At 45.0% G+C, this 72,089-nt stretch overlaps 1 protein-coding gene and 1 long non-coding RNA gene across 3 annotated transcripts; one reads left to right on the forward strand and one right to left on the reverse strand.

Annotated features, from left to right (window-relative positions):
- The first annotated feature begins 1,565 nt into the window (after positions 1 to 1,565).
- Positions 1,566 to 58,424, forward strand: Nmnat3 (nicotinamide nucleotide adenylyltransferase 3). 2 transcript variants are annotated; one of them, XM_059268415.1, is made up of 4 exons: positions 1,566 to 1,710; positions 45,234 to 45,417; positions 50,221 to 50,300; positions 57,477 to 58,424. In XM_059268415.1, the coding sequence occupies exons 1-4, from the start codon at positions 1,602 to 1,604 to the stop codon at positions 57,839 to 57,841; spliced, it is 738 nt and encodes a 245-aa protein (XP_059124398.1). In that variant the 5' UTR covers positions 1,566 to 1,601; the 3' UTR covers positions 57,842 to 58,424. The 2 variants fall into 2 exon arrangements, with proteins under 2 accessions (XP_059124398.1, XP_059124399.1); XM_059268416.1 differs by lacking the exon at positions 1,566 to 1,710 and adding an exon at positions 44,901 to 45,064.
- Positions 33,240 to 46,748, reverse strand: LOC131915297 (uncharacterized). The gene is made up of 4 exons (XR_009380314.1): positions 46,538 to 46,748; positions 45,267 to 45,369; positions 36,697 to 37,028; positions 33,240 to 33,367 (listed from the first exon to the last, which is right to left on the reverse strand). It is a non-coding gene; the product is annotated as an uncharacterized LOC131915297 (long non-coding RNA).
- Positions 58,425 to 72,089: the final 13,665 nt, after the last annotated feature.

Below are 72,089 nucleotides of genomic sequence, written 5' to 3' on the forward strand. Positions count from 1 at the left end.
AGCTGATACAGAGACCATGGATGGGTGCTGCTTACTGGCTTACTCCTCATGGCTTGCCCAGCCTGCTTCCTTATAGAACCCAGGACCATCAGCCCAGGGTGGCACCACCCACAATGGCCTAGCCCTTTCACATCAATCACTAATTTAAAAAATGCCCCACAGGCCTGCCTATAACTTGATTTTATTGAAGTATTTTCTCAATTGAGGCTCCCAGGGACTCTAGCTTGTGTCAGGTTGACATAAAACATGAAAACAGTTTGGTTTGGAGGTGTGCACAGGGCTGTAGTCTCACCTGAAGCTTGACCACGGGGCAGCTCTGCATCACACGCACGTACACAGTTGTTACTGACAGACACGGTTTCTTGTGGTCTTTGGTGACCACAGCTCTCCCTCAGTCCCTGGCCCAGTCAGCCCCTCGGTGGGCAGCTCACAGCGTGCAGCAGCTTCATCAGAGAGCAAACGAGTAAGAGAGATGAACAGGAGGGAAGCTAGAGAGGCCTTCTGTAACCTTATCTCAGAGGGACCTCCCTGCCTGTTAGCTGTAGTCTGTTAGAAGCAAGTTATTAGCCCCAGCCCACACTCAAAGAGAAAGGATTACAAATAAATGCCAGGCACACAGATCGTTGGGAGCCTTCGAAAACTGCCTGCCACAGGTGCATGGCTGTCTTCATTCTCTGCTCCTGTGGTTGAGGAAGGGAGGAGACTGAGGCTCAGAGGGGAACTGTGATTTGTCTTTGGTCTCACAGAGAGGCACAATGCTAGTCAAAGCCCGGCCTGCCTTGAGTGACGCTTCACTACTACCTCCAGGGCAGCATAGCGGAGTCGAGAGAGCCACCAGCAGCTAGCCCATGGCCAGGATCATTCTTCTCTCCTTTAACCGCACCTCAGTGCCTGAAGTCACAGAGTAGGAGGCTAGAGGCTGGCCTGGGCCTTTCAGAGTCCTTAGGTCCCAGATAAGGTGCGAAGGCTCAGAAATCATGCTGACGTGTTTGCATGTCTAAAGAGATGCTCTGTCTACAACCTCCCTGCAAACATTTTAGGGAAAAACTTACTTCTTGTAGTGTGTGTGAACAGGGAAGGAAGGAATGTTCAAATGTGTGGCAAAACATTAGTACTGGGGAAACACGGGTAAAGAGTATATCATAATTGTCTACCCAAAAGTTTTTTGCAACCGTTTTATAAGTCTAGAATTATTTCAAAATACAAGTTTTCAAGAGTTCCACCCTGGAATCTGTCACAGATGACTTCATGGGAATCTTGCAGATCTTCTTCAGACCAAGAGAACCTGGGGAGGAAGTCAGGAAGAGCAAATATAGACTTTGAGTTTGGGCTGCCTAGGTGCCAGGCCTGGCCCAGCAGTTCCTAAGGTCTCCGAGCCACACACTGTGGTTTGTAACACTAGACACAGTCCCTGGACTATGGTGCACTCTTCATAAATGTTACTGTTACTGCCTCCTTGTGTATCTTGCAGTGATTGGTCATGGCCGTGTGTGGTTTAGATGCGGATCTAGACAGTTGTCTCCATGCTGACTTCCTGACATTATTTTTTGTCCCTCTGAAGCAGGGTGGCCACTGCAGTGGTTGCGGATGTGTGTGACAGCATGAAGAGCCGAATCCCTGTGGTGCTCCTGGCCTGTGGGTCCTTCAACCCCATCACGAACATGCACTTGCGCTTGTTTGAGGTGGCCCGAGACCACCTCCACCAAACCGGTGAGTCAGAGAAGCAAGTGCAGCAGAACTGACGGGTTGGGGCTTGTTTGATGGTGTCGTTGTCACTGTGAGTAAGACTGCTTGGTTGGTTCATTCTCCACTTAAGTTGGAGGCTACATCTCCTCCAACCTGAGCAGAGGACTCACACCCCTTAGCTGTGTGGCGTGTGCAAGTCCATCCCTGGCTGTAGAGTTGATATGTCTCAGAGTCCCTCCTCCTCGCCCACATAACTTTGTCCATGAATACTGTGAAGACACAGGGAAGGGACAGTTAGGGAAACTGTGCCGCACCCAGGGCCTCCTGGATGTTCTCCACATTTACCTATACAGCCGAGAATAGATAACATGTGCTTTTGAAAGGTCCTGCTACCTACAGCAAGTAAACCAATGTTCAGTAATGGGAATTGACATTTCTCTTTCTGAAGAATAGGTCTTTCCCTATAACAAACTGCTCTATGTATTCATAAATTTATTTTATGTCTGCTTTATGTTTTCATAAATGTGTTTTCTATTATTGTGTTGTCCAAAATTTTGCCTTTAAAGGCATTTTTACACCAGAATCAATTCCTATTTATTTTTAATATAGGAAAAAAGGTATTTGAATAACATGTCAGTCATTTCTTCACAGAAATCATATACAAATGTTGGCTTCTTTTTTTTATAGAAAATGACTTTGTTTACAAAACATACTTTTATTACTGAACAAAAGATCATGTATGTCTACTCATACAAATAAATGGTTTTTACAAAGGAATTTTTTTGAAATACAAACAATGCCGTTAAAATTGTGTTGTAGGCATTAGTGGGCAGTATACCAAAGAACTGTAAATGGCCAATAAACTTGAGGCTAGATACTCCAGATCGCTAGGAAAGAATGAAAATGTGAATAAAACCATGAGGATGGTCAGGTTGTAGGTGTCACGAGGGCAGTAACTGTGGCTGCAATAGTGCCACCAAATGACCACCGCCTGTCACTGGGCTGGTGGCTGCTTCCCAGTAAACATCAGTTGTAGGCGTCAGTAGTCTCAGCTTACCAGATTGGCAAAGGTTAAAGGTTAAAAACTGGCGGAGCCCAGCACTAGCAGCCTAGGGAGGAAGTGGACCCTTGTGTTCTGGTAGTGATCCCATCAACCGTGAAACAACTTTGAAGTGCCGTTTGGAATTCTGTGACCAAAAGGTGTAGAACCAACATCCATAATCATAAAAAGTAGATAAATCAGTCATTGAAACCAAACCAGAAGCAGCAAAGGCTGAAGCAGATGTTAGAATTAACAGAGATGATGATAATTGATACTTATGTGCCATATGTTCACTGTTTAAATAAAAGCATAGGAAGCGTTAAAAAGGGCCCAAATCAAACTCTAGAGATGAGGAAAATGTGTGAGGTGAAAAGACACCTGTTAGTGTTAGTAACACATCAAACACTACAGAAAAGACAAAGGAGCAGGGAGCTAAGGCAGGGGGACCAGCCAAAAGAAAATGCAGAGAGAAAAAAATCATTTTAAAGCAGGAGTAACCATGATCCGCGTGACAACTTCAAGCTTACACCTGTCACTGGACCCTCAAAAGGAAAATTCAAAAAGAGAGGAGGAAAAATGTTTGCAGAAGTTGCAGCTGAAATGTGTTCAGATTTGATGGAAACAGCCCACAGGTCCAGGGAGCCCAGCAAAGCCGAGCTTAACAGGCAGGAAGGAAACAGCCCAAGGGATGTGACCATGAGATTTCTCAAAACCAGAAGGAAGACAAAAATCTTAAAAGCAGCCACAAAAAGAACAGAAATAAGGGTGAAAGCAGCTGCCTTGTTACTGAATTCACTGGAAGAATCCAGTACAATGACTTCCTTAAAGAACAAAAAGAAAGGCCCTCTGGTCCAGAGTTCTGTAGCCAACTGTATATCCAGCAGAAATACCTCTGGAAAATAAAACCAAAGTGAGGGTGTTTGTGCAGACACAGAGGCTGGGAGGCCTTGCTACCAGCAAACCTCTACTTCAAAAGCCATGCTCCTAATTCCCCTGGGCAGGGGATTGACAGCTAGAAATGGGGGCTCCCCTGAGGGACTGCAGAGAGTTAGAAACAGTGACCGCATGAGCATCGTGCAGTAAGATGGGGTGAGATAGAAGCTTTTTAACATTTAAATGTCTTTAAAAGGAGGTTGGCAGTTTAAGTGAAAATTCAATATTGTGGGATTCTAGCCTGGAGAAGTTTAGGACAGCATTAATGCACTTAGGAGAGGGGCAAAATGCAAGTATTCTGCCTGTGAAATACTTCAGTGGTACTCAAAGATAGACTCTGATACCTTAAAGATAAGCATTTAATCCCTCAAACATTTGTGTTTGTGCGTACATGTTCTTGTGTGCACATGTGTGCATCTGTGGAGATAAGACAACCTCAGATGGTGTTCCTTAAGTCCTCCCCCCATGTTTTTGAGACAGGCTCAGTCACCGGCCTGGAGCTTGGTAAGCAACCTGGCTACCTTAAATGGTTAATAAACCCCAGGTGTTGTTGGTTGTCTTTACTCTTTGCTCTTTCTTACTCTTTTGTGGGGCCCACCACCCAGCTCCCAAGTAAATCACACACATAGGTTTATTCTTACTTATGAATGCCCGGCCTCACCTTGGCTTATTTCTAGCCAGCTTTTCTTAACTTAAATTATCCCGTCTACCTTTTGCCTCTGGGCTTTTAACTTTTCTTACTTCTATATATCTTAGTTTCATTCTTACTCCGTGGCTGGCTGGGTGGCTGGCCCCTAGTGTTCTCCTCTCCTCCTTCTCTTGCTCCTTCTCCTCCTCCCAGATTTCTCCTCCCATTTATTCTCTCTGCCTGGCAGCCCCATCTATCCTTTCCTACCAAGCTATTGGCAGTTCATCTCTTTATTAGACCAATCAGGTAGGTGTTTTAGACAGGCAAAGTAACACAGCTTCACAGAGTTAAACAAATGCAACATAAAAGAATATAACACATCTTTGCATCATTAAAGCAAATGTTTCACAGCATAAACAAATGTAACACATCTTAAAATAATATTCCACAACACCCGGGGTTTTACCTGTCTTTGCCACCCCAGCACTAGATTATGAGTCCACATAAAACCATGCCCAGTCTTTTGTTTGTTGTTTGTTTTGTTTTGTTTTGCATGGGGTCTGAGGATTAAACTCAGGTCCTCATGCTTGAAGACAAGCACTTTGTAGATTGAGCCATTATCCCTGCCCTAAGCCCCAAAAGATCAGAACAGACAACCATGGTTGGTAAGTACAATGGAAGTAGTATACAGCCAAATATGCTCAGTTAATTCAAAAGATTAAAGAGGGGACAGAAGCAGGTGGGACAGACAGAAAACAAGATGAGACCTCAAAACCTGACAATATCAACAATCAGTTTAAATACAGACTAGTGGCATCTCATACTTTTCAGATTACCACCGGTAAAATAAGCAGGTCTCTGCTGTCTACAGTCCCCTGCCCCCTCCTCTTCGGGGAGATGTGTTCCAAGACCACCAGTGGATGCCTGAAGCAGAAGATCACATCAAACTTGATATCCTGGGTTTCTTCCTACACAGGCTTATCTATAGTAAAGTTGGATTTATATATTAAGCAAAGGAAGATATTAACAGCAGTAGCTAATAAAATGGAATGACTGTATAACAGTGCACTGTAATAAAAGTTATTTAAGACATGTGAGCTATTTCTGGAAATTTCCATTTAATATTTTCAGAGAATAGTTGACCATGGGTAACTGAAATGGTGGAAAGAAAAATGTATGGCAAATGTGTTGCTAATTAATCAATAAAACACTGATTGGCCGTTGGTTAGGCAGGAAGTATAGGTGGGGCAAGGAGGAGAATAAAGCTGGGAAGTGGAAGGCTGAGTCAGAGAGACACTGCCAGCCGCCACAATGACAAACAGCATGTGAAGATACCGGTAAGCCACGAGCCATGTGGCAAGGTATAGTTTTATAGAAATGGATTAATTTAAGCTGTAAGAACAGTTAACAAGAAGCCTGCCACGGCCATACAGTTTGTAAGCAATATAAGTCTCTGTGTTTACTTGGTCGGGTCTGAGCGGCTGTGGGACTGGCAGGTGAGAGAGATTTGCCCTGACCATGGGCCAGGCAGGAAAACTCTAGCTACATCACTCTGTCTCAAGGCGTAAGGCAGAGAGTGATACAGAGACCCCCAGTCCTGCTCTGACCTTTATATGCACATACATGAGCATGCACACCATCACATTTCTGTGTGTGCAAACCCCCCCACACACACACACACTTACCAGACTTAAAAAACTTGGCTCCACAGAGTTGGCTCAGTTTCATATAAAATTCTATAAGTTCTTTAGGACAAATGGCAGCCCAATTTATTTAATAAATAAATAACAAGAAAGAGGAATAAGAAACTGTATAATTCAACAGAGACTCAAAAACATAAGTGAAATATTGTGTATGGATCTAATTTGAATCCTGATTCAAACAAATCAACTGTAAAATGGTATTCATGGAGAAATTTAAATCCATATGGATATTAGATGTTATTAAAGAATTAGTTTTCTCAAAAAGAGCTATACTTACATTCCAATAACATGTGCCCTTTATTGTGCAGAAGAAATGTCCACAGTTGTGGGCTCGTATTCCCTGCACACCTTAAAGGGGATGTAGAACACTCTTAGTTATCTTCAGGACATAGAACTTCTTCTCTGCTACCACTATTGGTGTGCTCTTAAGTGTGCTATAAACATCTGCCCGACTGTAAGACCTGGCCACTGTGTAGCTTTCCTGCCAACCATGACTCATAAGAAAGGCCTCTGGCTTTAAGGGTGCTGTGTTGTAAGGTTCTCAGGGCAGGGCTTGTTCTACGTGGAACAGGCCACTTCACAGACAGCTCCATCTAAACACAATCTGGATAGTGGAAGTACTTCCTGTTAGACCTGCAGGCTCTCCTTCAGCCTTGTAGGATGGCTTTGCCATAGTCCAGTGCAGTTTCAGAGAGCTCTGCTTTCCCCAAAGTCATGGTAACCATCAAATGCATAGATAATCAGTCCTATGGCTACATCACATGTTTATACTAGGTTTGGTTTCTGTCTCTTGGTAGTATTAGATAAAAGGCAGTATTACCTGGATCAGATGCCTCAGCCACTGCATAGCCTTTATTCACTGTTCTCTTTGGAAAGCAGCTGGCCATTTTTGCAAGTGTACGGTAGACTCTCCTACCTGTCCTGGGAATGCTGTCTGCATGGCTTCAACATCCCACCGACACTTATTTCACCTTCTCCAGACCAGACACATACTGCACGTGAGTTGGCAAAACCTCAGCTGCTGCCAGATAGAAGTGTGCAACCTAAATGGCAAGAGGATGAAACCCACAGATGGAAGACTTAGTGCAGGGCTCAGTTTGGGGTAGGGGGAGGGCGTACAGATGGATAAAACCTAGACTCTGGAGAATCACATTCCTGCACGTGGAAAGAGTCCCAGGCATAGAGAGTCTGTGTTGCCCCCGTGAGGTGGTGCTCTCTGAATTTCCCTTCTCCAGACAGTCAGGCATCATCTCCTCCTACCCACAGCCCCAGATGCCTGCACCACTTCGCACAGCCAGATTTGTGCACCAAGCTTGACCCTACACAGCCTCTCCAGGAACAGACATTTAAATGGCACATTTTCTCTCTATCTGAAGCAGATCTCCATTAAGGCTGAGTGAAAATCTGGCCGCACAGCTGACTTTTTTTTTTCATAACAAAAACAAAATCTCTCTTCTGTTGGTGTATTCACCAAAAACAACCCACAAAAACAATGTTCTATGTGGTATTGCATACATACAAATTGAATTAAACAGCCTGACACCATTTGCTTACCACCATTAAGGAGACGCTGTACTCTCCTGCTGTAGCTCAACCTTTTGCTCTAAATCCATTCCCTTTTCACAGCTAGCCCTCCTGCCAGTTGGAACTGTCCTTCCTTTACTTACTTCTTCCTTTTTTCCCCCGACCAGAACCTTAAAAACTGACAGGAGCATTGTAAGACATCAAAAGTGTTTGCCCCTTGGCCCGATCATAGTGCGTTCCTTGATGATGGACAGAGGGTACAGTGGATAAGAGGAAGTGGAAACAGAGTCTGTAGATTGGCAAGATCAGTCATCCCCTCCAGAGTCCCCTCTCAGTGGATGAATGCCACAACCAGCGTTCAAGATCCTTAACCTGGAAGGCTGTTAGGTAATGAGTTATAGGTCAGAAGAATGAGAAGTGCCCATGGGTTTCCTGTGCCGTTCATCTTGGGCACACCCTGGCCGTGCACTGTGTGCTCTGGAACACCCCAGAGACTCTCAAAGGCTTCATGGATGAATTTGCATAGTGGATCTCAGTGGTTCTTACAAGTTTGTTTGGAATTTTTATTCTTGTTTTCTGGTTTCTAAAGAAATTATTCAGCCAAACACATGGCTCGTCAATAGCTTCAGACGTACCTAAAGCATTCACTGAATCTATTAAGAATTCAAGACTGTTTCTCTGAAGATGTTGGATGTATTCCCAGTTGTGAGTGGTTGTTTCCCAACATGCAGTCACAAACTTACAAATGGAGGCTGAATAAAATCTAAATGTTGTTGTCTGCCACTCCGATGGTTTGGTGTTTCTGATCAATATGTTTGGCCATGGGCCTATGTTCCAGCAAGTCCACTTGTATTTCCTTTTTAGCATCAAACCTTGTCAGCTTAATTAAGACATTCCTTTAGCAACGAGTTAGCACCTCTTCATGTTTGTCTTTAACTACATTTGTGTGGTCCTTATTACACTCTGGTAGTCCTAGGTGCCCTAGGAGAACTCACTTACTCTTTAGAGCAACCCTACGAAGTGATGTTACTGATTTTACAGATGAGGAAGCTTGGGCAAAACTCAGAGAGATGTAATGTCTTGACTAAAGTCACACATTTAGCCAGTGGTAGAAGCATTCTCCCTCATTGCCCATAACCACCATACTGTGCTTCCTCCAGTGACTTAACAAACACCTTTCTGACTGACTGTGCTGGGTGCTGTGCTAGATTGAAGGACACACAAGGAGAGAAGTAATCCTTCCTCATGGTGGGGACAGACAGAAATCAAATCTCATAGAAGTAAAAATTACCAAGGTGACATACGCCACTATCACTGTGAACAGTGCGGTGATTTGGTCTGCATAGAGAATCCAGGGAGTTCATTTCTAAGGTTATGAGTGACTGAGCTGGAGTAGAACTGTGAGGCATTACTTAGGTTGAAAATGAGGTTAGTTAGCCGAGACAAGACGTATAAGGACAGTTTCTGCCTGGGGAGTTGCATGTGTGAAGGTTTTGCAGCAGATGACAGTGTGGCTCTTAGAGTAGGAGAAGAGAATCAGCTGCACATCTCTCTTCTCTCTGTTGCGCGCGTGAGCCTACACACTGAACAGTGGATGACGGGAAGCCGGTTGGAGACAGCTGAAGCAGTGTTTGTAGCATAGTAATTGTCATGGTTTGGCTATAAACTGCCCCTCATAGACTCATGTGTTTGAGAACTTGGTCCCCAACTGGTGGTGCTATTTTGGGACTTTGGGGACTATGGCCTAACTAACAGAAGGTAAAACTCACTTTGAGTGCTGGCCCAAGCCTCCATTTCCTGATCTGCCCTGTTGAGAACAAGTTGCCGCACAAGCTCCTACCACCAGACAGGGGTGGGTGGGGGGCTGCTCTGGAGTCACTGTGCCTCACAGCTCATCAGCTGCAGGCTTTCAGCCTCTCTCCATGAAGGTCCCTGTGAGGCACCAGGAGATGGGACTGCAGCTCAAAAAACCTGGAATGGATGAACAGGGCCAGGATGGGTACGGAAAGTGGTGCTTGGAGCAGGGGAGAGAGGCTATTCCACTGTTGTCCAAGCTGGGTAGCCCAGTCCTGAGAGTGAGGCCTGCAGAGAAGGGAGAACGTTGGATATGCTGTGTGAGACCATGGGAACCAGCACCTCTAATGCACTCAGGGACAGTGTGGCAAGTCCATCTGAGGACATTTCTCAGCAACCCTGGGAGATGGCTTGACCAAGTGGCTGCTCTGGGGTAACTTCAGGAAAAAGATGCTAACAGTTGAGCAAAAGAAGTATGCTACTGAGGTGTGGTAGAGGGGGCAGAGGTGGTGGGACATTGTGCTGTGGGTCTTGCTGGGAGTGTCCTTAGAAGGACTGCTCTTGGGATCCTGGGAAGATCAAAAGTGAAGACAGAGTGGATGGCTGGGGAGAGCTGGACAAGCTGAGCCCCTAGAGAGGCAGAACCAGATGATAAAATAGTGACTGGGGAAGAGCTGATGCTGTGGAGGTCCAGTGCATGAAAGGGTCTCAGGGTCTCCAGATGTAGGGAAGGGACTTGTAGAGGCAAGAAAGTGAGACTCCAAGGTGGCTTCTTCTGGGCAGACTTGGAAATATACTAGGTAGTGGTCAGATTAGGGGTGAAGAGAAACATGCCAGAGTCTAAGGCCAATACATGACCGAAGTTTTGTCGGTCGGTGACAGGATCTCTAAGGACAAAGAAATGTGCCATGGTGGAAGGGAGTGTGGAAGAACTGAGGCAAAGGTAACTGAGTCCAGGCAGAGAATCGCAGAACCTTAGAAATGACTGTGGCCTGGGTGGGAGAGTGTTCGCAGACGGTGCTGTAAGTACACTTGGTCTCAGGAATGTTTGAATCAAATGGGCCACAGAGGAGACTGAGATGGGATCATAAGACGAGATAACAGGAATGCCCCGGACAGCATCACATGGGAAATCACAAGAGGAGGATGTATACAAGGATGTGCAGTAGTCAGCAGGTAGAATTACTACCCCTACTCTATGACAGGGAAACTGAGGCACAAAGAAGTTACACAGCTGATATGGGGGTACTGAGGCCTGTCCTCAGATCTCTGTCCCCAGGGCCCGTGTTCTTTTCATGCCCCACCCCATGCTGCAGAGAGGCAACAGCAGGTTGTTGTGAGGTCTCCAAGTGTCAATCCCAGGGACAGATGTGGACAGGGCAGAATCTGAGTCAACTAATGAGAGCTGGACGTGGTCACGTGTTACTTTTGGAGCCCCAAGTGCCAAGTAAAGATGGACCTTAGTGAGGGGACTAAAGGAGAATATTTAATCAAGTACCCACTGGAAGGAATCTGCCATGATACCAGAGTCCTCAGTCTCTAGAAAAGATGCCTCTTCAGCCCTGAATGCTGCCTAGCAGAGCTCAGCTGAGGCTTGGTTGCCTCTGGGTACCAGGATCTTTCTGATATCTCTTAGATGCCCAAATTTATAGAATAAGATATGGTGGTGAAATCCAGAGCCGATACTGCACCCTCACTGTGATCCTGGGTCACAGAACGGCCACTGATTTTGCACTCAGCCTTGGTGTCGAGCCCACTCAGTAGCCACGTGACCTTGAGCAGTTTACTGCAGCCAGAGTTCATTTCTTCAGCTGTCCCATGAGAATAGCACCTCCCACCCTTACAGTGTTATTTGTCCTCAGTTGTCACATGGGAATAGCACCTCCCACCCTTACAGTGCTATTTATTTTAAGGCTGAAATAAAAGGCTCACACTGTATATCCAGTGCCTATGTGACCTTTCTTGCATTGTGGATAAGCTCCAGCTCAGGGCTGGCCATGACCAGAGGGGTTAGCATAATCTTCTCATATCTATGCATGGAAGAACAAGAAGCCACAGAATGGTTTCTCCTGTTTTCTCTTAGTCCTTCCTTGATACTTTATGGTGTTATTTCCTAACGATCTTGCCCCACATGCTTGTGGCATCCCAGATTAAATTGCATCGTAAAGATAACAACGCAGCCCAAAGCCTTGTCCTTTTTTGTTCCCCTTTGGACAACCTTGAGGAGGGGAAAGGTATTTTATGGCTCCTAGTTTTTCCTCACAGTGACTTGCATTTTAAACGGAAGCATATTTATCATGACATCATTTATACTCACCGTTCTCCATGTTAAGTAAAAGTGTCTGATCAGTGTTCAATATGATGCACGGCCCCTTTGCTCTCCTTTCGATTTTCATTTTAATTCTCTGTTGCCCAGTGCATATGGAGAGAATTAAATGCATCATGATAAGGCAATGCAGTACAATCTGAGATAAGGGGGAAATTAAGCTATAATAATTCCACTTAAGCCAGTGACAGCCCCAGTTCTGGGTCTTCTGGGCTTTCAGAGATACCACGAGAGCACAAGCAAATAGCTGTATCAGCCCAGCATGTTACTTTAATCTTGGGCTCACACGGATGTGTATTAATCAAACAGAGTGATTTGAATATATATTCATGGGCAGTGTTCCAGCTTGGTCTGGAGAAAAAAAAATTCATTTTCACGTATCTAATTTAAAAGAGTTTTCTGGAGAAGATAGGTTTAAGAATGTTGAATTACTCCAGCAATTGTTTGGAACCAAGATAATTTTTCCCTGTCACGTAAGGCTTCGAGGATTTGAGATTGTATATATTGTATTCTTTCAAAGGGAGGTGTTTTTCTGATTTGATGACACATCAGCATTTTTCTTGTCCTTCTGTTTCTTCCTTGAGATGTGGCTGAAGGGAAACAAATCCTAAAGGTGTCTCTGAGGAGGCCGTTTCTGTGGCAGGTGTCACAGTGTCAGACTCTGCCACTCCAGCCAGGGTGTGACCAGCATTGCACTGGCATGTGGGGTTCATGCCCTCAGCTCTTCACAGGGCCCTGCATGACCTTTCCTGTCCAGTGCTGTAAAAATGGGGAACCCATTCATCATTAACTAAGATGCCTCAACTCCTTCTCCTGCCTTCTCATCTTCTCCTTTCTCCCAAACAAATACAAGACTAAGACATATCAGTGTTCTTGTTTATCCTTAAAAAGAGTTCTTGTAAGCTGCATCTAACAGGATACTAGTTTCCGGGATAGATAAGAAACTCTCCAAACTCAACCAGCAAAGCATTCCACCCATCCAGGAAATGAGCCAAAGGCAAGAGGAGACATTTGACGAATGAGCATACCCAGATAGTAAATAGTACGTGCAAGGATAGTTAGCATCCGCCTGGAAGAAAATGCAGCTTTAGAACCACAAATGATATTACTACTCACCTTCCAAAATAGCGAAAATGCAAACTCTTGGCATCAGCAGATGCCAGGAGGAACACTGGGAACTGGAGCCCTCCTAACCGATGGCAGGAGGGTAACATGGCCCAGCTCTCGGGAAAGCCTGTCTCACAGCTTCTTATGGAACTAAACATGCAGCTACCATATGACCCAGCAGTTGTACTTTTGGGCATTTATCCCAGAGAAGTGGAAAGATGTTCACATACAAACTGGGACACAAATGTTCATCACAGCTCTACTCATGTAGCCAAAACCCAGAAACCACCCAGCTGTCCTTCAAGCAGTGGCTATATCCACACGGCAGAGTTCTCAGCAGTAAAAAGAGAAGAACTACTCACCCAGCACCTCAGCTGAATCTCCAGGGAATAGGACTGAGTCAAAAATGCAGGTCCTAAAAGGTCATATGTTACATGGTTACACTTCTATAATGCTCTTGTAGGGACAACATTGTATAAGAATAGATTAATGGCTGCCAGGGATGAGGGGCGGAGGCTCAGAAATGGGAGCGGGCACGGTTATTAACAAACAACATAAGACCAAGATAACACAGCATGAGACTAAGACAAGACAGCAAGGTCTTGTCCTTGTAGTGATGGAAGTGTTCATGTTTTGATTGATGGTTACATGGAAATTGTAATGAGATAATCTCAGCAGAACTATTCCACACTCACACCTGCTATCTGCATACCCTTGAATGAGTGCATGTAAAACAAGAGAAGTCTGAGGAAGGTCACTGGATTATGCCAGTCTCGAGATCCTGGTTAAAATATTGTAGTATAACACTGTAGGTTGTTACCATTGAGAGTAACAGTGTGAAGGTACATGAGATCACTCTGTTAGTTCTTTAAAACATGCAAGTCCATAATCATCTCAAAAACTTTAACAAGGAACACACAAGGAATGGCAAGAACGCATTGGGTGTCCTCCAGCACCACTTGGCTCTCTGCCAGTGCCTTTCAGGTAGCCACTCCATGCTCCACACAGTCCTGGAGGTCAGGTGTTAAGGACCTGGTTTTACAGGTAAAGGAGCTGGGGTTTGTGAGTGTTTAGCAAAGCCTGGGTCTCAGGGATGCAGAACTGGAGCTGCTGCTATACCAGCCCATCAAGCCAAACTCTCAGATCCCTGAGGAGAGAGCACCAGGCTTCAAGTGCCAGGGCTGGTAACTATCTCTGCCTCCCAAACAGGAAGTGACCATCACTCAGAGTCAGGGGCCAGCGTTTGGCATCTTTGCTAAGCAGACCATCACGAAAGCCCATGCAAAGAGCATTCAGCAACGCCAGGGCAGCATCAGATCAGACAATCGGCGAAGCGGAATTCCCAGCAGCACAAAGGGCATTAATTAAAACGAACTGAATAGATGTGTCTGTATAAATATTCCGAAAGATGAGGTTGTCAGGATAGAGTTAGACCTTGGGGAAATTTATGAGTTACTGATAATTATAGAGAAAATAAATTTAAAAGGACAAAATCATTTAAGAATAGATTTTATAAACTAATGAGATTGGTTAGTTAGGGGATGGATAGGAAGAGGTTGGAAGGATGGGGATGAGCCAGGTAGAAGTGATGAGCAGGGACTCTGGGTACTGTGTTTCACAGCTCTAACTTTCAGAACATGGAATCACATGCCAGAAAGGCTAAATACATACTTAAAGTCTCCCAGGATACCCTGGGAGACTTCAAGATGAAATACAAACAGTAGCAAATGAGCCTCAGTATGTCACAAATGAATATTTAAGTGCCCGGAGGAAGAGCAAGGAAGAACCTAGCCTTGGCTCTTTGAAAACAGCACCAGGATGGATCCTGCAAAGCTCAGGACAAGCATGTGCAGGTTCATTCTCCTCCCCACAGGGAGTGATTGAGCAGTTTTGCAACATCCATATATAAATATTAGGGTCAAGCAAAGGAGTACATGATTGTGGGTAAGAGCCAGGTTTGTTACTACTGAAGAAAGGCATTCCAGTAAAGGAAGGGAGTCTAACTTGAAAGTTGAGGTTTCAATATGAACACATAGTTCAGATGCATACACACACACACACACACACACACACACACACACACACACACCATGAGTAGTCATAGAGAGGTGTGGGAACTTGTGTTACAGTGGGTAGATAGGTAAATATACAGATGTAGCTATAGTAAGGAATATGTGCACACACACATACACCATAAGTAGTCATAGAGAGGTAGTGGGTAGATAGATAAATATACAGATGTAGCTATAGTAAGGAATATGTATACACACACACACACACACACACACACACACACACACATCCCTAAACCTAAGACTGGGAAGACGGCTCAGTTGGTAAAGTGCTTGCCACACAAACATGAGGACCTGAATTTAATCCCTAGGACCTACCTAAAAAGTCAAGTGCAGCTGTAAACACCAGTAATACCAGTGCTGAAGAAGGCAGAGACAAGAGGATCCCACCTCTGGAGTTCATTAGCTAGCCAGTCTAACTGAACACACACAGAGAGGGGGGGGGAGGGAGGGAGGGAAGGAGGGAGGGAAGGAGGGAGGTAGGAAGGATGGACATCCCAAGTCTAGAAACAATAAAATTTCAGTAGCAGTGAGTGTAGTTAGGCCTCTTGGCTTCTAAATGCTAATCTTCTGTAAAAGATGAGAGCCTTAGAATGTTTGAGCTGCTCCCAGGCCTGGTGGCTTAGGGCCTGTAAACCCTGTTGCTCAGACAACAGGAAGCAGGAAGATCAAAACCTCAAGGTCAGCCTGAGCAGCTTAGTGAGATCCATCTTAAAACATAAAGAGAAGGCTGGGGGTATGCCTCCGTGGCAGAGCATTTGCCTCGAATGCCAACAGCTCTGAGTTCATGCCTAATACCACAAAGAAAGGGAGGAAGGAAGAGGGACAGGGAAGAGGCTGGAGCAGGGAAATGATGAGCTAAGCCTGGGCATCTTAGGGTTCCAGAAAACTAGGACATGTTTAATAAGTGATGAGCACATGCCAAACAAAGATGCAGAGCCAACCCAAAGGAATTTCTATTAGGCTCATCTAGGATAGTTTAAGAAACACAATAAGTAAGAATACTAGATTGCACCCTCACAGAATAAAATAAATACCCTGAGTCCATGTTGATAGAAATAAATGAAAAAAAAATGCAGGTGAAAGGACGGTGTTTTCTTACAGTAGAATTATAATTAATACTGTGGAAAGAATGTTGGAAAAAGAAAATCGCCCTTCACAAAACATCACAGTAATGATTGTCATGGACCAGAATCACAGTGTGTAGCTGAAGTTTTCCTGTGTCCCACCTGGGCCATGGTCAGGAGAAATCTCTCTCACCAGTCCTGCAGCTGCTTGGACCCAAGTAAACACACAGAGGCTTATATTAATTAAAACTGCTCGGCCATTGGCTCAGGCTTATTACTGACTAGCTCTTACATTTAAACTAACCCATAATTCTTATTTATGTTTAGCCATGTGGCTTGGTACCTTTTCTCAGTTCTGCCTTCACATCTTGCTTCCTCTGTGTCTGGCTGGCAACTCTTGACTCAGTCTTCCTGTTCCCAGAATTTTCCTCTCGGCTGATCCTGTCTGTACTATACTTCCTGCCTGGCTACTGGCCAATCAGTGTTTTATTTATCAACCAAATCAGATCAACACACATTCACAGCATACAAAAAGACATCCCTAGCACTAGTGGATACTAACATTAGTAGGCAAAGGCACCATAGGAAGTAGGGTATTTTGCACAGTCCTGTAGTGTTTTTCTACAAGAACTTACTAATTACAGATTCACATGAGAAAACAGTGGCTTCGTTGCTGGGATCTGGCAGATATCAACTTAGCTACCCATCAAGGTTAATACGTCCAGAAGCAAGAGACTTCAGCATCCTGAGCCCTCTGACGGGATGAGCTGAAAAGGGCTCAGCCTGGCTTCTCAGGGATTCTTGCCTAAAGTGTGTAAGCTTCATAGAACCCCGAGAAAGTATTCGTCAACACAGAGATGCTCCACATAGTAACTGGCCAGAGTTTTGCTAGAGTCCAGATTCTGAAAAACAAGAAGCTGTTTGAAGGAGAGTAAAGATCCAGGATGACTACATGCAACTGGATCTCAAATTCAACTGTAAACCAGACAGAGGGCCTCATGAGAGGTACGAATCATCAGTAGGTAGTGTTGGATTCTTGTTCATTTTCTAGTTTAGGAAATCTGTAGCTTGGCTATTTAAAATGTTAAAATTAGCAGTACCTGAGTGAAGAGTATATGAGAGCTCATTATACTTATTACCTTTGCAACTTTATTAAGTCCAAAATTAGACAAAGTTAAAGTAAGTAGGATTGCAAAGGACGTGCATTATGTTAAATTCATTATCTAGGTATTTAAGCAAATGTGTTAGACTAAAATAATTCTATCACGTGAAACCAACATAATAGTAATAATAATGAGAATCATTTCTTACATTTTTCAAAATATTTTTTACCCTCTAAATATCCAAAATAACCCATGATGTTGGCTTTTCTCTCCTCCCACCCCTCTTCCTTTCCCCTCCCCACTCTCCCTGCCCCCTTCCTCCTTTTTCTCAATTTCCCGCTCCCATCTTCACCCTCCCCCACTTCATTTTAGGGATGTAAACTTCTAGGGATCTTAATCTAAGAGGCTGGCATAGTTAAAATAAGCACAGAATAAATAAACATGCAAAACCTCCAAAGCCAGACAGAGGGGCTGCTTTCAATCCCATTGCTACCGTCTCCAACCTGGAAATGGCCTCCTTGACCTCCTGAGTCAGGAAATGCAGAGGAGTGCTTTGGACAGTTGCCATTTGAACTTTTGTTGGGGTGTAAACAAAGCAAGCCCTGAAGGACAGACTGTGATCTGACCTGGGCACTGACAGCAAGGATGGGAGCTCTGAGCCCTGGGCATCTTTGAGTTCAGCCCTGCAGCCTCCTCTTCCAGCACAGGGTCAGAGCAGCCCTGACAATGGTCGGAACCATCTGTGGATTCTTAGCATGGGCCACATCTTAACATTGCATGAGGATATCTGTCTCCTTTAAAAAAAATTGTATTTGCTCAGGTCAGTGTATGTAAAAGAGTGTACATATTGTGACAGAGCTTTGTGTATATCAAAGAGTTAAAATGTTATTTTAATATTATCTGAAACAATAATTTATACCAACCTGTGGAAGAAATAAACAAGGGTGAGAAAGAAGGATTAATGAGCACTTGTTGGCACCTTAGCAACCCCCTTAGACTTGCCCTCAGTGTGTCTGTCTCCACTGGCTCTTGCTGTTGTGCAAATGCTTGAAATGCATAGAACTCTTTGACCCTGAGGTGTTTCTCTGGAGACCCCCTTCTAGATATCAACTTTGACCCTGAAATGTTTCTCTGGAGACCCCCTTCTAGGTATCAACACATGGGCAGGAGGGTTGACATTGCCTTGCACACTGTGGCCTCTCACTGCATGGAATCAATGTGAAGTAACAAGGACTCATCTACAGATAGGCATCTCTCTACAGTGGTATCACAGTGTGGTGCTCGGCATTCCTTTTCCCCTTAGAAAAAGGTGTTGTGCTCACAAATCAGCAGGAAATCTCATAGATCAGTAATCTGCCTGACCATCCCTAGGTTCGCAACATGCGCAGGGAAGGGTCTGTATACAGCTGGTGTTTATACACTGCAGCAGTGTGGTACAGCAGTTTTGTTAAGACTACATGGATCCAGCTCTTTGTCCAGCAGTCGGCCAGCTCTGTAATGCTGGAATAATTAAACTTTCTGTACGATGACTTGTCTGTGAGGAAAATAGATGTGACGGTCACAGTTCTTCCAGAGGACTTGTAAGGATTAAGAAGATAGTAAACAGAGGGCCGGGGAGATGGCGCAGTCAGTAAAGCGTCTGCCTTGAAACAGGAGGACTGGAGTTTGATCCCCAGTAACCACTTAGGAAAAAGCCAGATGTGGTGGCTCAGACTTGTAATCCCAGCACTGAGGAGGTAAAAATGGAAAGCAAAGACTTAGTATTTTCCTACCACAATGTATATGAAATTATTCTGTCTTTGGATTTTGAAATGGTTGATTTTCAAAATTCCTATTTGAGGACCATAAAAATGGCTCAATGGATAAAAGTATTTGCTGCCAAACCAGAAGACCTGAGTTCAATCCCTAGAACCTATATGATCAAAGGAGAGAATTTACTCCCAAAAGTTGTCCTAACCTCCACATGTATACCCACACACATACATACAAACGTAAGTAAATAAATAAACAAATGTAAAAAAAAAAAATCAGTTATTTTAATTGCTGTTCAAGATGTTGACGAGTTTCATTTTGGTCTACAAAGCGAGTTCCAGGAAAGGTGCAAAGCTACACAGAGAAACCCTGTTTCGAAAAACCAAAAAAACAACAACGAAAAAGTTTTATAAGAGACATTCAAGCCTGGCAGCGGCACCGCATGCCTTTAATCCCAGCACTCAGGAGGCAGAGGCAGGCGGATCTCTGTGAGTTCGAGGCCAGCCTGGTCTACAGAGTGAGTTCCAGGAAAGGCTCCAAAGCTACACACAGAGAATCCCTGTCTCGGGGGGGGGGGGGGGGGGGGGGACGACAACAACAACAAAAAATCATTTAAGAGATGGAGAGATGTTTAGCAGTCAAGAGCACTTGCTGCTCTTTCAGACTTCTGGGTTCAGTTTCCAACACCCACATTGTTGCAAATAACCATCTGTAACTCCAGTTCCAGGGACTCTGACGCCCTCTTCTGGCTTCCACAGGCACTGCACTCACATGGTGCACAGGCATACATGCAGGCAGTACACCCATACACATAAAATAAAATTTAAGTTTTAAAAAATTAAAAATCACTCGGAGTTTTGAGTTGGAATTAGTAAATAATTTCTAACAATTTATGAAATGACCTTAAACATACTTCTGGCATGTGTAGTTATATATGGAGCAGCATTCTCAGCATTGATTATTATAAAATCAAATAACTATGAAAAAAATTAAGATGTTGTGTCCTGCAGTATCAGATATTCAGCCAAGATTTAATTATTTCTGTAAAGACAAATAAACACTTCCATTTCATTAGTATACAAACCTTGTCTTCACCTTTACTTAACAGCAAAATTATATCTATACTAAAGAATTGTTTTAAAGTAAGTTTTTTTATGACTTATTATCAGCAAATGTTTGATTGTGTGTCTGCTTGTAAAGCTAGGTACTGAGGTCATGTGAGATTTTCTTAAGCAAAAGAGGTTCTGAGTAGAAAAAGGTGAAGAAGCCTTGCTGGAGAGGGGGTGGTGCTAGTTGGTCCTGGTGTGGTGACGTGCTGCACTGACATTGTTAATGCTGAAAGGGGATCATGCTGTTTGGGGCTTGCATTGGGAGGGTGTGGAATAGTAGCAGTGCATGCCATAGGTCGTGGTGATGGTGTTAGCAGTGATCTTGTTAGCCAGGGTGTGATGCTGGTAGTGCTACCAGTGTGGTAGCTACAGTGAGGGTCATGGTGTTGGCCAACAATGCTGATCATGAGTTAATGATGTTAGCAGTTTGGTGGTCAAGTGCATGGTGTTTCCTGTAATGTAAATCAGCATTTAAATCTGAATTCCAGAGCTGGGATGTTTATGTTCTATGAGACTCCTCCAAATGGTTTTATATACACCCACAGTTATAAAATAATGACCTGGGCTAGGGAGATGACTCATTGGATGACCCTTGTCGCACAGATGTGAGGACCTGAGTTCAAATCTCTAGAACCTAGGCAAGGCTAATGGAGTAGCATATATCTGTAAACTCAGCACTTCTATGTCGAGGTTCGAAGTAGAGACAGAAAAACCCCTAGAAGCTCCCAGGCTAGCTAACCTGGCCTATGCATAGACAAACAACCAACAGGACTGACACCTGAAGTTGCCCTTTGACCTCCACACATGTGCTGTGGCGAGCGCATGTCCTTCCTACCACCCCTCACCCCCTCATCTCTCTGTCACACACACACAAAGATTCTTTTAAAAAAGAAAAATAAGAATTCCTTGTCATCTCTTAAGCGTTGCATCCAGACAGAAGCAGGCTGGCCTCTTGGTGTGATCTGTCCGTGGAAACCTGTAAATATTCATCCAACAGAACAATCCATGAATGCTGAATGAGCTAAGGAAACCCTGGGGTTTCTGTCACCTCCTTGGAGTTACTGTGCACATCCTCATGGTCAGGACTCTCAGAGGATCTGCATCTACAGGAAAATCCTGACTCACTTTGCCTACTCCAGTGTTTGCCCAGCACATTCCCTCCATGAACACTCTCCTTAGAGGAGGCCCTACCGAGCAGACAGACGTAGCAAACAGCACTTGAAATGAGGAAAAATAAAAATACAACTTTAAAAAAAAATCTCCCTACAGGGACCAGTTGTTTTAAGTGTTTGTTGAGAATGGTTTGTTTCAGTTAGTTTAAATTATGTCATATATTATGAGTGGAAGGATCATCCTAAATTTACATGAGCAGAATTGGCCAAGGTCTATATTAGGCATGTAAATTCAAGGGTATTATTAGAAACAAAACTCAACAGTGAAATCGCATTAACTCGGGGAAGCATTTCCAACCTGAAAACCCAGGTCCTTTCATTCGGCACTCATAAAATTGTTAATCTGAGCATTATACAAAGTGGTCCTTGTTTACTTTGGAGCTCCAGCCTGGGTGAATAAAATAACCTTGGGTGGCTGAAAAGAAGCAATCTGTCTCCATGGTGAAGACTCAAGTGATTCCCTGCTGACCTGGGGAAAAGTAGAACTCTACAGCTCACTGTCAGGGAATGGCTTGGGTGCACAGCAAGGCACCCGCTCCTAGCAGGCCCCCTTTGAGCAACTGATGTCAGTGCAGAACTAACTGCCTTGCCCTCCTCTGGTCCTTCTCCACAGGGTCAGCCTCAGGGAAAATCCTTGCTCCGGGCTTTTGTTCCTGCCCAGTTTCAGGAACAGCCAGGTGGGAGAGGTTGACCACTGGGCCACTCGGGTCTCTTCCCTAATTCAATGTCTGTTAACCTTGAGGGCAGAGTCCACAACCCTACCAGACATTCTTAAAGAATTAAGAAAATGGTACCCTGGCTTCTGTATGCTGGGTAATCATTAGTCTTAGCACGAATAAGGGGGTAGGGGGACAGCTAAGCAGTTTAAATTTTATCCATAAAATTAAGCCCCATGTTCCGACACAGCATTTAACTCCATGACCTATTTTATTGAATCCCTGGCAGATCTTGGATAGTTTCCTTAAGTGTAAATTACCACGTAGGTAAATTGAAAATGTATCTAGAAATGGGCAAGGATGCTCGTGCAGAGTCGAGGAGTCATCAAGCTTTGGTTGTCCTAGAAATGTTTTAAAAATTCCTCTTTCAGTGTAATTAAGGTAGAAAGAATTGATCGGCTTAACAAGCCTCCACCTTCTTTACACCATCTGCACTGAGGGTGGCCCACTCATCTCTCTAGGCTCCAGAAAAGACACTCCGAGACCCTTCTCTGAACCTCTTCTGAGATCCGGAGGCTAGCCTGTGTGCGCTGCCCAGCACTAACTACCCTGCGGTGGCTGGCTGCCTCCCTGAGGCTGAGGATCCAGACCTATGGACCTCCTCCATGTTTATTATGAATGCCCAAGAGGAAATGGTGCATGTGGTAACAAAAGGGGCGGGGCTAAAATTCAGGTTCGGTAGCATTTCCTGCATACCCTCCACCATGTATGCGCATGACAGTTTCTGTTCCCTATACTAATGCACTTGAATGCTACACCAAGGCTTTTGAAATATGAGCTATCATTTATTCTCATTGTGTAGATAAACAGAATTGACATGATTTTTTGAATTCTCTGAGAAACCTGATTTTTGGGAGCAGATGAAGTGGCAGATTCCCAACCCCACCCCCCACTCCCCCACCCCCCCCACCCCCGCCACCATTCACAAGGAGCAGAGCCACTTTGCATGGGTTCCACAGATGGAAGAGAACAAGGCAGAGTTGAGCTGCTTTCCCATGGGTTAAAGGGCCACATACCCAACTAAAAATGCCTGCTGACAGCCCATCCCGACAGCCCCCTCACACCTACTTGCTTTCCATGGAAAGGTCATTGCAGATCTAAGGTCCTCAAGGAGAGGGTAGTCAGTTTCCGAGAAGCCACAGACCCTGGCATTTTCCAAGTTCTTAAAAAAAAAAAAAAAAAAAAAAAACCCACAGGCACACACCTATATTCCCAGCACTTAGGAGGTAGAGGCAGGAGGATCAGGAGTTTGAACCCCATTGCAGGCTAAATAGTAAGGTCAAGGCCAGCCTGGGATGCATGAGACCTGTCTGAAAATAAATAAGTGAAACAAACAAACAAAAAACTTAAAAAGCACTCATCTAGTCTTGAGACAGAGGACCTACCCCCCATGTCTTGTATTTGTCTAGGAGTTTAGCACTGTTAAAAACTGCAAAGAATGTTAAGTTTTCTAATTCTTTACTATAAGTCCCTTTAACTTTTTTCCTCAGGTGAACTGAGGGGAATAGGCATATGACCCCTGGAATGACAACTGGTAGAACTTTCCCTTATGCCCATGTACCTAATAGGAAGCTCTCAGCTGAGAACCCTGAGAACTAAGGGCCCTGTCCAAAGCTTAGCACTGTAGAGAGATACTCCAGGTAAGAGCCATGATACCCAAAGCTCCGTAGCACTAAAGCAGCGGAAGAGCTCCCAACCCAGGGCAGGATCTGGAAGATGCTAAGATACAAAGGCTGACAGAGGGCAAGGAACGCCGGAGAAGCTGAAATCGTGGAAGGTGAAGGGCTATGCAGAGGGAATGCTATGAGGATTTCAAGCCCCAGTCACTGGAAGAATACAAGAGCGCTGCCAAGTGTTAAAGACCCCAATCAAAGCTCTGGAGTGTAACTCGGTGCTGCGGGCCCTAACCTCTACCTTGGGCACCTAGAGCAATAAGCCTCCAGCTTTGAAAGCTTGGAGCTAAAGCCTCTGGTTCTCAAGGCTCAGAGACAAAAGCCTCTAGATGTGGGAGCCCAGCATCTGAGCCCTTAGAGCTCAGGGACATCAGTGTGAGGGGCTGTCACTGTGCCTATCAGCATTATGTCTAGATAGAGTAACAGAACTGCCAGGCATGTGTGGCATTCTTAAAGGATGGACACTGGATTCATCAGGCACATTAGATGCACACCATTACTAGATGCACATTGGGGCGGGGGGGGGGGGGGGCATTCAGGCATTCATGCAGATTAATAGGTTCTAATAATCTGCACCTATGTAGGACCCCAAGCAAGCAACCACCCTACCAGGGGCTTTGTAACCACCCATTCAAACAGAAGCACTGTTATCCAGCCAATGCCAAGTGCCTGTAAATGATTATATAAGATGGGGATGGAGCGAGGACCAAAAATCCTTCCTGTATAGAAAAATATTTTAAAAGGAGCAAAGAAATGGCTTGGCAGGTAAAGGTAGGTGCCTTCCACCAAACCCAGCGGCCAAAGTTTGATTCCTAGACCTCATGGTGTAAGCAGAGAATGGACTCTTGAGCTTTGCCCTCTGACCTCCATACCAGTGCATGATGTGAGCACATACACTCCAAATAAGTACAAACTTTTTAAAAAGTTTTAATCCCGTCTACACACACCAGCCAAGAAGGAAACAGACCACAGGAAATACTGCTGCTTTCTTGTTTACTTTTCGCCATTGTTACAAAGCTGTACACAAAGAAAGCAGGACATTTGGAGAAGAATGAAAGAGAACAGGCCCACTGGTAAGCTTGGGCATTGAAAGGTTCTGGAGGGGGCTTTCTAGCATGCAGGACGAGGTTGCCTGTTGAAAGGAAGACACTGCACAGACAAATGAAGAGCAGACAGAAGAGCAGCAAGCAAGCACCCAGGGCACCAAGGAGAGAGGGTGGTGCACACACTTGAAGCTGCAGACTCCACTTTGGGGCTGCAGGCTACCTGGATCTGCTTTTCTCTGTACCCCAGGCCTCCCCAATCCAGGTACGCCGCTGCTGTGGCCTTGGGAAGGGATGAGAGCTGCTGATTCGCTAGAGCATTGGGCTGCAAAGGGCTAAAAATTTTGGCTGAAGAAACAAACAGATGCAAAGCGTGTTAAATGTGCTTGGAATCTGATAAGGAAATTAAAGAGTGCCCAAATGGCCCCATAGCCTCAGCAGCCTCGGCTCCAGCATGCTCTCCAGGCTTCACGTGGAAGCCAGGTTTAATCACAATAATCTCTTTTTAAAAGCAGGCTTATCCTGTGTGGTTGAAATCCTGGCTTTTTAAAAACCTGCCATCCTCCAGCTCTCTTCCCCTGTTTCCTCAACTCCCCAAAGCATTTGCAACAGTTACTGTTGATATGTCTTAGATATTTCCCTTTCAAGGCCTTATTTCCAGGGTGCTTTTCAGCCAGCACAGCCAAAGAAAGAGAAAAATGAGCAAGAAGAGAGAGCTGATGTGGGTGGGGCTGACTGCTGGGAGCTCACTGGGACCCCGTGCTTCTCTGCTCCTGCTGAGCCCAGTACTAAGTCTGAAAGAGAAAAGGAATTAGCCCATGCTCCCAGACAGCCACATCCTAACATTACCCACCCCTTATCTCAATTGTTTTAGTATGTGTAGTTTTGTTTAAAACTTGTATAGTGGGTCTTAATAAAATGTTGATAAATGTGCCAAGGCATTCTCTATGGAAATAATGCAGTTTTCTGTTTGGAATGCCATTAAGACTTTGCTTCATGGTTTGTGAGGCTGCCAGTGTTTTAAGTAGCAATAACATTTTGTTAAAGCCCAGTCTTGCTGGCAAAGATAATCACATTTTTCAGGGCAGTTCCAAAGAGGACTGTGTCTCTATCACATTTCCCAAAGTAGCATGGTGTGGGGACTACACCCCAACAGGTGAACAGTCTAGGGATATCCTTCTCAGCCTTGGCTAGCTTAGCCATCCTCTGTCTAGACTTCACGGCCCCTCACCAGCACAGTGCATTGGGAAACAGACCTGGGTTTTAATATAAATCCCATATTTTCTGGTAGTGCCTACAACCAGATGTTATGGAGGCATTTTCTCAATTGAGGCTCCCTCAGCTCTCATGACTCTAGCTTGTGTCAAGTTGACATAAAACTAGCCAGCACCACTACCATATGAAAAACCACACCAAACTCGGTGGTTCAAATTGACCATTTTGTAATGTTCACCAATTCATTGAGTCACGAATTTGGATAGAGCACAATGGGCAACGTACTCATCTTTTGGCCAGTTTCTCAGCCAAGACAACTCAAAGACAAGACATTGTTTCCTTCATGCCTGACAGGTGATGCTGGGTGTCAAGACCTTAACATGGACATGTGGCCACTCAGCTCTCTCCAGGTAGGCTAGTTTAGGATTCTACAGCATGTTACCTGTATTGAAAAGATGAAGTGTTTTCAGACTCTAAAATGGAAGTGTCCGGTTATCAATCAGTATCACTGCTCATGTTGTAGCATAGAGGAATAGCCAGGTTCTCATATGTGGGCGTGTTTGTCCCAGGCAGTTGCCACAGTTCCCTCCCCTGCCAAGCCCACTGGGCCAAGAAAGAGAAGGAGAAGCCCATACTAAGCCAGTTATGTAGGTTTTTAAGTAGCGTTCTCATGCTTTTTGTTCCCAGATAGAACGTTAGTTACATCCAAATCACAAGTCTCAGTGACATGATGGTAAGCAGTTTATTTTTTTCTTTTTGAGACACTGTCTTGTTTTATAGCTCAGGCCTCAAATTTGTGCTCCTCCTGCCTCAGCCTCCAAAGTGTAGAATTACAGGCCTGCACATCTCACCAAACTGATAGTTTGTTTCTTGATCACAGATCTGTGGGTCAACGGAACAATGAATCCCTCCTCTCTTGTTCTGAAGTCTAAGAAAATAGGAAGGGCTTGGCTGACTTTCATGTTTTTCCAATGGAGACAGCAGAGGAACAGGGTAGAAGTGCTACCAAGCAAGCAGGTTTCACATCACGCCCCAAAGTCAAAGGGTGGAGAAGTATATTCTGTCTTGGTATAATGGTATAATGGGAGCATGAGGCGTGGGGGCCAATGATTCAATCTACCATAGCCATTTTCTAGCACAGAGAAAATTGGATAAGGATATTGTAGCATTACAGCTAGTGTTTAACAGCATAATCATGGATACAAAATACCCATATAAAGTAGAAGGTTATCAAATTGCTAATAAAAGAATAATTCAGCAAGACCAGGTAGCATTTACCCCCAGTATTAAAGGACAGTTTCCTATAAAGATCTTTATTCATGTATCACATTACTAAGACAATATATTTTTATGAAACCTAAATCGTCATCTCGATACATACTTGAAAGTCATTATGTAATATGCAGTACCTACTCAGGTGGGTTTTTTTTTCATACTCTTAGTAAATGAGATCTATAAAAATACTTCTCTAGCTGATGTTCAGTGGAGCCTTGCTTCAGGAGCTTCACCACTGAAACAAGGGAAAAGAGAGGAATGCCCTCCCACCACCATGCTTTTCCAGTAGTCTGAGTCGAAAATCAGAAAAATGCAACAGAGGCACAGTCTTCATTACTTGCAGGTGACGTCACTCCATCCCTTGGAAACCCGGAAGCATTTGAAAAACCATTAGAACTAATAAGTTCAATAAAGTAGACTAAAGCCTGGGAGTTCCTATGTAATGATTATAATGCAACCTAATGAAAAAGATATGACAAACAGTAACAAGAATAAAAGTCAACCACAGAGTTAACGCCCAAGATACACATCCCTGGAGGTAACTTGAGCTAGACAGGTGAGAAACTTGCCAAGTGGAACAGTCTGCCATTGAGACACTTGGCAAAGTGGAAATGTGGCCTAATCTCCATAGAGATGGCTTTCTGATGAAAATACCCATGGGTGTGTTTATCTTTCTCCTGGAGAGCTAAGCAGGTGCTTGGGGAGTGCTCACGGAAAGTCAAATGTCATTTTTCAGAGAGGACTGAATAAATACGGCACTGACTCTAGGCAGCAAAGCAGAGCATGAAGTCTGTGTGAAAGAATGATGAATGGGGTGGGAGTAAAGACACAAGCATGGTGACGTGCATTCGGAGTCTTCACCCATGCCAAAAACCAGACAGGGTCTCACCCCGCTGTGCTCCCAGCTCGGCAGCGGCGGAGGCAGAGACAAGGTAATTCATTCTTAGAGCTTGCTGGCAAGCCAGTCTAGTCAAACTGGTGAGCTCCAGGTTTGGGGAGAGATCCCGCCTCAAAAACTGAGGTGGAGAGCAGCTGAAGAAGACACCTGGCAGCGACCTCTGCCCTCCACATGCATGAACACACATGCATACTCACAACATACACACACATACACCCAGAAAATGGAGCACACACCTATAATCCCAGCACTTGGGAGGCAGAGGCAGGTAGATCTCTTTGAGTTCGAGGCCAGCCTGGGAAACCCTGTCTCAAAAACCAAACAAACAAAAAAAAAGTTTACGAGATAGTATATGAAAGGAGAACATTTCAGTGTAGACGGGGAAATGCTTATTTAATAAAGTGGATGGTCAGAGAGAAAATGAAATTCTCTTTTGCATTTCATGTATTTCCCTCAGTAAAATACTAAGGAGAAAACCACAAGTGGAGAATCCCCTGGCAATGGCTGTTTGCTTTGACCCGCAGCAGCCTCCTGGGACTGTATGAGTATCTGTCTCGAGGTCGAAGAAAAGTGACAATAAGCCGAATGCAGCCCTTATCCTTTCTCCGTGGACAGAATAATTAAATAACCCCCACCCCTGGCTCTGGCAGGACCGCCCAGCAGCCAGCGCTGTCCAAAAAAAAAAGATGGCAGATGGTATGAGAAGGGCCACAGCTCCAGGGAAGGTGGCAAGGCCACCAACTCAGGACAGGAGACTTCTGTTCAAGAAAATGCAACATGTCAGCCCCTGCTTCCCTTTGAGACTCAAGAGGAAATGGTGCTCATAGCAGAGAGCCTGTCATTGAGAAGGAGTCAGAAGTCAGGGTGGTCTTACCAATGAAGACACCACTGTCCAGCGGGCACTCGGGGAGACCATTGCCAGCAATACAGCATCCGTCCCAGCGTCACCTCCAGAACTCAAGAAAGACATGAGATGAAAAGCTAAGGTAGAGAACGATGCAGGCAGTAGAGCAGAGGGACAGAAATAATCCAAGGGAGCACCGAAGGCAGAGCCACAGATGTGCTCGGAAGAGAGATGGGAGACTCCACCAATCCGAGACGTGGACTTACTCCCCCTAGCCAGACAGAGGCTGGCTAAAGCTCTGTGATGGCAGTGAATCTTCTTTATGTGGTCACCAGTGGACTCAAGAAGCAACTTCAGTTCTTCATCGAAGAGTTTAATAACTCTAAAATGGCATGACTTTAAATACCGATTTAAACCAGGAAAAAACAATGGTGTTTTTTAGTGAATAGTCCCATTACTAGCCCATATACTGTGACATGGGATCTTGATAGCTGCTGATAACTCTCCTTGTTCACAGTTTGTGTGTGTGTGTGTGTGTGTGTGTGTGTGTGTGTGTGAGAGAGAGAGAGAGAGAGAGAGAGAGAGAGAGAGAGATTAGAAGTTGAACCCAGGGCCTCATATATGCTAAACAAACACTACAGCGAGCTACATCTCTTTTCGTTCATTCATTCATTCATTCATTCATTTATTTTTGAGATAGGGTCTCATGAGGTTTCCTAGGCTGGCCTTGAACTTCCGATCCTACTGCTTTGGCCTCCCAGGTAGCTGGAATTACAGGTCTGTCTACAAGGCTCACATTTGTTCAGAATTTCGAAGAAGTGATGTAGGAAGAAGCAGCTCCTTGGTTTTTTGCTTTTGCTTTTTCTCTCTCTCTTAAATTATCTAAAAATTGGGAGCATGGTCTACAAAGATGGTTAGCACACACTGATCCTAGTACAATTTTGTTTATTTTTTTAATTTCCATTATTATGAAGACATATAAAGATGATATTTTCAAGAGAGCTATTACCCAAGAAAAAATGTTGATCATATAGTGAAGTTGTAAAATAGACCTAAATAGTAAGTGTATAATAGTAGACTTAGATAACACAAAGGAACGTGTAAAGGACAAACTGAACCCGATAAGCAATATAACTACATGTCCTTTGTTCTGATCCATTCACTTTTCAGATTTAGATACCATCCATACTATCTATACTCTACTATCTGCTTCCAGTTATGAAAAATGAGGATTTGGGTCTCTCATGCCTCCATCCTCACATTCATCCACACTTCACCCCCACTACAAGCTCCCAAATGGATTGGCTCACAATGGTGGCTGTTGCTTTTACTGCAGACATTTGGGTTTGTGTAAACAGTGTTAATAGAGCACACAGTTCCCTATGACTCCATTGTTTCTCATAGAAGCTTTGTTTTTTCCTAGAGTTAGTGACTGCTTCATTTGTTTATTTATCTGGGTTCCTTACACCTGTCCCTAATTCAATCCCAGCTTCTCAAGAAGATCTCTGAAAGTCTTCTTGTGTCTGCCTGGATCCCCCCCCTCCCCGGCCCAGCGCCCAGAGCCACTCAGCTTGGGTCCCAACAGCCACCCCCAGCACTGTCAGACACACACTGTCTTCCTGGGATTTCCTTCAGTTTTCCAAGGGATTCCCTTGCCTGGCTCCTAATCCTGGAAGCTGCTTCTTGAATCCCATGCTTTCTGCTTTTATTGATTTACGTTCTTATTTTAGAAGAGTTACATCCTTGGGCATCTTCCTGAAGATGCCTGCATAGTGGGTGCATTTGCCAAGACCTTGCAGATGTATGAACAGGGTTTGATTCTGTAGTCCTAAGGGCAGTAACTACAGCCCACAAGCCAAATCTGGCCTGTGGCTATTTTTCATTCATTTGGTGAATTAAGAGGATTTTTATGTTTTCTTTCTATTTATTTTTTTCAAAAGAAAGAGTATTAAGAAATATTGAACATAGTCTAAAAGGCCCAGAGCATTTATCATCTGTTCGCAGTAGAAAAAGTCTGCCAGCCCCTATTTTGTTTTTGTTTTTTTTTTTAAGATTTATTTACTTATTGTGTATACAGTGATCTGCCTGCATGTATGCCTGCTGGCCAGAAGAAGGAATCAGATCTCATTACAGATGGTTGTGAGCCACCATGTAGTTGCTGGGAATTGAACTCAGGACTTTTGGAAGTGCAGCCAGTGCTCCTAACCTCTGAGCCATCTCTCCAGCCCCTGCCAGCCCCTGCCAGCCCCTGCCAGCTCCTGTTTTAATTGATTGATAATCAGCCAAATACAGAACTATACTTTGGAAGTCGTTTTCATTTAACACTTTGGAGACTCCAATCCACAGTCTTCTGTGTCTCCCTGCTGTGAAGAAGGACAATGCTCCTGCTTTCCAGCCAGGCATGTTTGACCTATAGTTCTCTCTCTGGAAACATCTAGGTTCTTTACTTCCAAACTAATGGTCTGGAATCTGCAAAGGCGCCGCCGCAGTGCGGACCTTCTTCTGTTCAGAGTGCTAGTGATCAGCCTGAAATGTGTCTGTCTTTCTAGTTTAGTTTTTTTCTCACTTCTTGGATGATTTCCTCTCGGTTTTTCTGCTCTCTCTGGAATCTCTGTTAACATCGGTCTACCTCCTGGATTGAAGGTCTGGTGCTATCTTTTCTCTAGCATATGATTCTCTTACATTTTTCTTCTAAGTCTTCTACTAATTGATGCCACTGTCATCTACCAGAACACAAGTTCCAGGAATGCAGGAATTAGCTATGATATCACCACCTGTTTCCCCAGCATCAGCACCACACCTGGCATGTACTAGGCAATTGATGAACATTGTTGATTGAATGAATATCTTTTAATCTCTAAAAGCTGTGTCTTGTTTTATAATTGTTTCTTTATAAAGCTCTCATTTTCATTCATAGGTGGGATGTAGTCCCTGAAGTATTTTTGACAATATTACTATAATGTTTTTTTTTGTTTAACATTTATTGAATTTGTGTGTTGTAGGGAGCTAGTTAGGTCCTTTTGAATGTGTATTACTGATATGAGCATAGCTATGTCAAGGACTCCAGTGCTTCAGACCCATGGCGTGGCAAAGCCTTCCCTGTGTGAGGCTCCAAGGGAAGGCAAAGCCTTACTCTGGTTCTTGTGCCAGTGTTGATAATGTGTATAGAAAATGTCCACCATAGCTTCCCCCAACTCCCAGATATTTATAAGCCAGAGACTGCCCTAGTTATCAAGAGACCAAGATTAGCTAAACCTGCATCCCTCTAATACCACAAACCTTGCCTCCCTGTTCAGCTGTGTACCATAAGCCCCACCTCTCTGTTCTGTTGTATACCATAAGCCCCACCTCTCTGTTCTGTTGTATACCATAAACCCCACCTCTCTGTTCAGTTGTATGCCATAAGCCCCACCTCCCTGTTCAGCTGTATAACATAAACCTCGCCTCCTTGTTCAGCTGTATAACATAAACCCCGCCTCCCTATTCAGTTACCTACCATAAGCCCCACCTCCCTGTTCAGCTGGATACCATAAACCCCGCCTCCCTATTCAGTTACCTACCATAAGCCCCACCTCCCTGTTCAGCTGTATACCATAAACCCCGCCTCCCTATTCAGTTACCTACCGTAAGCCCCACCTCCCTGTTCGGCTGTATATCATAAACCCCACCTCCCTGTTCCGCTGTATACCATAAACCCCACCTCCCTGTTCCGCTGTATACCATAAACCCCACCTCCCTGTCCAGCTGTATACCATAAACACACCGAGTTTCCGGGGTACTGTTGCTTCTCCATCAGAAAGCCCAGACTGCCGATCTCAGCCTTTCTGTGTCTGGGTCTCTGTGCCTGTCATTTCTGTCATTTCTTCATTCCACTGCCACCGTAGTTAGGGTTCCAGGACCCAAGCCATGCCAAGGGCATGGCAGTGTGTGTGTGTGTGTGTGTGTGTGTGAGAGAGAGAGAGAGAGAGAGAGAGAGAGAGAGAGAGAGAGAGAGAGAGGAGACACAACTTGCCAGAATCAGTTCTTTTCTTCCATGATGAACGTCCTGAGTGTAGACCTCAGGCTGTCACTTTGTGGCAAGCGCCTTCATCACTGTCCTCTGGACTGTCTCCTTTCTCCTGGAAGATTTTTTTTCTTTCTGTAATTGCTCTTTACACTCCCTGTGACTTCCAAAAACCTTGTCTCCTGGTGGCTGTTTTAGTCTCCATCTTTTACGGTAGGACTCCTTCCAAAATTCATCATTTCTTCTGTTTAATCCATTATCAGTTGTGATAACACAATTGCCTGGAGCTGAGTTGTTATAGTTCTAGAGCCTGTAAGCTCAAGATCAAGTTGTTCATCTACTAAAGGCCTCGTGCAGGATCTGACATGACATGAGAGATCACATGACAAAAGGGAGCGCTGGAGACTGGAGGAGTGGTCTCTCTTTCTTTTATAACAGCTGTCATGATGACTCATTCCATGAAGCATCAGTCCCTTCAGCTGTTACCTGATTACCTCATAGGCCCCTCCCCTTAGTATGAACCACACTGATGACCAAGCTTCCAACATGTGAACCTTGGGAAGATGCACTTACCCCACATCTAAGCCATAGAAGCCTTCCAGGAATAGCTGCAGATCAGGTCCCAATGCTGACCTAACTCCAGGCACATGTGTAAAGCTGGCCTCACAGTTGCATCATGGTTCTGTAGGTACAAGGTCCCCAAATATGAGGAAATGCCCTAGGAATCTGGATAACTTCCCACAGAGACATCTCTACTTGTATTCTGGAAGACAACTTAAATGATCATGTCTAGATGTGCCCCTCTCCCCCTACCCCCTCTTCAATTGTACTTATATCCATGAATCAAAGTTCTCTCTGGTCCAAGCTAGTCAGAAAGCTCATATGTTGCCTGCCAGGGTGGGAGATTTAAGGTAGACAGCAGGAGGCTGGGACATTCCTAAGTTTCCTTAGAAAAACTCTCAAATAGTCCTGCTTTCTACCTGTCTGGCGCCTCAACCTATAGAGTTCACTACTACCCCATTTCCCAAGTCACTCTGGGCTTTGGCTGTGTGTATAACTTGGCTTCTGTTGGGTCTACTGGCTCTGGTTGGTCTGTTACCATTCCTCAGTTCTCCAGATTCCAAAATCTTGTTGACTTGGCTAACTATTGCTTTCTCTTTCACAGCCCCATCACCCCTGTGATCTCAGCTTTATTTGATTCCCCTTTTTCCATCTTACTCATTTCCAGAGGGAGTGGAAATAAAAAGGAACCCTATCTACCATGCTAAATTCACAACCCTGTATTGCTTTAATAACCCCAAGAGGAGGCTGGTAAAGCCTCATACTAACAGATGCTACCCAGAAAGAAATGACAATTCGGTGTCCTTTAGGAACTCTCAGTTTCTTGGGGAAGACAAGGGGGGACAGATGCAATCATATATGAGCTGTAATGGAGGTGAGGCTGAGCACCAGGGGGGTCACAAGAGAAGAACTTGCAGGGAATGGGAGGGCAAGGCCCTGTTCATATAACAGGCAACACCGAGGTTGCAGCCAAGAACAGCACAGAAGGGAAATAGCTCAGACTCATGACCCATTTGGAAGGCCTGAAAGGAGTCTTAGCTCAAAGTGTTATTTTGATTGACTCTCCTCTCCTGGCTGCTATAAAAGAGCATTGATTTCTCTATGTATGACCTGCTGTCAGAATGAGCTAACCCACCAGAGAGACACCTGACTGTCCAGGATACCCAGCAGAGTGGCACGTTGGACTTTGTCCTTCCATCCTGCTTTCCTATAAATGAGAGGTGTGCATGAAGGTCAAATGTATGTAAATTGCCCCCAGACAGCCCTCCTAGGCCCCATTTCTTCTTAACAGGAAAAGAGAAAAAGTAACACACCTGTCCTCTGGAGAAAATGGGACACAGATGTGCAGGAATGTTACATACTTTGCTTTCTGTATTGCTTCACAAGTGTTGAAGAAGAAGATCGAATTTTAAGCCAATTCTATTACAGGTCAGTTGTTAATGAAGTTTGTCTTTCTCTGCCAAGCTCTCCAAGAGCAGCTAAAGCATCCTGGGAAGCTTTGCACTCTGCCTCTAAAAAGATGCACCCGGTCCTCACTGCCCAAGATCACAGGTGGGAGCTTCTAGCTGCTCTGCCTCTGCTACTGAAGCTTCCTCGGCATCTTTGGCTCAGGCTGTGTTCCTGCTGTTATGCCTGGGCTCACCATAGTCCCTGTACTCTGTACCCTCTGACTGCTAATTCTTAACCTCCTTTGCCACTGCATTTGAAGAGCCTTGAGAATTTGTGGCTCTCTCCCAGGCCCACTGAAGCTGAGAGAGGGGTGTCTTAAGAAGGACTCTGCCACCGGGTGGTAGTGGTGCACACCTTTAATCCCAGAACTCGGGAGGCAGAGGCAGGTGGATCTCTGTGAGTTTGAGGCCAGCCTCGTCTACAGAGTGAGTTCCAGGACAGCCAAGGCTACATAGAGAAACCTTGTCTCAAAAAAAAAAAAAAAAAACAAAACAAAACAAAAACAAAAACAAAAACAAAAAAAAACAAAAAAAGGACTCTATACATGCTGCCCTGCAGTTCTGTTCTGTTCACACTGGCATGAGATAGTGTGGATGCCTCTCTCACAGAATTCCAGGAGGAAGGCAAAACAGGAGCCTACCAGCTCTACAGCTTCCAGACTTAGCTGGACCCCTTAGCTGTACCCATCTGTCCTAGTTAGGTTTCTTTCTCTGTGGTAAACACTATGACCAAAAGCAGCTTGGGAAGGGCAGGGTTCATTTGGCTTACAGATTAGAGACCATCATCAAGGGAAGCCAAGGCAGGAACTCAGAGCAGGAACTGGAGGCAGGAACCTGGAGGCAGGAACTGAAGCAGAGGCCACAGAGAATACTGCTTCCTAGGTTGCTTCTCCTGGCTCACCCAATTTACTTTCTTATACATCCCAGGACCATCTGACCCTGGAGTGGCACTGCCCGCAGTTGGCTGGGCCCCATATCGATCATTAATCAAGAAAATGCCCTACAGAGTTGCCTACAGGCCAATCTGATGGAAGTAGTTCCTCAGATGAGATTTTCTCTTCCCAAATACATCTATGTCTGTGTTGACAAAAGTCAATCACCATACCACCCAACCCCATCACCAACATAGCTCGTTGCTGAAAGGTAACAGTCTAAGGAGCCATCTTCAGGCTGTGGCTATACTCTATGAACCACAAGCACTTCCAGGCTCTGCTCTGCTCCTATTGTCCAGCCCACCGGGCTGAGAAAGGGCCTTTCATCTGTATTTCTGTGCTCCCATTCCTACTACTCTCTGGACTTCAGTAAGACCCTGTGCTCTGAGTCCTTGGGTGCTGGTTCGTATTGTCTATCAACAAGCATTTCTCTTGCAGCGAGAGCACTCGCCGTCACAAGGGCTTCCTTTGACAGGAATTTTAGGAGCCACTTCTGGAGTCAGAAGCTGAATGCTGCATCCTTATTCTCAGCTGTTTTCTTCCACCCTTGAAACTGTAGAACATCAGAGTCCAGGACAGAGGGCTTAAGGCAGCCAAGCTGTCCAGAGACACAAAATGCATCTGAGAGCTTCCAGTTTCCAGGAGGGAAAGCTACGCTCTTTGGAGCATGCGTTAGCACAGTAAGAACATCTTTCCAGCTTCACTTTTAAAGCTAAAATGATGAGCTATTAAACTTGTGTAACCACCAACATAAGTGGCTTACTGTGATAGCATGGGCCTGCCGCTTACAAATGTCAGTCACTCTAGGAGGCCACTCTAGATGAGACCTTACAGCATGGGAAAATCAGTGCCCCCTCACCCCCACCCCCACAGTTCTCTGTCTGTCTGTCTGTCTCTCTGTCTGTCTCTCTGTCTCTCTCTCTCTCTCTCTGACGGAGAACTAAGAAGTTAAGCGCTGTAATGTGGCCTCACAGCCCCTCCCCCTCTAAGCTGAAAGAGAGCTTTGTGGCCCCACCAGGTGTAGAGTTAAATAGACTAAATCAAACTAAATTAGATGCTGTGGAACTTACCACAGGCCCAGAAAGCTTGTAAAAGCAAGACCATCTCCTTTGCTCATCCCCTTTGTTCATGCTCAATCTTTCTCATCCTCCTGAGGAACCCCGTCCCCATCATGTCCAGGGTGATGATCTCTCTTTTTCTTTCAGCTGTCTCAATGAAGCTCATCTTCAGTCTTAAAGGGGACCTTTACCATTAGTGCCCAGTCATGCTGACTCTGATGTGATGGGTGGTCCCCTTTTAATGTCCTCTCGCTTCATGGTCCAGTCAGGCCTCAACGTGTCTATCTTGGTTCTGTCTTAGGAGCCCACAGAAATAGCAGTCAGGGACATGAGCCAGCAAGCATCTAAACAAAGCACAAAAGGAGCAACACCATGGATGAGAACAAAGATGTAAAAATAGCACGTGCACATGCTGCAATTGTATTATCAAATGAAGATACAGAAACACGTACATTTAAAGGAAAAGAAAACTATGAAAAGTGAGTGCCAGATTTGTTGAGGAACCAATTAGAATTTCTGCCAATTACTACAACAAAATTAAAAGTTCAGTGGTGAACCCCTAAGACATAACAACTCTAAATATGTGCACACTAAGAACAGAATCACAAAACACTGAAGTGAAAACAGAGTTAGGAGAAAATTATCAAATCTGCAATTGTAAGTGTGGATCCCAGCACTCAGCTCTCAGCCTTCACTACCACTAGGCAGAATACAACATGGAAAGAAATTCAGGAAGGATAATGAGAGAACTCTTCTCCTGTATCTAACTGAACTGTACAGAGCTCAGCAGACAGTACAGGTAAAATACGAATTTTTTTTCAAGCACAATTGGAAAATCCAATGAAGTATACCATGAACTAGAAAGCATAGCTTAAGAGATTTAAAACTATTGAAATCATATAGTCTCTGGTCTTTGGTCCAAGTGTGTCAAGCTGATAGTAAAAGAGACAATACAAAATATTAAAACATTTGGGAAAGTTTTAAATATATGGAACTGTGTGGAAATGAAATCATGTCCAATCAAAATATTGGCTGGAGTTAATACACTGGAAGGGGTGGGGAATGACCACTAAATACTTATATTTGTGTGGGAGGAGGGGCTTACACATCAGGGAGGAAACATGAACCTTTACCTAGTTGCATGTGGCATGCTTGCCTATATAAGCACCTCGGTTGTATTATAGTTTAAATCTGAAATACAGCCCCCTGCCCCAGGCTTTTGTGGTTTGAATGTTTGCTGCCCAGCTTGGTAGCACATTTTGGGGGGGTTCTGGAAACTTTGGGAGATGGAGGAAGTAAGACTCTAAGGACAGGTCCTTGGAGCTTCTTTGTCTGCCATGAAGTACAAGCTTACCCACATGTGCCTGTCACCTTAACTAAGCTGTTCCACAATGAAGACCCAGTTCTGCTGCACTAAATCCCTCTGAAACCTTAAACCAAAGTGAATCCTTCTTTATTTAAGCTGACTGTGTTAGGTTTAGTCACAGAGAGTAACCATAAAACAAGCAATGCAAAAATTGGTACCAGGAGTTGGGTTGTTGTTGCAATAAACCTGGTTATGTGATTCTTTGGCCTTTTGGACTTGGTTTGGGGATGGAATTATCCTAGAATACTTTAAGCAGAGCTTTATGAGTGATTCTTGTGGGGTTCAAAATACCAAATGCCAATAGAAAAGTGTATAATAATGACTGTGTTTATGAGATTTCAGGTGTAGACAAGAAATTTCGGGGGGAATTATACCAGGGGTTGTTCTTGTTACACTGTGTCAAAGACACTCTACAGCTTCCTGGTGTCCCAAACTTTTAATTAAGCCCAAACTCAAAAGTAATGGACTAATTAAGTTGGTAAAGGAAATTTGAAGATAGGATAACATTCAGCTTATGTGTGGCATGCTTGTTGCCGAATGCCTTTATCTAGGTTTATAGTGAAAATTGGGAGCAAAAAGCAGAGCCAGATGATTTGGAAGGCATGAGAGTTAGCCAGAAAAATAACTTGTTTGAAGTTGAATCAAAGGAGACCATAATTAAAGTGATTGGAACCAATAAAAAGAAGCTAAGTGCTTTAGTCTGGGATGATAGCAAGGATGCCTTATAGTCATTTCAGGATTTATCATGATCTAATTAATCCAGCTCCAGGATGTAAAACTACAAACTCATTGAAAAGACCTTATCTTTATAGAAGTGTCTCCCATGCACCTGTTCACACAGAGCCTCCTAAGGAAGTCTTTCCCTGGTTAAGCCACGTAGGTACTCACAGACTACTGCAGCCATAGTCCACGAGAGCCAGGGGGCCTGACTCCTGTTTAAGCAGCAGCAGAATTGCATGGGATCTCCATGATGACATGCAGAATGCAAGTTACAGTTTCATAGAGGCTTCTAGAAAGATTCCAGGGGAAAGCCTGTGAAGCTAGTTAGTATGCAGAGAGTCAGATTACATGAAGGAAGCTCCTAAGAGATTAATGTATAAAACTGGGTGAGTGAAACCTAAGTTGTAGAAGGGACCCTGAGATATTGAAGATTCTAGGCATGTAGAATATCTCTGAGCTTGGAGTTCAAATCATGCCACCACATACCTCTAATGTCAGACACGAATCTATAGGATTTGCTGCCTGCTGTAATAGGTTTCAGTCTTGCTTTGATCCTAACACTCTTTTATGCCCCCATTCCTCCTTGGAAGAACATGATTTTCTTTTTATTTGTACAAAGACTCATAACTAAGAGTTGGCTTTGAGTCTCTGTGGAGGCTCTGGGCTTAGACCTTTGACCAGTACTGGAACAGTTAAGACTATGGAGACGTTTGCACAGAGACTAAATGCATTTGTATTATAAGATTATCATAAGCCTTTGGGTGACAATAGTTTAAGTTTGTGATTTGACTCTAAAATGCTCCACACAGGTTCGTGTTTTGAACATTTATTCCTCAGTTGATGGAACTATTTTGAGAAATCTGTAGACTTTTGGGAGGCAGGGCCCAACTGGAGCAAGTAGGTCGCTGGTGGGGGTGTGCTCATTTCCTGCCTTGCTCTCTGTTCTTTGGTCTGCTATGGTGCAAATAGCTCCCTCCACATACTTTCACCATCCTGAACTGAGCCATTTCTTCCTCATCATGATAGACTGAAACCCTCAGAAATGAAGAAGAAATGAACACTTCCTCCCCGAAGCTGTCTGTGTCAGTTAATTTGATCACAACATTGGAAAAGTAACTACCAGAAGTTGGAAGGTGAAGATCACCATGTATATATGTACATTTATATATACCAATAACAAGTGTAAAAACTAACTTTAAAACATCATACCATTTAAAGTGGGTTGAAGAAAATTAACTACTTAGATTAAGTCTAATAAAATATGTATAATTTATGTCTAAAATTATAATAGGCCAATGAAGAAATCATAGGAGACCTAAACAGAATATTACCATTTTAGTAGACTAGAAAACAATAAAGTTCAGTGCATTATTTTGAATCAGGCTGCTTGATAGACTGAGTGGATAGGAATATAAATAAGGTGAAATTATCCACAAGAGGGTGAGATATGGAGGTCCCGTAGATCCAGTAAGAAAGTTGGAAGAAACAGAAATAAAGAGGCACAGGTAATTTCTACAGAGATAATAACTAAGAATTTTTCAAATCTAATGAAAGACACAAATCCACATGTTAAAGAGATTCTGAGGAAATGTAAATAAAAGAAAATCTTATAGACAAAGACTATACATGAAGCAACAAGAATACAGATTACCTGCCCAGGGATGGCAGACTTACACAGCACTTCTCAACAGCAACAACAATATAGGACAGTAGAACAGTAACTGGAGAGCATTGAATAAGAACAATATTTCAACCCATTTATTTTATACCCAGTAAAAGTATCTTTCAAGATTATAACTTAAAATAAAGTCACCAACTTAAGGAAATCCCACTGTTCTGCCAGAAGGAGGGTAATCCCAGGATAGAAAGATTGGTGTGCAGGAAGAAAGGTACAAAGAAAATAGGAATTGTAGGCGGAGTCTAAATGAGCATTGACTATATGAAACAAAACAACAAGGTCTATCAGAGTAAGGGGAAATGTGTATTTAAAGCGGCCACAACACTAACCTGTAAGGTAGGAGGGTGCCAAGTAGAGCACCAGCACCCTGAAGTCCTAATGTTCTAGCAAGGTGGTAATGAGCTTGGTCTCCTTTGGCTATAAAACTGTGCAAATAGTGTCTACTCTAAGAGACAAGGAGAAGGAAATAATAAAAATCTAAACAATCAAGAAAAGAAACAGAAGAATAGAATGTGTGCAAGAAAAATAAAACACAAAATAACATGATACCTTTAAATGAAAATACATCACAATAAGTGTAAGTGGATTCAGTGTTCCAGTTTAAAGAAAAACTTGTCAAACTTGACTGAAAATGTCTTAATGGGCTATATACAAAGGCTTTGCTTTAAAAAAAATAGTGTAGAAATATTGAAAAGTAAAAGGTGGAAAAATCACCAAGTGTGGTGATGCATACTTTTAATCCCTGCACTAGGGAGGTAGAGGCAAGTGGATTTCTGTGGGTTTGAAGCCAGCCTTGCTAAATAGAGAGAGTTCCAGGACAGCCAGGGCTACATAGAGAGACCCTGTCTTCAAGAAAGAAAAAGGTAAAGATGCATATGCCATGTGTATATTATTATCAGACAGACTAAATTATAACACAGTCTGACTAGCAACCAAAAGCCTCATATAAAGACACATGTTGTAATGTGTATTTACCCAGTCATGCATTATTAAAATATGTCAAGTGAAAGTCTAAAAAAGAAAAAGGAAAGGAAAAATAGAAAAATCCACAACATTAGTGCAAGATTTCCTAGCTTTTTGTGACGAATACTGTAGGCAGACACAAATTCACTAAGAGATTTAAACAAAGCCACGACTTACCTTGCCTGAATGGACACTGAACACCCACAGAATGAATACACATGCTTTCTAAGCACACGTGCAGCGTTCCTCAACCCTGATCATGTACCTGTACATATAAAGAAGGCACAGCGCGCCTCAGGAGATTGGATACGCTTACAGTGTGTTCTCTGACTAGAGTGGAACTAAGCCAGAAATTAATACCAAAAATATAATTCCCCTAAATCATGATATGCCTGGAAATTAAGAAAAATGTTCCTAAATAGCTGATCAAAACAGACATCACAACGGAGATTTTAAAAATGCTTTGAACTGAGAGACCATGAAAGCACGGATACTAAAACATGTGGGGCGTAAGGAAAGATGGGGGATGTTACAGCCTGAGTTGTTTATTTTAGGAAATAAGACAAACTTCAAGTTAATTAGCTGGGCAGATACCACCCAAAGTTAGAAAATGAACAGCAAGAGAGGAGCAGGGTTGAGTCCATAAAAAGAAGAAAAGAAATTGGTGAGACAGAAAACAAACATTTAGCAGAGAAAAATTAACACAGCACATGTTGGCTCTTTGAAAAGACTAACAAAATAACAACCCTTGCAGTCTTGTGCAAGGAAAAGGGAAGGGGCCCAGCGTTGGGAATGAAAAGGACCCACACTGCAGATGGTGCAGATGTTGAATACTTATGAGAAGGTTGTGATGAACCTTGTGCCAGTAAATTGAAAACTTTAAATGTAATGGGAAAAAAATTCTGAAAAAATGTGCAAGTTACCAAAAATCATAGTGAAGAGATGAAAAATCTGAACTGTCTTCTAGCCATTAAGGAGATTAAATCAGTAGTGCAGACTTCTCGTACAAATTACACTCCTGCCTCCTGAGACTTGGCTGGCCAGGTACAGCCTAAGGGCAGCGTGCTAGCACTGAATATGATTCCCAGGACAGAGAGAGAGAGAGGAGGAAGCAGGAAGGGAGGAAGGGGAGAAAGGACGGAGAGAAGGAGGAAGGGTTTCACTGGCCAGTTCAATCCTTCACGCTGTCCTTTTAGAATATAAAGGAGTGTATAGCCTTGATAGAGAAACCTGATTGGGAGAACTATAGACCTATCTTCCTTCATCTCTAAAAATAACTAGCAACCAGAACCCATCAATACACAAAGAGGTAAGACAAGGTCAGCATGGTAGCACACACCTTTAATCCCAGGACTCAGAAAACAGAGGCAGGTGGGTATCTGTGAGTTCCAGGCCACTTACATAGTATGTGTCAGACCACCTTGGTATATATAGTTAAGTTCCAGGCTAGTCAAGGCTACAGAGTGAGACCCTATCTCAAAGAATTATATAAATAAACAAATATTTAAATACACAAATAAATTGCACTTCATTTGGGACTGAAGAGATAGCTAAATGGTTTAAAGCACTAACTGTTCTTGCAGAACCACAAGTTTCATTCCCAGTACCCACAACTGCCTGTGACTCTACCTATTCTTCCATAGGCGCTCGCTCTCTCTCTCTCTCTCTCTCTCTCTCTCTCTCTCTCTCTCTCTCTCTCTCACACACACACACACACACACACACACACACACACACAAATAAATAAATCTTAAATGACTAATTAGATATTTCCCTTAACTGAGATTGCTTCAGGAATGCAGTGCTTACGATTGGAAAACTAATCAGTGCTATTCCCCTATAGTAACTGACCAGGGGAGAAAACCGCACAATAGTTTGTGAAGAGTGGCAGAATATTTTAAAAACTTGTACATTCACTGTGCTGGCTGGTTCTATGTCAACTTGACACAAACTCAATTAAGAAAATGCCTCCATAAAACCAGGCTGTAGGCAAGGCTGTAGGTGTTTTCTTAATTGGTGATTGATTGGGGGAGGGGGGCTCAGCCCATTGTGGGTGGTTCTATCCCTGGCCTGGTGGTCTCAGGTTCTATTTTAAAAAAAAAAAAAAAAAAAAAAAGGAGGTTGAGCAAGCCATGAGAAGCAAGCCAGTAAGCAGCACTCCTCCATGACCTCTGCATCAGCTCCTGCCTCCAGGTTCCTGCCCTGCTTGAATTGCTGTCCTGACTTCCTTCAATAATGAACAGTGATCTGGAAGTGTGAACCAAATCAACCCTTCCCTCCCCAAGTTGCTTTGGTCATGGTGTTTCATCACAGCAGTAGAAACCCTGACTAAGACACACCTGACAAAAACTCTTGAACTGGAGGTCACAAGGAATGTCTCTTAAAGTACCATCATTGTTGGGGTGCACAGGCTTGGTCAGTTGCCCTTGTTTCAAGGACTTAAAACACCAGTTAGTGTCTCATCAGATAAATCCCACATAGGCTCCCAAGATCCTCAGGCAATATCCATTGCTAACCAGCTCAGCCTACTCCCTTCGCATCAGCCTCCCCTGCTATCGGGCTCCCTTTCGTTGGCCACACATCACTCAGAGTCACAGTGGGCCTGTGCAGTCAGGGCGCATCCCATCACCCACCAACCCTGCTTCATTCCAAACTCCCTCTGTCCTAGTTAGCTTTCTATTGCTGTGATAAACACCATGACCAAAAGCAACTTGAAGGACGAAACAGTTTGTTTTTCTTATTGATTTAGTCCATCACTGAGGAAGCCAGGACAGGAACTCAAGGTGGGAACCTAGAGGCAGGAACTGAAACAGAGACCGTGGAGGAACACTGCTTACTGACTTGTTCTCACTCAGCCTGCTTTTTTATACCACCTAGGACCACCTGCCCAGGAGTAACTCAGTCCACAATGGACTAGGCCTTTCCATATCAAACATTTAAGCAAGAAAATGTTCCACAGACATGCTCTCAGTCCAGTGTGATAGTTTGGACAACTTAGGTTTATAGCAAGCTTTTTTGTCAAACTATCTTGGACTGCCAGCCCACAAATAATGACGTGGAGACTTATTATTAATTATTATTAATTATGAAAGCCGGGCCTTTGCCTAAGCTTTTCCCAGCTAGCTCTTATAACTTAAATTAGCCTATTTTTATTAATCCATGTTCTACCACATGGCTTTTACCTCTCCTTGGTACAGCACGTCCGACTTGCTCCGAGTCTGCTGGTGAAATCCAAGTGCCTAGATTTTTCCCTCATCTTCCTCTCTCCCCAGAAATCCCACCTGTCCTCTCCTGCCTAGCGGCTGCCCACTCATGTTCTTATTAAACCAATCACAGTGACACATCTTCACAGTGTACAAAAAGATTATCCCACAACAGAGGGTCCCTCCTCCCAGATGACTCTGCTTTGTGTCACGTTCACAAAGCTAGCCAGCGTCACCCCTCCTTTGTTTTCCAGCCCCAGAATCCTCTTCGGGGGATAAAACTATACAAATACAATGAACTACAGAAAGGCACTCCTAATGCTTATCAAACACGTCCTGATGCTATTTGCCCTGTGATCTGTTGCCTGAGCTCCACCCTCACGGCTTCTTCTCAATGAAGTACCACTCTAAGTTGTCGAAGACACTAGAGGGGAGGCACAGGTCACCAAGGTAAGTACCCTGGCCCTTCCTTGCAAGCTCTAGCCCACCAGGAGGTACCTCCAGGGTCTGCTCACACGCAGGATGAGGTATAAACATTGAGCACCTGCCTGCACTGTGCGGGCGGCCGGGTGGCCCGTGTCTTTCCTCATGCACAGCATCTCTATTCTCCCCTGCCTAGGAATGTACCAGGTGATCGAGGGCATCATCTCACCTGTCAATGACAGCTATGGGAAGAAAGACCTGGTGGCTTCCCATCACCGAGTAGCCATGGCCCGGCTGGCCCTGCAGACCTCTGACTGGATTCGGGTGGACTCCTGGGAGAGTGAGCAGCCACAGTGGTTGGAAACGGTCAAGGTGCTGAGGTAACAGGAGTCATGATGCTCTGTATTAACATTTGCAGATTGAAAGGATGGGACAGATTGCTGAGGTGGCCCCAGCCAGAACTTCCTAGCTAAGACCAGAGTAATGTCTCTGCTTATAGGGAGAGAGACCTGTAGATGCACCTTTTCAGAGGAGTCCCTGGGAAAAAGTAAATGAGCAGCTTCTAGCATTTAGGACTATCTTGATTCCGAGGACCAGGCCCACTGTTACTATTTAGCAGCTCTGTGACTTTGAACATGTGACTTAACCTCTCTGAGACCTCTCTATCACTTGCAAAATGAAGACAATATAATTGAATGAAGATTTTAAAAACAGCTTTCCTGTCCTAGAACAACAAATCGCCTTCATTAACTGGGGCCTTTAGCTTCTCGTCATTGACAAGTTTGAAAACTGAACCTATATAATACTCCATCTTCCCTTCTTGTTTGCTAACATAGACTCTAATATAAAAGGGAAGGAGTTATTTTAAGAGCAGAGATAGTTACTCCAGATTGTCTTCTGTCTTTTGAATTCTTAGTAGCATTCAGCATAGTCGGCACAGCTGTTTGAAAGCCCTGGACCAGCCCTGCACATTAGGATAGCGGTCACTGTCCTGGCAGCCGGAGCGGAGTAAAGCCGGCCTGCTTCATCACTGGTAACGGCTGCTGGGCTAGAAGGCATGGTAGGGGTGTGCCCTGTGCAGTCATACAGGTTCTGCACCTTCGTTAGGGAAGGGACCACAGAGCATTCAGCAGCTCCAGTGCCACCCTAGAACCTGCTGCCAAAGCGAGAGGACACATGTTTAGTAACCGTCTGAGTACACGATCTCTGCCTTTTAGCCGTCCCTTGGCAGAAGCCTAATCTCACACTCAAACATGCACCTAGAACGTCCTTTTTAAATGAGCCTTTCTCGTCGCTCCCTTCTCCAGGCTAAGTGAAAGGAGCAGAAACAAGGCAGCAGATTATCCAGCCAATCATTTAGCTTTAGTAAGTACTCAGTGACCAGGGCTTTCTCCCCATCCCTGTGAGAGCCACAGTTGCCTGGGACGCAGGCTTTGAAGCCAGATTTAACTGAATGACTTGATGAGAGTGATTTGGCCTCCCCAAGCCCCAGTTCCTCACCCAATAAAATGAGAACAGCAGCACCTAACTTCCCTCGTTAGCACACCAGGTGGTTTTGATAAGATGGTGTAGGGAAATCAGCTGGTAGATGGTAGGTGCTAACTAATGCCATCTGCCCTCCCTCCATCTATAATGCTGGCTGTGGTTTGTCCACAAAACCAAAAAGCCATGCATGGACACAGAGGTGATGGCATAGTCATTTCGTGTTACTACTGCTTCTGCTGCAGAATGCCAGTGTGAGCACAGGTACTACCATGGTGATATTTTTGTTTGTGATCTAACAAATAAAGCTTGTCTGAAGATCAGAGTGTGGAGCTAAGCCACTAGTTAGCCATAGAGGCCAGGCAGTGGTGGCGCACACCTTTAATCCCAGCACTCAGGAGGCAGAGGCAGACGGATCTCTGTGAATTCAAGACCACCCTGGGCTACACAAGATTGATCGAGTCTAGAAGGGAAACAGAGCCAGGCAATGGTGGCACACACCTGTGATCCCAGCGCTTGGGATCTCATGCCTTTAATCCCAACACTAGGGAGGTGGAGACAGGAAGTAATATGGCTGGGTGGAGAGAGGACTGTAAGGCAGGAGGAGACAGGAGCTCAGGACCTTCATCTGAGGGGTTGGTGAGGTGAAAGGTGGCTGTGGCTTGTTCCTTTGTCTCTCTGATCTTTCAGCATTTACCCTGGTATCTGGCTCCAGGTTTTTATTAAGACCAATTAGGATTCGTGCTGCATACTACCAAATGCACTCTTTCTCCTTTTGCCGGTGCCCTTTGGTCAGCTTCTGGACACTTTACGCACAGCAAACTTCCTAGGTCCATCACCCGTGACCCATCCCAGAGGCTGTGATCTCATCAGTCTGGGTGAGGAGGGAAAAGATCCAGTATTTCAGTTGCTCCTAGTGATTCTAATATGTATTCAGGCTTGAGTCCCACAGCACTGGTCACTGGATGAGAGAATCAGGATTCTGATCAGTGTTGAGATCCACTTAAAGAGCAATTGACACATGGTCACAACCTTGGCAGCCAAAATCACTTGGAAAACATTCTTTAAGGTTCTCTCCCAGGCCAGGGCTTTTGCTGGCATGGACACTAACCACAGGCATCTATTTCAAGGTCTCACATGATTTATGGTGTGCTGTTGTGGTTGAGACTTAGCCAACAGAGTCAACAGTTTCTTTCAACAGATAGCTGATTAAGATTTTTCTTTTTAACAGTTGAAAATCAAGCTAAAATTGTAAAGTCAAGTGGTTTTAGAATCATGGTAGAAATCAGCCCCAACATCTGCTGCGTTTAGTGTCCTCTTGATGATGGTCACAGTGGATTTACAACACAGCAGAACAAAGGTCACTGTGATATCCGTTCACTGAGAGACTCGGTGGAGACTCTTTATTCTGATGACGTTTACATTTTTGCTAATGCCATAAAGTCTAGGCCAACTTTAATGAGAGAGCCTTTACCTGGGGTTGTCACTTTTCCTTACAGTGAGAAATAACTAAAAGGAGCCATTTAACAAGAAATATTACTTTTGCTCACACTTTGAAAGGTTTCAGCCCTCATCTAGAATTGCTTTTTCTGGCCCATTGTGAGGTAGAGCATCAAGGTGGAAGGGTGTGGTAGAGCCAACTTACTTATTCCCTGGTGGCCAAGAAGCAGAGGAACAGAGAGGAGCCCAGAATAAGGCCCCCAAGTCATCCCCCCAGTGACCTACTTTCTCCAATGAGACCTCACCTCCCAAAGCTTCAGGCATCTCCTAGGGATGCCATCCAATCACAAACCCGCCAGTAGCCATCACTGATTCGGTGAGAGCCCATCTTTCAATGACTGGATCTACAGCTAGGACCCAAGCCCTCAACACATAGGCCTTAGAGAGTACACTCAGTCACCAACCATGACAGTAACTTCCCTTTTCCTCGTGTGTTGGGGAAGGCCTTGGTCAAAGTGCCACTTCCTGTGGTCTGTCCTCCACCCACATCACCTCATGAACCACTACAAACATGACCTCATGTCTTCATTTTACAGATGAAAAGCCGGAGGCTCAGAGATGCTCAGATGATCACAGTTACACAGTAAATATGCTAGAGGCAGAGCACCAGCCACTAGGCTCTGAAGCCATACCAGAGCCAGCCTCTAAACAGAAGTTCTCAACCTGTGGGTCTCGGCCCACAAGGGTCACCTAAGACCATCAGAAAACACAGATTTTTACATTACAATTCATAACCGTAGCAAAATGACAGTTACAAAGTAGCCACCGAGTAATTCGATGGTTGGGGGTCAGCACAGCATGAGGAACTGTGTTAAAGGGTTGTGGCCTTAGGAAGATTTGAGAACCACTTCTCTCAAACAACGATGCTGGCTGGGAATGGAGGCGGCTGACTTTTCTTTCACCATAGTTACCCTTTGCTGGGGCGTCCCTGGGCAAGCTTCTGGAGACGCAGAAACCGTGCTCTTGGGGTCAGTTCAGAGTTCTAGGACTGTGCACACTGGAGTACCACTCAGGCAAGCAGCAAAAAGCCAGCAAGGACCACTACCCCAAGGAACGGAGTCCACAGGGGAAGTGTGCTGAGTCTTGAAAGCAAACTGCTTCTCTCAAATACAGCCGCAGTGATGCTCCATTGAGTCCAGGGAAGGTGGAAGATAAATTGGTGGACACAAGAGTGCTGGAGTTACAAGAGTGTTTGGAGAGAAAAGAAATGCAGGCGTCTCAATTTGAAGATAGATTGCTTAAAATTGAGCATGTCAGATGTGCATAAGTCTGATCATACCTAAAGTGCTCTGTGACTTCGCTTGGATTAACTCCCTTCATCTTCATAACTACCCGTTGTGGGGGCCACTGCCGTCATTCCCCATGTGCACACAGGAACCATCCATGCTGACTGAGACTTGAAGTCATTCATTAGGGTGATAGCCGGCAGTGGAGGTCGGGATTCAACCCAAACTGTCTCTCTCCAAGCCCAGGCTCTTAGCCACCACCTCATAGCATTTTAAAACACAAGTTTATGATAAGACTGTATGCTGGAGCCAGTTGGAGGCCACACTGTGCCGGGGCTTACTGTGTGTAGCTCATTTACCTTCACAGAATCCTAAAATCAGGTATCGCCACGTAGGCTTTCCAAAGGAAAATGCATCTATCTGTTTGGTTTTTGGTGGTGGTGGTGGTTGGTGGGTTTTGTTGTTGTTGTTTATTTGTTTGTTTTGGTTTTTTGAAACAAGGTTTCTCTGTGTAGCCCTGGCTGTCCTGGAACTCACGCTGTAGACCAGGCTGGCCTCGAACTCACAGAGATCCACCTGCCTCTGCCTTCCAAGTGCTGGGATTAAAGGCGTGTGCCACCACCATATGGCTTACATCTATCTATCTGTTGTTGAGAGCTGATGCCTTGGCACCTACTCACCACTAACGCCCATATTTCCAGCAGAGAATTGCTGAGACGGGTGGACAGGGTGGCATCAGGCTTACCTGCCCACTGCCACCCAGCTTGCCTGGAATGTGGTACAGTGAATGGAATAGGACTCTCCGTGGCATATGCTTCCTGTCCTGCCCCTGGAGCACCGTCTGGCACATGGTGGATCCTCAATATTCAGGGAATGATCCAAGATGTAGAGAAGCAAGTCTTAAATTCTGAGGCACTGGGATGGTGGTGAGGGCCTAAAATACAACACACTTGAGCCCGTGTGCTTACACCGTAGGCACCATCACGGTGAGCTGCTCAAATCCTCAGCCTCGACGGAAGGTCCAGACCCCAGCAAAACCCCGTCAGCCTCTGCAGGTGGGTGCTGACCCCTTGGTTCCAATGGGGAGATTCAGGTGAAGACTGATGAGCCAAAGGGGTTTGTCCAGCCCTCAGCATGGACAAGAACTTGAGACCTGCCTGGTAGTGCAGGTCGGCCTGCACTATATAGCTGAGGTCAAAAGGTCAGATTAGACAAACTCCACCTCACCCCATTAATTGTGCTAATTTGAGATTTGCTGCCCAAAGAAGTTTAACCACCCTGTGACTTGTGCTCGTGACATGAATTACAGCAAGGGCTACACAGGGACAAACCGGTGCTGGGGTCCTTTAAAACCCTTAGCCTTCTGAGTCTAAAAGGAGAAAATTTGGGTGAAAGCCTAACACTTCTTAGCAGCCTCTCAGTGAGTTCCTCAAAGGAAGAAACTTAGTTTTAGGGGAGCTTGAAGTTCTCTTGGGTTAGCTTCTTAAGTTAGAAACCCACATCTCTACTTTTTCTTCTCCTGCTAGGTAGAGGCAAGTCCTGTGATTTCAGAGTATGCAAAGCCCTGGTGTCAAGGGTCAGAGGCGTGGCTTTCTCCTGCAAATACTCAGGAGTGTAGGATGTGTCCGGGAAGGGAGGATGTAACGTAAGCTAGGAGTCACTGGTTCCACTGGCCAACATTTCAGCAGGCCATGTGCATTGTTTTCTACTATAGAGTGCCCACCTCTAGTTGGTGGGACACTTTCATATCAAAAAGGTTCAAGACTACCAAGGCTAAGTTCACCTAAAACAGTTTCTTCACTGCAGGGTTTTTCAGAACCCTTACCGTGTCCACATGTATTATGACCTAATGAGAAAAGCACAGAGCCTATCTATCACTTTTTAACCACGGTGCTCTTATGGTGTCTGTTGGTCATCAGAATTTTGAGAATACTCCCAAACACACCTTGGAAAGTACTTGAGAATGTCCCCAGGTCCTGAAATTGCCATGTAGCCCTCAGATGCTGGTCAAAGATTACACACAGCAGAAGTACCATGAGTCTTGTTAGAAACAGGAATGGCCAGACCACACCCCAGACCTCCTGAGGGAAGGGCGCTGGGAGTCTGATGTTTAGGGATCACTCAGAAACTGCCGTGCCATCACTTTGAGACTGTATATATACTAGGATGAGAGTCTAAAAAGGAATTGCAGGGCCGCCATGTAATCCATACACGTAGTATTTACTATACTCCTCTGGCCTGTCCTCCTTACATGTGCGGACTCCTCTGTTTCCAGCCCCAGATATGGACCGTGGACAGGATGCCCTCTTCACATCATAGACATTCCTTTCTGCAAAGTCCTACATTATGCTGGTGGACACTATGAGAGCCAGGCTCTGAGCTCAGGGGAGTGTAGGCACTCCAGCAGCCCCCAGTCCATGCCTTGAGCTGGACACAGGCTGTGGGGTGGAGAGAAATGCAGACATTAGTGTGAAAGGTTGCTGTGTGGAGGAGGAGCAGACAGCTACACCCATGTGTACAGGACCAGTGGGCTGTGGAGATTAGAGCATTTCAAGGCAGAGATGCAGAGATGCACAAGCAGGAATACATTAGGGACTCAGGAGAGAGGCAGGGGCAGCCAGAGGCAAATGGGGATGGCATGCTGAACCATAGCTCTTGTATTGCCTCTGTGCAGGTGCTCACAGAACCCATTCTGCCTCTGCCTGGTACCTACTCCTCCCCTTCAGAGGGGAGCGTGTCCTGTGAGGCATTCAGAACCTATATTCCCAATGAAGCCCAGCTGCTAAAGTTTATATGACTTCACCCTCTATCAGCGCCTCTCACCCCATGTCCGTTCCCTGTTCACTTCTCTGGGGGTTCCCATCTCTAATTGACCGTATGTCTGGGCTCTTTCCAAGCTCCGCATGCCTCAGGCTCCCAGATGTCGGAAGTGAAGGTGTGTGCCACCGAGTCTCTCTTTCCTTGTTGTTTGTGCTGTGGAACCAGATCTCACGATGTAGCCCTGGCTTGTCCTCACAGAGAGCCGCCTGACTCTGCCTTCCCAGTGACGAGATTAAAGGCGTGCACTCATATACCTGCTCCCCACCCTCATGTTAAAAACTGTTTTTATTAATTCTCAAGAATTCCATACTTTGTATTTTGAACATTTTTATCCCCCTCACCCATCTCCTCCCAGAGCCACCCCCCGATTCTATACCCACCCAACTTTTTGTCCTCATTTTTTTAAACCCATGAAGTGGGGCTGAGCAGTTAAGAACACTCACTGTTCTTGCAGAAGACAGGGGTTTGATTCCCAGCACCCACATGGCTGCTCACAGCCATCTGTAACTCCAGTTTCAGGGGAAGTGATCCCTCTTCTGACCTCAGTAGACTCCTGCATACACATGGTACATATACATACACTTAGGCACATACATGCACATAAAATAAAATATTTTTTAAAACATCAAGCCCATCAGTGCTGCCTATGTACTCTTCAGTGTGTAGCCGTCCATTGGAGCATCTTAGACTCACCAGGGGCCACACCCTTATAGACAACCAACTCTCCCTGTCAGTAGCTTCTCAATTAGGCGTGGAACTGCATGCCCATCCACCCCTCCATGCTGAGATGTGTCTGGCTTGAGCTCACGCAGGACTTGTGCATACTATCGCAATGCCTAAGAGTTCATGTGTGCAGCTGCCCTGCTCTGTCTGGAAAATCCTGCGGATTTGTAGTCATCCACTGCCTCTGGCTCTGACCGTCTTTCTGCTCCATCTTCCAAAACGATCCCTGAGTCTTGGAAGGAGGGGTGTGTGGTAATAGATACTCCATTTAAGGCTGTGCAAGCCACAGCCTCGTACTGTCTGCATCTTGACCAGTTGTGGGTCTCTGTGTTAATCACCATATTCTGCAGGAAGAAGCTCCTCTGATGAGGGTTGAGAGATCCACTAATCTATGGGTATAATGAGACATCATCAGGAATTGGTATAATACTGGGTCCTATTAGCGGGGTAATAGTAATACGTTCTCTCCTAGGGCTCTCTGACCTATCTACCATAGATTCCTGGCCCAGTAACTGCCTAGCCACACACACCTCTTTTCTTCTTACTTTTTATCTTGAGACGGGGTCTCACTTAGTTGCCCAAACTGACCTTAAACTCTTGTATCCAAGGCAGGCCTTGAATTTGCAATCCCCCTGCCTCAGCCTCTTGAATAGCTCCAATTGCAGGCCTATACCATCAGGTCTAGCCAACACAGCTGTTTTTACAAAGGCAGAAAATAAAAGCAACTAAGAATTTAAATGTAAAGGGACACTGAGTAAATGACACTGTATGCATCAAAAGAATCCGCATCAGGAATTTCAAGGAGATGGGGAAACGCTGAGGAAGTAGGAGAAACACCACGTAATAATACGTGTATAACTTCAGATAAGAGTGAGTCTGGTTCCCTGTTGGTGGTGTGTCTAAATCAATATGGAAACCTAAGAAAATGCACCAAAATGTTGATGGCTGTAGAGCCCAGAATCAGCCTGATGGGTTGCTGTTGTTGCTTTCAGTTTTCAACATTTACAGCTTCCATATGTTCCATCGTGAACACACATTTCACGTTCATCATCAGAAAAAGGCAAAAAACAAAAACAAAAAAAAATGACCATTTTAAAACAGGAAGGTGGGCTTTTCTCAGCAGAAGCTTGGGTTTTGATGGGATGGCACATATGTTACCAGGGACATGTTTATTTCTAAGGGCCACTTTGGGATCTGTGCATTTTATTGTGTGCTGTCACAGTCTGGGATGACAGATCACATGCTGAGCTCAGCACTCATGGCATCAGATCTGGGCCTCACTGTCCCTTCTGTAACTGGCAGACCTCCTTGGACTCACTTGTCCTCATGCGAATTGCTGTGATGCTGGCTGCTGGGGGGACACACTGGAATAGGTGACACCCCAGGGCCTTTACCAGCAGCCTGACTTCTGTCAGTAAGGGTGGTCCTGCCCTTGGCTGATAGGGCTGAGTCTGGTTCAGAGAACCCCCTTTCTGTAAAAACAGCAAGCACCCAACCTTGTGCCTGTTTCACCAGGGATGGTTAGTTTGGGTACTGACTATCAATCAGGTCTCATTCCTAGATTCCTCTCTGGTGCCCTCGTATGTAGATCTCGCCTGGTGTGCTGGTTGGATGTCATCATGCATGGCTGTATTCATACATCACAGTTGACAGGCTTTCTCTCCACCTGTCCCTTCCTATAACTTCCGTGGAGCCTTTACTGTCCCCATCTTATAGCTGAAGAAATAGGCCCACAGGCAAGTCACTTTTCCAGGGTCCTAAGAAATCTGAAATTTCCACCCAGCACTGACAAGCCTTGAAATTGATTCTCTTTAATACCATTAACTTAGGGGCACCAAACATCCAGGCTTCTAGGTTCTGGGGTATTTTCCTTGCAGCTTGCATAAATTTTGGCCCATCTGCTTTTCAAAGTTCATAGCTATTCAACGTCAGAGTGGACTACTCACCAGACACCCACAGACCTCCCACTCCTGCCACTGTGTGACTGTTAGACAAGTCACACTGGCAGCCTTTATTCACTTTTCATTATTTATTTGGTGTGGGGGGGGGTGCCTGCATGTATGTCTGTACACCACACACATGCTGTGCACACGGAAGCCAGAAGGGGGCTTTGGATCCCCCTAGAACTGGCGTTACAGACAGTAGTGAGCCACCATGTGGGGGCTGGGAATTGAACCCTGGCCCTCTGGAAGAGCAGCCAGTGCTCTTAGCTGCCACGCCTCTTTCTGTCCTCCAGCCTTTGTTCTTGAATTACACACTTGGACCCGGACAGTTATTTGGTCTAAAACTTCTGTAGCATTTATATGAATGTGTTTGAAGGGGTTCTGTGAGGCCTGGACACAGCAGCTCGGAGTTGTGGCCTGAGGCACATGTGATCATGTGAGTTCATCGCTTCATTGTCTTGGCTCAGGGGACAGCACGTACCTCCAACCTCATAGATGTGCCTTTGATTGAGGGGCAGAGATCGAATCCTTTCTAGTCCTTTCTAGTCAAAGCTCAAAGTGAATGTCTTTTCTTACTGTCAATATTAATGAATCCGTGTCTAATGTGGAAGCCAAAATGTCAAAAAATTCCCCCCAAAACCCACTAGGAGAATCTGGGGAGATGACCGCACGCTTGCTGTGCCAGTGTGAGGACATACCTGTTCAGATCCTAACACCTATGTAAAAAGACAGGTGCAGCTATGTATACCTGTAACCCGGACCATGGGGGATGAGAAACAGGAATATTGCTAGGGCTTGCTGCCTTCAAGCCTAGCTCAAAAGTGATGTGCTCCAGGCCATGCCTCAATGGAATAACGTAAAGAGAGCAATAGAGGAAGAATTCAACCTCTCTCTCTGTCTCTGTCTCTGTCTCTCTCTGTCTCTCTCTCTCTCTCTGTCTCTCTCTCTCTGTCTCTCTCTCTCTGTCTCTCTCTCTCTCTCTCTCTCACACACACACACACACACACACACACACACACACACATTAAAGGGTGGAGAGTAGGAGAGACAAAGTGTCCCGTCTATTCTCTGACCTGTAGAAACAGAGCAGATGTGCCCCAGGCCCCAGGAGATGCTGAAATCAAATGAGTATCATTGAACCAGTTGTTTGAAAGCCCAAACCCTGGTCTCTTACTTTCCTGCAGTGATTCAATAAATAAGAATTAGAGCAAATCCTAACAGCTGCTGGAAAATACAAATCCATACCAAATTAGTAAAGCGTGAGTTACTGAATAATTTGTAGCACAATTTTATTGCTTTAGAAATCAGGAGATAATTCATACTTATTAGATGGATATTTCTGGGTAGAAGGATAGATAAGTGGATAAGTAAATGGATTAGTGGATGAATGAAAAGCAGTTAAAACATATAACACTCTGTGCCAACCAGGGTTCTGACTGTCTCATTTGATAAACTGATTCAGTGCTAAAATAACCCCACAAGGTGAGCACTACTAACATGCTCATTTGAAGTTGAGGTCACAGGAGCCACCAAATAGCAGAACAGGAACCGAGCCTGAGACATCTGGGGTTGTCTGTGTGGTCACTGAGAGCCTTGTGTGCACAGTCAAAGAATGTTCCAATGTCATTGACTAGACCAGTGTTCTGAGGCTACAGCATCTCTTTGTATGATGATATCTGCTGCTGTGAACAGTCCCCTGGCCTGTCGTCTCTTGTAGGTGAGAATTCTTTATACACCATGGTCTCCCCCCTCCTTCCCCCGTCCCCCTCCCCTGGTGTGGCAGCCCAGAATCTCTTCCTTACCAAGTCTTCAGGATGACACAGATAGAAGGCCAGCCTTTGCCATCTTCTGAAATCAGTTTCCAGTAGTACCAGGGACACAGAGTGTGCTTCTAGCATGGCCTGGCTTTCCTTCAGATTAGTCAACTCCAGAGGAATGGTATCAGCAAGTCAGCTAACCCCCTCCTTCTCTAGTGCTCCCGGGCTTCCTGTTCATGGCGCGCATGCAGATTCTCACCAGTAGGCGGCAGCAGAACCTAGTTGCTACAGATGCCCCACCTGGAGGCTGGCTGCTGGTTTGTGTTCAGGCTTCCCAACTGAGGACATGAGCTCTCTCTAGCCTCTCTGTGCCTTGGTTTCTCCCCTGCAAAGTGGGCAGACCTCATAAATTTGTTCTGAGGGTTACATGTTATTACACACATTGTGTCTAGTAACAGTACCATACTAAGAACCTCAAAACATTTGTAACAGTAAGGGTTCTACTAGAATAAACTCTTCAGGACTGCCACACTGACCAGCTGTCCTAGAGCTTTGTCATATTCCAACCAAAAGTGAAAAGGCCACCCGCTGGGATCTTAGAGACCTTTTAGTCATCCAGAGACCTTGTTAATGGTGAAATATCGTGAGGTTTTATATGAAAATACTAAGTCCTCAGGACTTAGAATAACAAGGGCTGAAATGGATGTTGGGGTGGTGAACTGTGCAGCACTCACAGCTTCTTGATCTTGGGACTTTAAATAAAAGTCTCACTTCTCATCAGATAATGAACTTCTCTCTGCACTGGTCCAGAGCAACCATAGACGGACTTTGTAGTAGCACTGAGTACTGGAAGGAAAAATTTTTTTGCTTGGCTTGGCACTTTGCCAATAGTAAACAAAAGCTATGTTGCTGAAATCATGACTTACCATTGTAAGTCACATCACTTCAGAATCCTGTAACTTTGCTGGGATCCGCCCTTGTTTTGCAGCACTGCCCGAGCTGAAACTCCTCTGTGGAGCAGATGTCCTGAAGACCTTCCAGACACCCAACCTCTGGAAAGACGAGCACATCCAGGAGATCGTGGAGACTTTCGGCTTGGTGTGTGTGAGCCGGGGCGGTCATGACCCGAAAGGGTACATCTTGGACTCGCCTATCCTCCGACAATTCCAGCACAACATCCACCTGGCCAGGGAACCCATTCAGAATGAGATCAGTGCCACGTACATCAGGAAAGCCTTGGGCCAAGGGCTGAGTGTGAAGTACCTCCTCCCTGACGCTGTCATCAACTACATCAGGGACCATAGCCTCTACATCAGTGACAGTTCCTGGAAAGGAAAAGAAAAGAGTAGCTAGAAGGCCTCCGAGAGTGGGCAGTTCAGGGCTTTGTTTTGTTTTGGGGTCTGTGTTTCCCTTTCTGTTTGTTTTGTTTCTGTGGTGGCAATGCCATTGGTGACTTCCTTCCCCAACAGACTGTTCCTATGACTGGGATAGTTGTGTATCAGAGCAATTTAAATGGCGTGGCAGGTCATCCGATTAGACAAAACCTCTCAGAGCCACTGATGAGAAGACCTGTTTACTTTGTGTAAATGGTAATTATAGAATGTACACTGATGTTATTCTGAACATAGCAGGCCCCTGAGGGGTCAGATCATAGTTGCCCTCATGCATTTTTTTTTTTTAAACTCAGACCAGGTGCAGTATGCTGGTCTTGATTGGAAGGATTTGACAGGGTGCTAATTACTGAACAGGGGCCTTTGCAACGTCCTTGTTTCAAACAGAATAATACCATGTGAGGATTCAGAAATCTGGAAACAGTACATCATGATTTCCAGTGTATTCTCCCTTACAAACAATTGCCTGCCTGCCTGCCTATGTTATAGCATAAAAAAATTTTGACCACACTCTTTCTATGTTGTAGTCAAGAAATATGTGTAAGATTTAGTGCGGGGGGGGGGGGGGGGCGCAAATGCATGTGAGAGGAAATCAGAGGACCTCAGAGTTCCTGAAACTGGAGTTATAGGCAGTTGTGAGCCACCTGATGTATGGAAGAGCAGCAAATGCTCTTAACCACTGAGCCATCTCTCCAGCCCCGTCAAGCAATATTTTTGATACAGCAAGTATTTTTACACTGATATACTCTAAACACCAGGGTTCCCGATATCCTGATTTCTAAAAAGGAACTCAAGTAAAACAGATGCCTGGCTGTTTTAGAAGATCTGTTGAATGTTTTATGACTGCCTGACTGTTTGAATATTGGCAAAAGGATAAATAATAAATTGACATCAAAAAGTACTAATGAAAAGTTTCTCTTTTTTCCTTTGTTATTTTATTAATGCCCGGTGTTCCAGCTGTTGCTCTTCTTTTTAGCTGCTCTGAAATTTGTTCTTGTTCTGATCGAAGTGGTATGAATTCAAGTTTGTGTCCTGAGTACTAGAAGTAGAGGAATATCTTAAACAGATTAACAGCCTGGAGTCACCAGAAGAGCATCTCAATTGAAGGATTATCCAGATCAGAATTTGGCCTGAGGACATCAAGAAGCTGCAGTGTCCAAAGGAGCTTCTTTCAGAGAAGACCAGTGGGAGGTTCCCTACCACGCATGAAGTCATGTTCATTCTAGGGCACACAGTGCCATTGCATAGGAATTGGAACACCCCACCCCTGACTCCCAGGCACCCCTGCCTTCATTCTTCCCTGTCTCAGTACTCACGGTGTCTTTCCGGACTAAGTGTTCACAGCTGAGGACTCCATCACAGCCCAGCCTTCTCTGTGGGCACCCAGGGCCTGCCAGGTGGAGGCTCACTGCTGGGAGTTGGTTATTTCCTTGTTGTTATTGAACTTTAGGATTCATTTATGCAGATCACAGTTATTAAGGTCCTTGCATGGGCCAGGGGTATAATGGCGAACAGACGCGGTCTCCATCCATAAAAGCTCATAGCACAGTGAAGAGCAGACAAGAAGCCATCGCCGATGCGGGCTCTGAAAGTGACACTGACAAGCTGACTGCCAGAGGCAGCGGGTTCTCTGTAAAGCAGATGAAGCTTGCACATCGGCTTGCCTCTTTCCCACATCCTAATTATATAGGTATCTGAGTTCCTGATTCTTGGTCCTTTTTCTGAAAGGGGTCCCTTTGAACTTGCACAGGGTATAGACTCTCATAAAGTGGTTTTCCGTGATGGTGTAGACAGCAGAGAAATGCTAACGGATGTGTTACAGAGACTTTGGGACGGATGGAGGCAAATGGCCTTGACGACGAATGGCATATACAAAGGCCCTGAGGCAGAGGGGGCAACGTGGGCACCATGGAGAGCTAGAGTCATCATTGCCTCCTTCACAAGGTGCCGGTTACTACACTGCACCTGACAGCAGGTGCCCTGCATGCCAGTCTCCCTTCCCAGCCTTTCCATAGGTTTAATAGCCTTTGAGGGCATGCCTCCATCTCCCTGATCCACGTCTGTGTCATGTAGTTCCCACCAAACATCAACTGTTTCCATAAGAAAGCACAGCAAGACCTATGCTTTGTATATACGTATTATGTATGTGTACACATACACTCACATATATCTTAATTTCTGTCACCTGCCTGGCTCACTGATTCATGTCACCCTCCCTTAGTTGCAGAAGGGAAACTATGTCTCACTGCTCTGCCCCGATGCATTTCCTGGCACCACTCTGTGTACGGATTTCACATTCCTCTCTCCTCCCTCAAGTGTCCTCTGCATCTTGATACCTGGTTATTCTGTTCCTTTTGCAAGAACAGAAAAACAGTGGTTCAGGCTCCTGGGTAAATAGAATTTCCAGCCTTAAATAAAGGATCTCCTAGGACACCATTCGACACCCAAATGAGAACAGTGCTGTATCCTTGCCTGGGGAAAGAAATTCTCATTTCTAATACTGTCTGTGTCACTTGGGACAGAATGATGTAAAATCCCATTTCAAACCAATAGAGTTTGAGCTTTGCAAGGCACGTTTGGTAATTGGGTTAATACATGAATATGTATTTCCTTAGCCTTATCCTCACATTCTGTGCTGACATTGTTGCCCCAGCCATTTGTAGAGGTCTTCATACATCATGGTACCCAGTGTCAGTCATAAAGTTATTTTCTTAGCCCCAAACCTGACATTATAGATGCAAATATGAGTGACTGATGAATGTATCTCTGTAGTGATTCACATAGGCACATGCCTTTGAATAGTTTAGTATTGTTTAAATAACTTGAGCAAACATTGCTCTTGACAGCACAGGCTGCAGGGACCATGAGAGGGACCCTAGAGTTCCCTGGGACTCGTGTTTCCGAATTAGCAAAGACTGAGTGAGCGGGAGCTGGAGCAGGAACAATAGTATGCTCTTGGTCAGGCTTGGGAAGTCCTTCCTCACCTCCTGTTGGAAATGAAATGGGCCTCGTGTCCTGTTGATTCCACCTTCTGTGTGTGCATCCTTCATGTCACCTCCTGCTCTAGTTTCTTTTCTGTTGCTGTGATAAACACTGTGATCAAAAGCAAGCTAGGGGAGCAAAGGGTTTTTATTTCATCCTATACCTACAAATTACAGCCCATCATGATGGAGTCAGGGAGGAACTCAAGGCAAGAAGCCAAAGGTAAGACTGCTATTCTCTACAGCTTTAATTCTGACCAGTGAATGAACTCACAGCCCACAGAGTACACTGCAGGAGCCATGGGGGCTCGCTGCCTGGCTTTCTGTCATGCTCATACTTAGCTAGCTGTCTTATACAGCCTGAGGAATAGCACCCCACACACACAGTGTGCTGGGCCTTCTTCTTCAATGAGGACAAAAAGATAATCCTTCATAGACATGCCCTCGGACCATACTCAGCTACACAGTTCTTCTGTTAAGGCTTCTCTTAGATAACTCTAGGCTGTGTCAAGTTTGCAAGGCCAACCAAGACACCTAAAGACATCTAAAGCATCGTCAGCTCTTACCTTGACCAATGCAGTGACCTAATGGGGTGTCCCATCTTACTCCTGGCTCCTGCAGTCAGTTCTTCACCTAGAGAGTAAGTGCACATGCACATCCATGCATACATGTTCAAATATAGTCATATTCCCTACTGGCGTTCCTTCTGGAAGAAGCCAATAAGAAAAAGAGAAAGATAGCTGGGCGATGGTGGCGCATGCCTTTAATCCCAGCGCTCAGAAGGCATAGCCAGATCTCTGTGAGTTCAAGAGCAGCCTGCTCTACAGAGCGAGATCCAGGCAGGACAGGCACCAAAACTACACAGAGAAAACCTGTCTCAAAAAATTAAAAAAAAAAAGAAAGAAAGAAAGAAAGAAAAGAAAAATAGAGAAACCACAGACTAGGGGGAAACATTTGCCAGATTGCCAGATGTGTGTATCTGATGTATGTATCTAATAAATGAATTGTTTCCAAAGTGTGTCAAGAACTCTAAAAACAAAATAGCAGAATCAAATTAAAGCTGATCCAAAGAGTTATGTGCTGGAAAGGATAAAGCTTTCCAGATTGCTAATGTTGCTGGTCAGAGGGTTTGCTGGTGAGGCTGATCTTGCTTTGCATCCAAGAACTCACCTTGCACAATGTTGCCTGTGTTTCTAACTGGTTGGCTTTTGTCTCTTCTTGGGATACTGAAGATATCCCTGTTATACCACCCTGCCTGGGATGTTCATACGATGCCATTTATGGAATTTCAGTAGCCATGGCTGGTTGTGTACCAGAGGTGCCTATATCACCAACCCCTGAAGGCTGACTCCTTCAAACAGGTCATCTGAAGTGGAACACCCACAAGACACCTTACCAATGGCAAGTAGTCACATGAAAAGGTGCTCAACACCATTAGATATTGGAAAAATCCAAACCTAAACCAAAATGAGATGTAGCTGGAGTTTTCTCCAGTCCCGCTCAGGCCCCTACAGTTCCACAGCCCACTTATAAAATAATCACTCAGAAGTTCATATTAGTTAAAATTGCTCAGCCATTAGCTCAGGCTAACTATTGACTAGCTCTTACATCTTAAATTAACCCATTTCTATAAATCTTTACCTTGCCACATGGCTCATGGCTTACTGGTATCTTACATCTTGTTTCTCATGGTGGTGGCTGGCAGCATTTCCTCACTCAGCCTTCCTGTTCCCAGATTTCTCCTTGCTCTTTGTCCCGCCTATACTTCCTGCCTGGTTACTGACCAATCAGCACTTTATTTATTAACCAATCAGAGCAACACATTCACAGCATACAGATATCCACAGCACTTCCCCTTTTCTTTGTTTTCAAAAAGGAAGGATTTAACTTTAACATAGTAAAATTACATATAACCAAACAATTATCAAGCAAGAATTACAGTTACAATATCTAGTCTATTTATAATATCTAGTCTATTTGTATTTGGCAAAACTAAAGAAAATATCCTATCCTATATTTGTGAGTCTAAGGTTTCATATCTAACTTATCTTTTATCATAACTAAAGAAATTATAACTATATAGTCTTCAACTACATCAAAGACCTCAGAAGGATATAATATTACCTGAGAAATGGGAGAAGGATGCAAGCAACTTTCAGGAGTCTTGTGAGAGTAGACAGAGACAGCTGGCAGCCTGGACAGTCATCCAAAGTTCCTCTGTAAAGTTGGGGCATCTGTCTTCAGCCCACAGGCCTAGAGTCTCTCAGTCACTTTTCTGTGTCCTGTAGAATGTCTGGCAGTTTCCTCTGCGAAGCAGAAACAAAGTTCAGTGGTCACCTTCCTGTGGGTCCTGCATGTCCAGTTGATCAAGCAGTCCCAGTTTCTTGCCCAAATGGCTATTTTTGCCAAGGTGAAGATAAACTCCACATGGAGTGTCTTCGATGCCCATTCTCCTCTCTGAAGCAAATTGGTGCTGCCAGGAGCAGACATGTCTCACTGTCCAGAAAGTCTAAATTTTTTAAAATATTTTAAATGCCATATTCCGTAGGTCTTTGAAGTGTTTGAAGATTACCTACCTAACTGAATTATATCTATGTATACCTAGAAAACTTAACATGACTGTAAGTTTGCCTATCATAGAAGACTAATTATTAATCTGTATTTTTAATTATCCATTACAATCTAAATGAGTTACATAAACATGATACCTCAAACGAGAGTAGAAATATATATATATATATATATATATATATATATATATATATATATATATATATATATATATATATTAGGACAAAATCAACTCTAAATTTATATCAATAAACTGTAATCTATACAGATATCCACAGCAATGAGACATCATGTCACACCTACTAGAAGGGCTAAAGTCAGCCCAGCAATTCTACTTCTAGGAATCTACCCTAGAGAAATTAAAACCGATCCACTCAGACCTGTATGTCATATGTCTGCAGCATTATTCGTTTAGGTAAAGTAAGATAAACAACCCGTGTGTCCATTTGGGTGAACCGAGAAACGAGTATCTTAAATCCACTCAATCAAATACTGTGTTGGCTTTCCAGATAACAAATATCTAAGAGATCTAATGAAGACAGAGGCTGAGTTGAGCTCATTGTTGCAGGGATTCGGTCCTTTGTTTTTGTTCTCTGGCTATGCATTTTTAATTATGCCTGTCTATCTTCTAAAACTATTCAGAATTGCATTGATGTATCTAACGTGGGGGCACATGTGAACTATGCATGGTGTGTATATGGGGGTCAGAGGATAACTTGTGGGGTTGGTTGGCTCTTTCCACCATGGTTGTCCTGGGGATGGAAGTCGGGTCTTCAGACTTGGCAGCAAGCATCCTTACCCCCTGAGCCATCTCATTGTTCATCTGTCTGCCTGCCTTGTAGCTTTCTGATTCTTTGTTCAATATGATCTACTCCGCTATTGATACCATCTATCATTTTTTTAAAAATCTCATTTAGTGTACTTTTCAGCTCAAGGATTTCAGATTCATTTTTTAAAATTCCTTCCATCTCTGTTCAGTTTCTATGACAGAATATTGAATTGCTTCTCTGTATTTTCTTCAAGTTCCTTAAGACAACCATGTTGAACTCTGTCCTGGGGAGGGGTCCGTATTGATTTTTATAGTATCAGTTTTGGGTGCTGTATTTTGTTGATTGGGCGAAGTTGTTGGTTCCTGAAAGTTACTGTTTGTTGGAGCACATCGTCATCTGTGAATTGAAGGGCAAGGCATTCGCTCCAGCTTTGTTTGTACCATTTCTTCTAGACTTCTAAGCACGCTGTTTATCTTCTCTTTGCAGGAGGAGTGATTTCTCCTCTTTCAGCAGCAGATCTCATCCTAGCCCAGGTTGGGATGTTCAGTATTTCAGCACTAGAGGGCATCCCAAGCCCAAGAGAGTCCCCCAATCTAGCATTGATGTGGTGTTCTGAATGCACCAGAGGAATGTGTAAGAATGGTTATCCATCCATGCAGGTCTCCCCTTGAGGTCATCATGGACTGAGTCTCATTCACAGTCACTGGCCTGTGGTCAGGAACCAGGAGACTTTGCCTGACTCTGGACCTCACCACAGAGGAATCGGCCTCAGGCTGTGCAACGTGGTGCCACTTCCCCATACATGGACAACTATTCTGTGTTGTGTTGCCTGAATTCCAGGGTAAATAAATGGATTACGAAATGGATTACACAGTTTGATAGCTACTGAGAACTTAGTACTTGGTCATGCTCAAGAGCCACAGGTCATGAAGCCCAGCACAATACAGAGACAAAACCAAGCTTCACACTGCTGTGACTGCCTCCTGCTGGACAGTGCTCGTGACTCACGTTATTGCAACCAGCCATGGCTGATTCAGCTAGAAGTCCATCAGGCTGGAGCGATAGGTCTCCCTTGGTGGGATAGGTCATGAAGCTCTAAACGTGGGCATTAGCCAGAAGACAGGGCCTATTGAGATCTGCCCAGTGTTGGGTCTCACCCACACATATTAATTTCCAACCCAGAGTCTGGTCCTGTGCTTACTTCTGTCCTGCTCCGGCAGACTAAATCTTTCTATGCAGTGCTGCTGAGAACAGGGAGTTAAGTTGGGAGCAGATTCATGGCCACAGGGCTGAAGATCCAGGGCTCAGTCAGGTAGAGGTAGTCAGCTGGAGGCAGAGGCTATGGGCTCTGCTTGGTATTGGGTTGTACATCGAAAGTCTGGCCTTAATTCCCTCTTGTTTTCCAAAGAGGAGAGCATCTCTTTCCATCCTCAGTCTGGGAAGCAATAGCAGGGCCAGCTTTTCTTCCTGTGTCCTTCGGTGTGTCTTTTCCTATAACGCTAAAACCGACCACTGTGATCTCAGGTCGTATTAAAGCTGTTTTGTGTGTGAGTACCTGCTTGAGTTCATGTTTCTGTGAGGAGACAATTACTCAAGATCCTCTCATCTTTGTCTTACAGGAATTTCTGTGCTTAAATACGTTAGTGTCTCCTCCATTTCCTCTAGGATGAAATGCAGGTAACTTGTTAGAACCAACTCTAAGGCTGTCCCATTGGCCATTCTGATCCACATTTATTTCCTCCATTTTTCCTGAAGATTCCAGCTTTCCTACAGTGAGTGATATTCCATCTTGAAGCAACCAACCTCAGCTCTGGGTGGGACAAATGCCTATTCTTCCTTCAAAACTTGGTTCCCATGGGCAAACAACGAGCTTGAAGCACACGGTCACACCTTTCTTACTAGACATCAGCTTCCTTATCACTGCATCTCACGACAATGTCCTCTGCATCCAGCCTGTTCCAGGCACTGGGAGAGTGGTCCACAGGGTTTGCTAAAGGATCCATAAGTACATATTGACAAGTCCCACGCTCTTCCAACACTGAGCTCATTATTGTATGCCCAGCTCTTGACAGGATGCTGTGAGAAAAAGAGAAGAATTTGCAGAAACAGTTACTGCCCCAAAGCACAGACGGTCTTGCTAAGGGAGCCAAATCAGGTCCGTACAAGTACACCCATGTGAGGAAGATCTCTGTTCACTTGGGGCAGTGCAAGTCACATGACTGTGAGCACTCAAAGAAGCATCCATGGTGAAACTGGAATGGGGGAGGGGGCAGGGAAATTGCTCAGTGGGTAAAGTGTGTGAGGACCTGAGCTTGATCCGCAGCACCCAGGTGAAAAGCGGGGCTTGGCAACACATGCCTGTAATCTCAGCACAGGGAAATGGAGACAGGACCATCTGAGGCTGAGTGGCCAGCCAGTCTAGCCAATCAGTGAGGTCCAGGTTCAGAGACTCTGTCTCAAAAAACAAGGTGGGGCAGAGAATAGAAGAAGACACCTGACATTGACCTCTGGCCTTCACAGGAATGGACATGGACATGCACACCCACATATCAATGTACACAGATGCAAATACTAGACACACACACACACACACACACACACACACACACACACACACACATACCTCAGATGTTGATGGGTGCAAGAGAAGGAGAAGGGAGATTTAGCACAAAGGATATAAGAAAATAGGACTTAGCTGTGAAGGCAAAGAGGACAAAGTCACCAACTCAATATAGGAAACAGATGCAGGACTTGGAGAACATGCTGTGGTTGGGGAGCAGTAGACCACCACTGATGAGGAAAAGGAGCAGACTAGAGTTTATAGAGGACGTACAAGCCAGACTCCTTAAACCTCCCTGGTGAAGGTGACACCTCTGAGACACCAAGTGGCTGAGATCAGGCAACAGTGGGTCTGGGCTTTAAACCCAGCCCTGGCCATTCCATGTGATTCTGTCAGTCACTAGACAGAGCAGGAAGGTCATAGACAAGAAATGATCGTGTGTATTTGGGAGGTGGTCACTGTTTTGGGTCAGTGAGCTCCTGGCCTGCTTCTCATCTTTTCAGATGCCTGGGTGCCCTGCAGCATGTCTAAAACTATGTTTGGCCTCTACTGCTTCTGAGGAGATTGGATCCAGCCTGGGGCCTTAGCTTAACCCCACGTGATCTCAGCCCATCCCTCTGAGACCAGCTCCTCCTGGCCGTGGTCAGCATGAGCAAATCTTTATTCACTCCCTGGGAATGCCTCGGAGGACCCAGTATCGTGCTTCCTGGAAATCAATGTATGTCTGACTAGATGTCTCCCTTTCATCCCTTCATTATATAACTCTACCCCAAGATCACAAAAGCACCACTCTGGTTAGATTTGTTCTTTTTAAATCTAGTCAGAGCCTTACTAAGGTGAATTAATTCTTAACAGCTTATAGATTTGGGGTTTTTTTTTTTCTGCTTAGAATATATTCCCAGAGTTTCCATTTCACGTGGGATTCAGTTTCTACTTCCATATTGATGATGACTTGGGAGGCTTATTTCCTCTCTGTGACTCCCTTCCACAGGCTTATTTATCAGATCTGCCAGGCCAGGGTCCCCATAGATCCTCACCTCACTGGAGAGACAACGGTGGGTGGTTAAGATCCGAGGCTTTGGAACCAGAGCTAGACACACACTCAGACTCCAGTCAGGGCTGACTTTCCGCCCTTGTGACCTGCCTGGAACAAGTGAAAAATAATAATAACTCTCCAAACTTCATGCCCTTCTGAAGACCAAGACCCAATAGGCTCGTCTTGCCCAGAATTTGACAGCTATGTGTAGTTAAGATTCTTGGCATCTGAAAAGCCCCCTTGACTTTGCACAAGGACTTCGGTCTTGCCTTGCCTCGCATCTTTCTCCGCTTCTCTTCTTCTTCCACAGGTCACTGCCTGCTTTTGCTGTGTCTTCCAAGCTGCCGTAAGAAGCCCACCCCGACACCCTTCATTAGCTTAAAAAGGTGATCACATGACAGTCTTGCTTATTATATTTACTGGCCTCTTTTTTATTACTGGAATGAGAGTTTGAGTTTTCTTTTTCTTCTTCTCCCTCACCTCCACCCCATACTGTAGCCCAGACTGGTCTTAAAATCACAGGAATCTTCCCCTCTCAGCCTCCTGAATGCTGTGGTTACAGGAATATGCCATCATGATTACTAGAGGTTTTTCTTGTTCTCAGATGTACAGACAGAATAACAGCCCTCTCAAAGGGAGTCCAGGGGCTAACCTTGAGACCTGCAAATTTGTTACTGCTATGGTTTGGATAAATGTCCAGTAAAAGCATGTGTATCAAAAGCTTGGTCTGCAGAGTGGTATTTTGGGGAGGGAATGAACTCTTAGGAAGAGTGGCCTTGTGGGGAGGCCCTTAGGTCATCGCTCTTGACAGAAATCATGACGACATCCATTCCTCATTTCTGTGCCTCTAGCTTCTGTCACATGCTACTCACCATTGATGCCTGGGATGCCCACCAGAGGCTCCTCACCATTGCCGCCTGGGATGCCCACCAGAGGCTCAAAGGCTCTGGGTCGGTCTGCTTTTAGACTGGAACCTCCAACCTGTGAGCCAAAATGAGTCTTTTCTCTTTATAAGTTAATTGTCTTGGGTATTTTGTTCCAGGGATGGAAAGCGGCCTAACAGAGTTTATGACAGAGATCTCCAGTTGGGATGGTGGGCACAACGGAATTATGCAATATTATTCTAAACCAACCAGAGGGTTGAAAATGAAGAAGGTGGGAAAGGGAGCAACAGTCAGAATGTTGTGGTCATGAGCTAGAGAATGTAGGCAGTATCTAGAGACTGGAAAGTGGCACAAACGGGTCTCCCATAGAGCCAGGAGGGGATGTATCTTCATTTTAACCTGTGAGAACATGTGAGACTCTGACCTTTAATGTGGAAGATAATAAATTCATGTTGCTTTATGCTCAAAAGCATGAGCCTTTGGCTTTGAGAGATGCTTCTTAAAATGATACACTGTATCATGTTTACTTGAAATGCTTTGGAAAGTGGGGGATGAGACAGAAAAGAATCAAGGCTGGCCATTCTTTGATAATTGTTAAAGCTGGGAATGAATCCATATTGGGTGATTAAATATTTTTTCTTTTTCTGGTTTGAAATTTTCCATAATGATATGGTTTATAAAGAAAAAAGGTGGGGAGGAGGAAGAAAGAACAGAGGAGAGAGGAGGAAAGAGGGAGAAAAGGCCCTGTGGGGTCTGTCACAGTACAGAAATAAATGTAATGTGATTGGTTGAGAAGCCACACGGAAGGCAGCAGACCCACACTGTAGAGCCATCTTCTACACAGAAATAAACACACACACACACACACACACACACACACACACACACACACATACACCCCTTAGGTTATGATTCTAGGAATTGTAGACATGGGTGTATAATTTGCACATTTGAACATGGTTTTGTGTGTGTGTGCACATGACACACGTGTGGAGGTCAGAGGACAGCTTTCTTTCCTTCCAGGTGGGATCCCAGGATGAACTTGGGTTATGTCTAGCTCGTGCCCCCTGTGCTTACTTGCTGAGCCCTCCCACTCCTCCTGTCTGAATATCGGTGCACTCACCGATCAGTGCCCTCAGCCCTTAGGACCTCTTGATAAGCCCTGTCTCCCCAACACAGGGCTCAGGAAAGCACTTCTGATGCCCACCCCCTCTGAAAGACATTAATTTTGAAGATAGTGTGGCGGCAGCCGACCCTAGAGTGGGGTCATTCTCCAGAGTGTGACTCCAGAGACATTTCACCATGCTGCATGTCTCCAAAGCAGGCTGAGCCCTTAGGGAGAGAAGCAGAGAATCAGTGTGAGCACACAGGACAGAGGGCCAAGACATTGGTCCCCCACATGAAGTGAGGGTCCTAGGGTGGGAGATCTGGCAGAGAGGATGGGATGATGTTGGCACTCCATAGCACCTTGGCAGGAGCATTTTCTGAGGAGGCCAGAGCCTCTGTCTGTCCCATTGCCCTTGGAGAACTCTGTAGTTCCAACAGCTGGAGAAGACCCTAGGCCAGCTGCTTACTGCGGCAGTAGCAGGGGCAGACAAGGCAGGCATGTGAGAAAGATACCCCCTTGCCTCTGATGTTATCCCATGGAGAAAACTGATCGGCTGAAGAATGGAAAAGCATGTTTCCTCCTGGTCCTCAGAGGGAGGGCCTGCAGCTCCTCTGAGCCCCTCCCCAGAGCCCCCAGTGGTTCTCTGTCCTTCCTACTCACCACAGTCCAGGAGTGCTCCTTGCTCCTACTTGTCCCACTGTATACATACAGCTTGGCTGCTCTTGACCTTGGCACTCTTTGGGTCTCCAAGAATTGGTTGTGAATCTCCACTCCTATTCTTGGGATTAGTGAATGAAGAAAGCCCAGTTAGGGGTATCCTAGTGTATTGCACCCCACCATGAACAAGCCTGCCCCTTTCTTCCCTCTGCACACTGACTCATCCCTGGACTCCCTCCTCCTCGGCCCTGTCCTTCCTTCTGCGTGACTAGTCCTCCCCTGGACCTCCTCATACCTCCTTGATTCTGCCTGTCCAGAAGCTCCAGCAAGAGCTGCCTCCTTTAAGGAGCCCCCCTTGATCACTAGCCCCCAGAGGTCCCACATCTCTAATGTTCTCTCCTCCATTGTTCCTCCCCTGCTTACACATCCGGGTAACCCTGCATCACACAGAAGGCCATTTGGAACCAACTCTACAGAATCTAGCGAGCAGAGGCGGCCATCAGCAGAAGGAGGATCACAGTGGTACCCACAGCTTCCATGGAGCACTTTACACTTCAGTTTAGTGGGTGGGTCTTAAGGCTCCAGAGTGGGGCAGAGGCCAGCAGTACCTCTCCCCTTTCCTTCACTCCTGTTTCCTCTGGCTCAAGCACAGAGGGTGTGGAATTGCCCTCTGTGTCATACCCTTTTTATCTCTTTGTCTTTGGGCCCCACCATCCTGAAGGATAAGTAGTCAGTGTGCCCATTTTACAGATGTGGAGACAGAGGTATAAAGAGGCTAATTAACTTACCCAAGATCACTCAGTAAGACAACGACCTGGACTACGTCAAAACAGGTGGTCTGCCCTAAAGCCCACACATGCAGCCTGGCACAGCTACAAGACAGTCAGCAGCTATGACCCCCATAGGCCCATGTTTACGTTCTTGTCCCCCTCCCCCCCAATAGAACTGTTTGGGAAGGATATATATTGGCGTGATATGCAGGAGGCAGGCCTTCAGGTTTCCGCATCCTTCCTTCGTCCCCAGTACACTCACTCTGCTCTGGATTGTGGATATGAGTTTCCAGTGGCTTCCCCAGGACCTCTCTTGCCTGCTGCTGTCAGCTCCCCACCGTGATGGCAACGGACTCCTATCTCTCTGGAACCTTAAGCCCATAATAAACCCTTCCTTCTCTAAGCTGCCTTTGTCATGGTTTTATCACAATAGAAACCCTCACTCAGTGGTTCTCAACCTTCCAAACCCTTTAATACACTCCATGGTGTGGTGACCCCCAACCATAAAATTATTTTCATTGCTACTTCATAATTGCTATTGTTACAAATCTTAATGTAAAGATCTGTTTTCCGATGGTCTTAGGCGACTCCTGTGAAAGGGTCCTTCAATCCCCGGATTGAGAACCACTGCCTCACAGGGAACCTCCTGGGGAGTCCAAAGGGGCAGGATTTTAGAGCACTAGAAAAAGAGACAGGCAGAGACAGAGTAAACTAACTAACATGCTATCTATGCGCTCAACAAGCCAGCTCAGCCCAAAGGTCAAGAGAGCAGGAGATGGCCAAAGTGGCCAGGGAAAGGAGTGGTCAGATCTGTGGCCTCCCTGAGGAGGAGCAGAGACCTGGAGCAAGACAGCAGGTAGAGAAACATGCCTC

The sequence above is a fragment of the Peromyscus eremicus genome, chromosome 7 (assembly GCF_949786415.1).
Source record: "Peromyscus eremicus chromosome 7, PerEre_H2_v1, whole genome shotgun sequence".
Classification (NCBI taxonomy): Eukaryota; Metazoa; Chordata; class Mammalia; order Rodentia; family Cricetidae; genus Peromyscus; species Peromyscus eremicus.

Bases quoted from the DNA above. Each gene is read 5' to 3' on its own strand.
- Nmnat3 (XM_059268415.1), top strand. From the start codon at position 1,602: ATGAAGAGCCGAATCCCTGTGGTGCTCCTGGCCTGTGGGTCCTTCAAC. The intron at 45,418-50,220 runs GTAACAGGAGTC...CTTACACCGTAG, and splicing joins GAAACGGTCAAGGTGCTGAG to GCACCATCACGGTGAGCTGC. The intron at 50,301-57,476 runs GTGGGTGCTGAC...CTTGTTTTGCAG, and splicing joins AACCCCGTCAGCCTCTGCAG to CACTGCCCGAGCTGAAACTC.